The sequence below is a fragment of the Coregonus lavaretus genome (genome assembly GCF_964263955.1).
Source record: "Coregonus lavaretus genome assembly, chromosome: 40".
In the NCBI taxonomy this organism is placed as follows: domain Eukaryota; kingdom Metazoa; phylum Chordata; class Actinopteri; order Salmoniformes; family Salmonidae; genus Coregonus; species Coregonus lavaretus.
In genome coordinates, this window is record NC_140027.1 from 12,866,593 (window position 1) to 12,938,681 (window position 72,089).

A 72,089-nucleotide genomic window follows, 5' to 3' on the forward strand; every position below is an offset into this window, starting at 1 on the left:
GGCAGTTAGCACAATAATCATAACATTTTAAATAAACGGGATGTTGCGAACAGCTTTTTAGTAGCATGAATTTGTGCTTTGAGTGAATGATTATGTGACGGTTGCAGTCCGCAAAGATGAAATTGCATTGAATCGAATGAATCAGGTCCATTGATTTAGTACCCATAGAGTGGGGTGCAGCTAGTGTATTTTAATAAATCATGACTGTAAACTAAACTGTAATTAAAGTACAGTAAACTTTTGATTTGTTCATCAAGCAACTATTGGCCGTGGGGAGGTGGTTGTGGCATATTTTTATGCTGTGCCGTCATGGCGCACATTGCTTCTCTAAACAAGCTCTGGCTCAGCCGTAATTATTCTCCTGAGACAAATCTCCACATTTCCTGGAACTGATGGTGAGGGTGCACCCAGGACAGGGCAATGCAGACAGGAGAGAAAACACAAAGAAGGAAATTACAGTCGAATTACTCCCTTTTCTTTATGTCCCTGCTTCTGCCCTGTATCTTCTTTGCACTGTTCTCACAGTCCATCATTGTCAACCACAGGGTTTCTTAGTGCAATTCAAATAGTACCCTCAACTCTCAGGATCGATTATTTGATAATGTGCACGTCCATTTTATTAGGCATTAATATTATCCCCAAAACAAAGTATTTCTTGGCAGATAAGATACGTTGTGCATTCCATGATATTTTGAGCGTTATGCAGCCAACATTCTGGTAATTCCTTCTGAAGAGGTAATCTCACAACTCCAGTGGATTCAAACTTTACCACGCTGCTCTAAGACTTGTAACCAACACAAGATATCTTACACATCATTGTACCTTATATCATCAGTTAGCAGAATGGCCACCCTTAAAGGAATTACAGCCTGAATTAAAAATGGATGAAATGTAGATGTTTTTGCCACTGGAAATGTTTGCAAATTAATTAAAAGTAAGAAAGCTGAAATGTCTTGAGTCAATAAGTATTCAACCCCTTTGTTATGGTAAGCCTAAATAATTTCAGGAGTAAAAATGTGCTTAACAAGTCATATAATAAGTTGCATGGACTCACTCTGTGTGGAATAATAGTGTTTAACATGATTTTTGAATGACTACCTCATCTCTGTACCCCACACAGACAATTAATTATCTGTAAGGTCCCTCAGTCGAGCAGTGAATTTCAAACACAGATTCAACCACAAAGACCTGGGAGGTTTTCCAATGCCTCACAAAATTGCACCTATTGGTAGATGGGCAGAAAAAAAAGCAGACATTGAATATCCCTTTGAGCATAGTGAAGTTATTAATTACACTTTGGATGGTGTATCAATAAACCCAGTCACTACAAAGATACAGGCGTCCTTCCTAACTTAGTTGCCGGAGAGGAAGAAACCACTCAGGGATTTCACCATGAGGCAAATGGTGACTTTAAAACAGTTATAGAGTTTAATAGTTGTGAAGTTGTTGGCGGAGGTCACAGAGAGACTGATAAATATGTTTCTATGTTTAGCGGATATTTTCTGTGTATAAAGTGATGCGGTAGGGGAAAAAAAACGCATCTAACAACGCATTTAGATGTTCTACGAGTGGTCTGAGGCAGTCGGTAAATAATGAGAGTTTTCAAGTGCAACTTTAGTAATGATAGTTTTGGGACACGGCTTGGATATTTAACGATGCTTAACATTAAAATAGTTCTGAGCCTTGCCAGTGTGCGCGTGCTAGGTTCCATTAAGGTTTTGTGTGCTTGCTATGATCCATATAACGCTAGTCTCGCGCACCAGCTTTGATCATGGCTGTACTGCTCTTTTTCTGATAATCTTCTGTTTACCTGTAGATAACAACCCTCAATTATTTTTATTTTTTCATTAATTAATTTCAAGTGGTGGCTGCATGCATGCTATGCTGGGTCGATTTGTAATTCAAGCCTATTTCGTAAAATTGCTACAGTATATTAATCGTAGTCCAGATCTCCCCATTTATTGATGAAATTTCGTCCTCCATCAAATCCCCTCATTTAGGCCTATACCCTAACACCCTTATATATTATAGAGAACAACATAATCTTTGATGTCTGAATGTAGCCTACTTGTTTATTGATTTTTTCGATTTATTTTAAGCAATTTGGCATCACAGCATCTTTTAGTAATTTTAAGATTTGCATGATTATTTAAAAACGTGTAGATGAGTGAAATGTGCAACTAGTGGATGTCAACTGTGGTCTCTCGCTTGAGAATCCATACAGAGGACCTAAAAACTGAATTGAAAGGGATCCTCACAGAAGCTAAGGAGAATGGCTACATAACAGACAATGAGTTCAAATTTCTTTTCAATGGCAGTCCGCGTATGGCTTCTTTTTACCTTCTTCCAAAAGTACACAAAAATCTTGAAAATCCCCCAGGCAGGCCAGTCATTAGTGGTAATGAATGTCTGACAGAACCCATCTCTAAGTACATTGATTACTGAGCCTTTTCTGACGTCACTCCCAGCCTATCTTCAAGATACCACAGATGTGTTGAACAAAATTAAGGAATTGAATAATATAGGTAGAGCTTCCTTTTTAGTCACCATGGATGGATGTGGAGTCTCTATACACCACCATTGAACATGAACAAGGTTTGGCAGCTATGCACCATTTCTTGAGTCCCCGACCTGAAACTGAGATGCCTCCTACAGAATTCATCGTCTCACTGACTGAATGGACTCTTAATCATAACATCTTTATCTTTCAGGACCGTATTTTTAAACAGGTCAAAGGATGTGCCATGGGAGCTTGCTACAGCCCTTCCTACGCTGGTCGGACCGGATTATATGGTGGGGACGCTATATTGATGATGTTTGCCTGTTTTGGTCTGGCTCAGAAGATGAACTTATTTCCTTCCACCAATACCTTAACAGCATTAATCCTAACATCAAGCTAACTATGGAGTACAGCAAGGATAACATTCATTTTTTGGACCTCGACATTAGTAAAAATGACAAAGGTTGTTTGCACACATCAATCTTTAGGAAGCCCACAGATGGGAATACCATTCTGAGGGCAGACAGCTTTCACCCCAAAAGGCTAAAAGAGAATATTCCATATGGCCAATTCTAAAGAGTCCGCAGAATTTGTGATCAGGAAACAGACTACAGTGTCAAATCTGCTGAATTGGAGAATCGCTTCTTGAATCGGGGTTACAGCGTTCAGGTCCTGAAAGATACAGGTATAAGGGCTGGATTACTTGACAGAGAGAACTTGTTGTGAAGGGGAGTGCCTCGTGATACATCAGTATTTTGTTACAAAATACAGCACTGAAGTAGAGAACATTAAAATAATCATTAAAAATAATTGGGGAATCATCCAAAGTGATACGCTACTATGACAAGTCTTTCCTGAGCCACCAGTCATTAGCTTTAAGAGATGTCCTACCCTAAATGACAAATTAGTCCACAGATATCTTCCGGGTGACTCTCAAAAAACTTGGCTTGACCACAAACCCAAGGGCTCTTTTAAATGTAACCAGTGCAACCATTGCATAAATATTGCACAGAAAAAGTATTTTGTTGACACAGCTTCCAAAATGGAGTATTACGTCAAGCATTTAATTAACTGCAAAACCACTCATGTCATCTATAGATTGGAATGTCCACAGTGCAAGGTGTTCTACATTGGACGGACAAAGAGACGCCTTCAAGACCGCTTAGCGGAACACAAGTACACCATACGGGTAGGCAATGAACACTACCCCATAGCAAGGCACTACAAGTCCTTACACCATGGTAACCCTGCCTCCCTCCAAGCTATGGGTATTGATCATATTCCGGCCTCTATTAGAAAAGGGGACCGTCTGAAACAGTTAAACCAAAGGGAACGTTTTTGGATTTACAAACTACAGGCCACTAAATACCCTGGTTTAAATGAAGATATGGATTTCTCACCCTTCCTGTAGGGTTGTGATAGGTCCATTTGCTGTCATCTAGTGGACATTGTGCTCATTTGCCCTCAGCTGTTGTTCATGTTTTGCTGGTTTCTAGTGTACTATGGAATATATTGCTTTCTTATTTTTGACACTTTTCCTAGTCATATTTAAGGTTAGAACTACCTTTCTAAGTGTTCTGATACTTCTAACTTGGAGTTGTATTTGTATGATAACATAGTTACAGTATTTCACTTGTTAATGTGTATAGTATTGCTTACTAGGTGTGTCCAATCAACTTTGTAACCACTCCCTCTTCAAATTAGGGCTAATTGGAAAAGCTGTTCAAAAGAGGACATTGTATTATTTCTTTGTACTCCCTGACGAAGGCCATGCAGCCGAAACGCGTCGGATAAAAAAAAAAATCTTGTTTCTATTGAACATGCCATACTAATAAAGGCATTTTAATTAATTATATGAAGAGTGCCTTGGTCCTCCTTTCTTTTTGATGACCAATTCACCCCCTTGACCAAAGAGTACCTTCTGTCTACCAACATTTACTATTGTGTACCTTAGTAGCGCTTCCCTTCCTCCTCTTTCTACCAGTTTGAGAACCTATTGAGTTCTCCAAAGTGTTAAGCATTGTTATGAGACGCAATGTGGATGGATGATTCAGTGATTTAATTTCACATTACTTTTACTTACATTGCCAACTCATCTCTACGGATGTCTCATCTTCTACACAGCGCAGTAGAGTTGGCCACTTGGTTTATGATTTGCTGAATTGACACCATGGTTCCATTAAGGATTCCTTCTCTTGTAAGGCACCGGCGTGGTGGCGAGTGACTCCCTGCTCTGCGTCTCATTAACCTCCCCTTTTTTCCTGCTGTGTGCTCTTTTAAATTCCTCCCCAGAAAATTCTAAATCTTATGAATATGCTGCCACTAATCCCGTCTCTCCATCTGTCTCTCTCTCCCTCTCATTCTATATGCTTTAATGGCATGAATGACAAGGTCAATGTTGCCAAGATATAAATTAAAAAACAACAATAAGTATAGTAGATATAGGCCTAATATAAAATAATATTTGTTATATATACACTACCGGTCAAAAGTTTTAGAACACCTACTCATTCAAGGGTATTTCTTGATTCTTTACTATTTTCTACATTGTAGAATAATAGTGAAGACATCAAAACTATGAAATAACACATATGGAATCATGTAGTAACCAAAAAAGTGTTAAACAAATCAAAATATATTTGAGATGAGATTCTTCAAAGTAGCCACCCTTTGTCTTGATGAAAGCTTTGCACACTCTTGGCATTCTCTCAGCCAGCTTCACCTGGAATGCTTTTCCAACAGTCTTGAAGGAGTTGCCACATATGCTGAGCACTTGTTGGCTGCTTTCCCTTCACTCTGCGGTCCAACTCATCCCAAACCATTTCAATTTGGTTGAGGTCAGGGGACTGTGGAGGACAGGTCATCTGATGCAGCACTCCATCACTCTCCTTCTAATTAAAAAAGACCTTACACAGCCTGGAGGTGTGTTGGGTCATTGTCCTGTTGAAAAACAAATGATAGTCCCACTAAGGCCAAACCAGATGGGATGGCGCTTCGCTGCAGAATGCTGTGGTAGCCATGCCGGTTAAGTGTGCCTTGAATTCTAAATAAATCACAGACAGTGTCACTAGCAAAGCACCCCCACACCACAACACCTCCTGCTCCATGTTTTGCGGTGGGAAATACACATGCGGAGATCATCCGTTTACCCAGACCGTGTCTCACAAAGACACGGCGGTTGGAACCAAAAACCAGACCAAAGTGTCCTTTTAGTAGTGGTTTCTTTGCAGCAATTGGACCATGAAGGCCTGATTCACACAGTCTCCTCTGAACAGTTGATGTTGAGATGTGTCTGTTATAATAATAATATAATATAATATGCTGTTTAGCAGATGCTTTTATCCAAAGCGACTTACAGTCATGCGTGCATACATTTTTTTGTGTATGGGTGGTCGCGGAGATCGAACCCACTACCCTGGCGTTACAAGCGCCGTGCTCTACCAGCTGAGCTACAGAGGACCCCCCTGTTACTTCAACTCTGTGAAGCATTTATTTGGGCTGGTAACTCTAATGAACTTATCCTCTGCAGCAGATGTAACTCTGGGTCTTCCATTCCTGTGGCGGTCCTCATGAGAGCCAGTTTCATCATAGCACTTCATGGTTTTTGCAACTGCACTTGAAGAAACTTTAAAAGTTCTTGAAATGTTCCGTATTGACTGACCTTCATGTCTTAAAGTAATGATGGACTGTCGTTTCTCTTTGCTTATTTGAGTTGTTCTTGCCATAATATGGACTTGGTCTTTTACCAAATAGGGCTATCTGTATACCCCCCCCTACCTTGTCACAACACAACTGATTGGCTCAAACACATTAAGAAGGAAAGAAATTACGATTTGTCTGTCCATAACACTTTTTTCCAATCTTCCTCTGTCCAGTGTCGGTGTTCTTTTGCCCATCTTAATCTTTTATTTTTATTGGCCAGTCTGAGATATGGCTTTTTCTTTGCAACTCTGCCTAGAAGGTCAGCATCCCAGAGTCGCCTCTTCACTGTTGACGTTGAGACTGGTGTTTTGCGGGTACTATTTAATGAAGCTGCCAGTTGAGGACCTGTGAGGCATCTGTTTCTCAAACTAGACACTAATGTATTTGTCCTCTTGCTCTGTTGTGCACCGGGGCCTCCCACTCCTCTTTCTATTCTGGTTAGAGCCAGTTTGCGCTGTTCTGTGAAGGGAGTAGTACACAGCGTTGTACGAGATCTTCAGTTTCTTGGCAATTTCTCGCATGGAAAAGCCTTCATTTCTCAGAACAAGAATAGACTGACAAGTTTCAGAAGAAAGTTATTTGTTTCTGGACATTTTGAGCCTGTAATCGAACCCACAATCCAGATACTCAACTAGTCTCAAGAAGGCCAGTTTTATTGCTTCTTTACATTTTTTAAAACATTTTTAGTCATTTAGCAGACACTCTTATCCAGAGCGACTTACAGTTAGTGAGTGCATACATTTTTCATACTGGCCCCCCGTGGGAAACGAACCCACAACCCTGGCATTGCAAGCGCCATGCTCTACCAAGTGAGCTACAGGGGACCTTAACCAGCACAACAGATTAATCTTTAATCAGCACAACAGTTTTCAGCTGTGCTAACATAATTGCAAAAGGGTTTTCTAATGATCAATTAGCCTTAAAATTAAAATGATAAACTTGGATTAGCAATCACAACGTGCCATAGGAACACAGGACTGATGGTTGCTGATAATGGGCCTCTTTACGCCTATGTAGATATTCCATAAAAAAATCTGCCGTTTCCAGCTACAATAGCCATTTACAACATTAACAATGTCTACACTGTATTTCTGATCAATTTGATGTTATTTTAATGGACAAAAAAAATTGCTTTTCTTTCGAAAACAAGGACATTTCTAAGTGACCCCAAACTTTTGAATGGTAGTGTATATATAACAAATAAAACATTAGCCTACATATCTAATACAGAAATGTAATAATTATTTTATATAATAACATTTGTTGTTTTTGCTCTATTGTTGCTATTAGGCTACTTAAGGGGCTCAGCTCCTCTTGTAGTGGACCACTGCTGCTTACATTTACATTTTAGCAGACGCTCTTATCCAGAGCGACTTACAGAAGCAATTAGGGTTAAGTGCCTTGCTCAATGGCACAGAGATTTTTCACCTAGTTGGCTCGGGGATTAGAACCAGCGACCTTTCGCTTACTGGCACAACACTCTTAACCACTAAGCTACCTGCCGCCTAATTCATAATAGAACAACAGGAATAAGTGCATTCGAGTATTTAGCTTTTTTTGTATGCTTTAACCTCTTAAGGATCGGACCCTTTTTTTTCAATTTTCGCCTAAAATGACATACCCCAATCTAACTGCCTGTAGCTCAGGACCTGTAGCAAGGATATGCATATTCTTGATACCATTTGAAAGGAAACACTTTGAAGTTTGTGGAAATGTGAAATTAATGTAGGTGAATATAACACATTAGATCTGGTAAAAGATAATACAAACAAAAAAACATGTTTTCATTTATTATTTATCATCTTTGAAATGCAAAATTCACCCAAGGCCAAAACTATTGCCAACCCCTGCTGTACATAGTTTAGCAGGGAGGGGGGCAGCAGTTTTTTTGTCTCGCCTAGGGTGGCAGAACGTCCAGGGCCGGCCCTGACTGGGCTTACAAAAGCACATGCTTCACTCCAGTACCAGCAGTTTGAAGAGCTGCTCTCGCGCTCTCTGACAGGTGATAGGCTTTTCTGCTCCTCAAACTATGCTCTGTAGGCTAACGAAAATGCACACACGCCAATTTAATTTCCCGAAATTATGCAAATTAGCATCCCTAATCTTAGTAACTAGAATCAAAATGTTAGCTCATTTGGTCAGGAGCCAGTAGGGCTAGCTAGCTAGGCTTGATAGGGGGGAAAAGCTAACTGGTAGCCTAGCTAACAAATACCGAAATTGCTATCCCTTCAGGGAAAAACTTTTTTACCCCCTATAAAGCCTTAAGGTGACAGGTAACGTTTTATATAACAGGTTAATATAAGCTAACTAGCTAGTTAGCGGCCTCTCAAAACTGTATTAAGCCAGTGCCAACAGTGATGAATCAAATAACCCTCTTATGGGCCTTCAAAAGGGTTCTACATAGCACCAAAAGGAGTTCCCTACAGGGACAAATCAATTAAAGATTGGATTATTATTCTGTTCTATAAATATTGCAAGCGATTTGTCTGTGGAAAATGCTCAAAGAAAATGTAGCAGATTTGTGTTGACTGTGATTAGGATAAGCGTGGTTGCCAAAGGTGGCAACACAAGTTTAAAAGTGGTGTGGCAACATTTTGACGAGTCTTTTCTGGGGCCTGGTGTTTTTCCCGATCTCATGACCTGGTCAGGTAAAACTCTCGGTTCTATTCGTAGGCTATGACAAAATATTATTATAATAGAAAGCTTCCCTTTTCATCAGTGCTATGACTATAAGGCTGGGGGTTTTCTTTTCGGGTCATGTGAATTGGAAACACTCCTGGCCTAAGGTGGATCAAACCCTTTAAACTACCACAAACCTTGTTATTATTCATTCTGAATCTGATACCAAAAGAGCCAGAGACGATAACTTCAATGGACAACATACTCTGTAGTTTAGCAAACTACTATAGCAGGGCTGAGCGTTATGCAAAGAATGGTTACAATGTCTTTAAATATGAATTTCACTCTATACACAGACAGTGTTAAGCAGGGGACTTTTTAAATGTTTAATAAAACCTATTATTTCATAATCTGACTAGTGTTCTTCTGTAATTATTCATTATTTTAAGTCTTACTCCAGTGTTCTTTTCGCCTCATTTAACACCAGATTTACACTGCTCAAAAAAATAAAGGGAACACTTAAACAACACAATGTAACTCCAAGTCAATCACACTTCTGTAAAATCAAACTGTCCACTTAGGAAGCAACACTGATTGACAATACATTTCACATGCTGTTGTGCAAATGGAATAGACAACAGGTGGAAATTATAGGCAATTAGCAAGACACCCCCAATAAAGGACTGGTTTTGTAGGTGGTGACCACAGACCACTTCTCAGTTCCTATGCTTCCTGGCTGATGTTTTGGTCACTTTTGAATGCTGGCGTTGCTTTCACTCTAGTGGTAGCATGAGACGGAGTCTACAACCCACACAAGTGGCTCAGGTAGTGCAGCTCATCCAGGATGGCACATCAATGCGAGCTGTGGCAAGAAGGTTTGCTGTGTCTGTCAGCGTAGTGTCCAGAGCATGGAGGCGCTACCAGGAGACAGGCCAGTACATCAGGAGATGTGGAGGAGGCCATAGGAGGGCAACAACCCAGCAGCAGGACCGCTACCTCCGCCTTTGTGCAAGAGGAGCAGGAGGAGCACAGCCAGAGCCCTGCAAAATGTGCATGTGTCTGCTCAAACGGTCAGAAACAGACTCCATGAGGGTGGTATGAGGGCCCGACGTCCACAGGTGGGGGTTGTGCTTATAGCCCAACACCGTGCAGGACATTTGGCATTTGCCAGAGAACACCAAGATTGGCAAATTCGCCACTGGCGCCCTGTGCTCTTCACAGATGAAAGCAGGTTCACACTGAGCACATGTGACAGACGTGACAGAGTCTAGAGACGACGTGGAGAACGTTCTGCTGCCTGCAACATCCTCCAGCATGACCGGTTTGGCGGTGGGTCAGTCATGGTGTGGGGTGGCATTTCTTTGGGGGGCCGCACAGCCCTCCATGTGCTCGCCAGAGGTAGCCTGACTGCCATTAGGTACCGAGATGAGATCCTCAGACCCCTTGTGAGACCATATGCTGGTGCGGTTGGCCCTGGGTTCCTCCTAATGCAAGACAATGCTAGACCTCATGTGGCTGGAGTGTGTCAGCAGTTCCTGCAAGAGGAAGGCATTGATGCTATGGACTGGCCCGCCCGTTCCCCAGACCTGAATCCAATTGAGCACATCTGGGACATCATGTCTCGCTCCATCCACCAACGCCACGTTGCACCACAGACTGTCCAGGAGTTGGCGGATGCTTCAGTCCAGGTCTGGGAGGAGATCCCTCAGGAGACCATCCGCCACCTCATCAGGAGCATGCCCAGGCATTGTAGGGAGGTCATACAGGCACGTGGAGGCCACACACACTACTGAGCCTCATTTTGACTTGTTTTAAGGACATTACATCAAAGTTGGATCAGCCTGTAGTGTGGTTTTCCACTTTAATTTTGAGGGTGACTCCAAATCCAGACCTCCATGGGTTGATAAATTTGATTTCCATTGATAATTTTTGTGTGATTTTGTTGTCAGCACATTCAACTATGTAAAGAAAAAAGTATTTAATAAGATTATTTCATTCATTCAGATCTAGGATGTGTTATTTTTGTGTTCCCTTTCTTTTTTTGAGCAGTGTACTTAACAGAAGGCACATCACAATAGGTCCAGGTATCGTCATGGCCTTTCCTCTTTCGTTCTCTATTGCGCTTCTATTGTTGAATTTGTAGTTTTTTTTTTTTACCAGAAACATTTGTGAATAATCACCAGCAGTGGAAATAAAATAAGATGACAACATTACTGGACCAACAAACTGGCTGACTAACCTTTTCAGGAACTTCCGTATCCCTTGGCCTTGGGTAGCAGCAGCAGATCGTTTCATCTTCCTGTGCCAAACACATTTATTTAGTGAGTCTAAATTATTATTGTTAGCTGCTGGCTGCATGAGTGCATCAACCTAGCCAGCTAATGTTAGCTAAAGATAACGTTAGTAGTTTTGTTAGCTATAGATTGAATAATTCTAGATAGTTTTAGAGGATGACCAAACTGCTTTTATTAACTGCTTTTATTAACTGCTTTTATTAACACATACCTTGTTTTCTATTAACATTTGTGTTCACTCTCTCGTGAGGCAGGCAACCAGGCAGGCAGGAGAGGAGCATTGTCACTAGTTACCACAGTCACAAAGTCAAAAATTGTATTTATCATAAAAATGAGGCTCTGTAGCAGTCTGTAGCTTGTGACTGACAATTGACTGTGACTGACAAGTGAATCCACTTGTTGCAGTGTGTGTGGGGGTAACCACGTGTAATCTCAGGGACAGGGTTGTATTCACTAAACAAAACAGAGGCACACGCAGTGGCGATTTTAGCATGTAAATCTTGGTGGGGCAAAAATAAATGAATGTGGGATGCATGCCAGCAAAGCCACTACACAACACTAAACAATACATTAATTGCACTATAACGGTGACAAACGCTGCCCACAAACTGTTAGGGCCTACATAAAGCTGTCCCAGCAGCAGAGGCCCAACAGCAGTCCCAACACCTTACCACTGCTACACCTGGCTATCAGTGGAGCCTTGTCTGGCAGCGAAACAGTTCATTCAGCCTCATTTACTGCCTTTAAAAAAAAAACATAGCTGATATGGCTGACTTGCTTAAACAAATGTGGTTTCTATTGACAATTGTGATGTACAAACTATGGCATAAGGGGACGACAAGCGCATAAGAGGCAATCCGTAATTTCGATGAAGACATTAATTAGTGAGCCAGGACGGACGTAGTCAATATAACCATTTGTTCAGCACTTTTTAAATGTACAGTGACATAATTCAGAATATGGGCCGTTCTTACAGTGTTTTCACTGTACACCAAGTCAGAACTGTAGGATAAATAAAGGGGGCATATAAGCAGACAATGAAAGCTCTTACAATATTCGATGATTACATTTGTCAGAAACAGGTTATAGGCTACATGTGCACCACCGAGTCAGAACAGTAGGCGAAATTAAGAGGTGAAAATTGACCAAATTATTAGGGTCAGGCACATGGGCTACTAACAGCTTACTACACAACATACTTTCTTAGCTACAGTATACATATCTCCCTGGCATATTGCATCATTTATGCAGCAGCATATAAGACATTTTTGGACTCACCTTGTTGTGATGTGCTCACTTGAATAGGAAGGTGGCGCTGCGGTCCTTCGTGGCCAAATTTTGTCATCAAAGAACGAGAAAGAGGCCGGATTTACAATTCCGAGTTGGATGACTGTTCAAAGCGTATTTTTCCAGTCTGAGCTCGTTTATTCCCGACTTCCCAGTTGCAATGCTTGCAGTTAGCCACTGTCACCGATTCCTTCCAAACCACTCATTGTTGAATTTGCGATTTCCAACTTGTTGTGTAATGTTTATGTCCAATGGCCGATGAGCACCGATAAGTTTTATCTATCATTGCTCTTCATTATTTCTCTTCATATGACAAGGATTAAAAAGGATTTGCCAGTAGATTGTCGACTTGGTTCATGATGATGACTGCTAGTTAAGATTTTGAAAGTAAGATGTTGACATGATCAGTCCAATCAAAGCACATATAACTTGATTTGATGTATTTTTATCTGTGGCCTATGACCTTGAGCCTTCTTGGAAGGGCACTTCTAATGTAACTCTATGGCATGACCCAAAGGGCTTTAATTTTTGACGCCTACCCTTACTAAGGATTTAGACTTGGCGGTGACGTAGTGTCCCCATGAGTGACAGAACACTGAGCCAATCACGGCGCAACGCTCCTATTTTCTGCTGGCTTGCTCCACCACCACAGAAAGCACTGAGCTAGGCTGAAACACTTGCATTTTGGAGCTGCCTTACTCAAGAACACAAAAAAGAGACCATGTTTGTACACAGCTTTATTAACTCAATGATATATATATATTTTACATTGTTTGCAAACTGATATGTGACACGTATTAATGCCAAAATAACATGCAAAACAGGCAAGCCCCCCCCACAAAAAAAAACATTTTTTGTTTTGTTCTTTGTTGCTAAAAATGTGGGGCTCTGCCCCACCTGCCCTGAATGACGGGTCGCCACTGGGCACACGGGCTGAAATTGGGGGAAGTACTATGTCAACTTGTCCAATAAGAAATGCCTGCTTTCTTTTCTGTTGCAAAACGTTTTTAGAGGTTTTTCTATGATGTGAACTAATTAATATATCTATGCCATATTTTTAATGGAAATATTGGTGGGTCAAACTCAATCAAAAAAGCGAATATGCATCAAAACCACTACACTACACATTGAATGCACCATAATAACCAATCCCAGAATTTGTTTTGAGCAACACACACAAACGTTCAAACGTTATAACACTTTTGCGCTATTATCAGTTTATAGGCTACTTCCCATATTTTGCTCTTATTGCACGGAAAACCACGGTAGTTGAGCATACTTTTGTAGAGTAAAGTTTATTTTACTTCAGAATCAATTTCAGCATCAGTCTACAACATTGCTAATCATTGTTAAGAGTATTGGGATGCAGCCCACACATGTTCTGAGTGCAGTTGCATTAACAACATTCTCCGGTTAAGAATAAAGCAACAATCTATAAAGCCACTCCCTTGCTTCATCCATTGCATAGCTACAGTTCCATGGGTTATTACAGTCTGACGTCAAACAAACTAAATCAACATTTATGGAGACAGACATACTTTCTGTAACACCCAACAAAATTAAATTATGTTTAATTGCAAAACTAACTTGAACTATGAAATTGATCATATCAATGTATTATTCATATTCTGGTAAAAATAGAAGAAAAACACTGCAAATGCTGCTGGAAAATTTGAACCAGTTGTGCGTGTACACACTACTTCTATGAAGTAGTTATGGTTGGTTATACTGTATGACTACTAAGTCATATTTTGCAACAGTATAATACAAAATAAGTGTTAGCAGTTGATGTTATTCTTCGACAACACAGACCCCAAAACAAATCAGGGGGAGAAAAATATATTTATTCAAAGAGAACAAATCATAGTTGTTATGCTGGAAAGTGGATGTTCATTCTTCCCTGTTCTCGTTGTTTCTCCACTGAACAAAGAGACAGGATGTAGTTTATACCAAAACCTAGCCTGTGGTTGACCAATTAGAATTCATTGCTGTAAAATTGGGCCAATGGCCAAATACAAAGTATCCCGTTTCAGGCTTCAATGTATAGATTGTTTGGACCAATGAGAACTTGTCCCACGTAGTTTTGAGTCCGAGCTGGAACCCCTACACAGATGTTGAACTGAAAAACAACTAGTTCCATTGATCTCTAGTTCTCTATTACAGAAAAACAACTAGTTGCATTGATCTTTAGTTCTCTGCGTTGTATATTTATCTTTGAATATTCTTACAGAAGGTTTAGGCCTACTGTAGACATGAGCAACATTTTGCGATTTCAATCTTCTGAATATGCTAATTCTGCATTGGATCTGGAATTTTCAACTCCCTACTTGCAGTAAATATCATATTTTAACTTGGCCCCCAGTTTAGTGTGAGCCAGGTACTTCTCAAACTCCTCGTCCATCTGATTACTTTGGGCTTCACTTAGATGGTTCTTCCAATCTCCAACTTCACCTAGGTAGAAAAGCAAGAGGGAAAAATCAAAAGGCGAAGATCATACTACTGTATACAATTAAACAAATCTTTTTAAATAATACTATCATTTGGCAGACTTTCTTCCAATATAACACACAAATTCAATGTGACTTGTGCAGGAATTACACCCACAGTTGTACTACAAATTTCAATTCATTTTAAATCCGTGTGGGGCATATTCTCATTTCACTGTGCAGAGCACGTTGTTTGCACATTTGATCATGCACTTCCCAAAATTCAGTATACCCATTTTGAGTCATGTGCGCGCATCTCCAGAAACAGGTTTTCCAGATTTTACACACCTTGGAAGTCACACCAACTCCCCAAAAGTCACCTCTGGTGGACAACAGAAATAATCTCAGGGTTGAAATCTAGATGCTATGAACCTGCATTCTCAGGTTGTAAAAGCTATATTTAAGGTAGGCTTTAGCGGTGGGAAAGTGCTTGTCTGAAGTATTTCAAAAATAAAAAATCTGAATCATCATGTAAAACAGTCAGCCTATAGGCCAATGGAAATGTTGGCTAATGTGCTTTGTTAAGATACTTATGTAATTGTGGAATGGGAATTATGTAACGATATTGCATATTTTTTAAGAGTTTATATTTGACCAAATGTATAGCTTACTCCCCAATGTGAGGCACGTGGTAGAATAGGCCTAAATTGTGTTAAATTATTTTACATTTTAGAGCAGCCTAGATTGTATTTGAAGATCCTAAGTACTTAATTACTTTCTCCACCAACCATGGAGTATGGGCAATATATATATATATATATTGTTGGCACAAAACTACCTCCATACTTCCATTAATTTTTTTCCGTACCAGTTACCTTCAGACGAGTCCCGTGACACTTGTAGGGGTCGTAGAGCAAACGGAGAACACCATCATGTTCGTGAGAATCTCATCTTTCCATAGAGTGGTCATATTAGTTTTGTAGGCCAAACTGTTCAGACGTTTCAGAAGTTGTTGTGAGAAGATCGATTTTCGGGATGTCTCATCGTCTGACAAACACCACTGTAGCTCGGCCACCTTCCACCACAGATGCTGAAGGCGGATGTAGTTGATTGAGACGCAGCCCATGCAAAAGTATGTGGACACCCCTTCAAATTAGTGGATTTGGCTATTTCAGTCACAAATGTTGCTGACAGGTGTATAAAATCGAGCACACAGACATACAATCTCCAGACAAACCTTGGCAGTAGAATGGCCCGTACTGAAGAGCTCAGTGACTTTCAACGTGGCACCGTCATAGGATGCCACCTTTCCAACAAGTGAGTTCGTCAAATTTCTGCCCTGCCAGAGCTGCCCTGGTCAACTGTAAGTGCTGTTATTGTGACGTGGAAACGTCTAGGAGCAACAACGGCTCAGCGGCGAAGTGGTAGACCACATAAGCTCACAGAACGGGACCGCCGAGTGCTGAAGCACGTATAAATGGTCTGTACTCGGTTGCAACACTCACTACCGAGTTCCAAACTGCCTCTGGAAGCAACGTCGGCACAAAAACTGTTAGTCGGGAGCTTCATGAAATGGGTTTCCATGGCCGTGCAGCCGCACACAATCTTAAAATCACCATGCGCCATGCCAAGCGTCGGCTGGAGTGGTGTAAAGCTCGCCGCCATTGGACTCTGGAGCAGTGGACGCGTGTCCTCTGGAGTGATGAATCACGCTTCACCATCTGGTAGTCCAACGGACAAATCTGGGTTTTGTGGATGCCAGGGGAACGCTACCTGCCCGAATGAATAGTGCCAACTGTAAAGTTTGTAGGAGGAATAATGGTCTGGGGCTGTTTTTCATGGTTCGGGCTAGGCCCCTTAGTTCCAGTGAAGGGTAATCTTAACGCTACAGCATACAATGACATTCTAGACAATTCTGTGCTTCCAACTTTGTGGCAACAGTTTGGGGAAGGCCCTTTCCTGTTTCAGCATGACAATGCCCCTGTTCACAAAGTGAGGTCCATACAGAAATGGTTTGTCGAGATTGGTGTGGAAGAACTTGACTGGCCTGCAGCCCTGACCTCAACCCCATCGAACACCTTTGGGATGAATTGGAACGCCGACTGCGAGCCAGGCCTAATCGCCCAACATCAGTGCCTGACCTCACTAATGCTCGTGGCTGAATGGTAGCAAGTCCCCGCAGCAATGTTCCAAAATCTAGCGGAAAGCCTTCCCAGAAGAGTGGAGGCTGTTATAGCAACAAAGAGGGGACCAACTCCATATTATTGCCCATGATTTTGGAATGAGATGTTCGAAGAGCAAATGTCCACATACTTTTGACCATGTAGTGTACACTCACCGGCCAGTTTATTAGGTACACCATCTAGTACCGGGTTGGACTGCCCTTTGCCTCCAGAACAGCCTGAATTCTTCGGGGTAGTCTACAAGGTGTCGGAAACTTTCCACAGGGATGTTGGTCCATGCTGACGCTATGGCATCATACAGTTGCTGCGGATTGGACGGGGGTACATTCATGCTGTGAACAGCCCATTCCATCTCATCCCAAAGATGCTCTATTGGCCACTCAAGTAAGTCATGTTCTAGGCGATGTTTTTCCTCTCCTCAGTTGTCCAGACTTAGTAATCACGTGCCCACTGGAGCCACTTCTTCTTGTTTTTAGCTGACAGGAGTGGAACCCGGTGTGGTCGTCTGCTGCAATAGCCCATCCGTGACAAGGATCGACGAGTTGTGCGTTATCAGATGCCATTCTGCACACCACTGTTGTACTACTCCGTTATTTGTCTGTTTGTGGCCCGCCTGTTAGCTTGCACGATTCTTGCCATTCTCCTTCGACCTCTCTTATCAACGAGCTTTCGCCCACAGGACTGCCCTGTAAACCTTAGACACTGTCGTGCATGAAAAGCCTAGGAAGGCGGCCATTTCTGAGATACTGGATCCGGCGCACCACGCATACCACGATCATACCACGCTCAAAGTCGTTTAGGTCACTTGTTTTGCCCATTCTAACATTAAATTGAACAGTAACTGAATGCCTTGATGGCTGTCTGCCTGCTTTAAATAGCAAGCCACAGCCACATGACTCACTGTCTGTAGAAGCGATCCATTTGTGAACAGGGTGATTGGTGTACCTAATAAACTGGCCAATGTTATATTATCTGATTACTAAAAACAAATGATATCAGATATTTTTATACCCTTAAATATATATATTTGTTTATATTATGTTATCACATTGAACTAACTGCTTCCCGTAAAGATATTGATGGCAAAAGTGTAATTTCAACTGTTGCTGATAGCGATACTGGACTTATTGCAACGATACGGGTGCACAGAGAAACGGGAGATTGTCTGCATAAAACATCAGATGAGTTTCGAATGCACACAGGAGACACACACACTTTTGATGCAGAATCAGATGTTACACGCACGTAGAGGGGTGCACAGTGAAATTAAAATATGCCCCTGAATGAATGACTATTCTATCCCGGTCCAAAATTCTGGCATAATTCTGAATTCTGGGTCAGATCTGATATTATTGTCACGTACAGTGGGGGAAAAAAGTATTTAGTCAGCCACCAATTGTGCAAGTTCTCCCACTTAAAAATATGAGAGAGGCCTGTAATTTCATCATAGGTACAGGTCAACTATGACAGACAAATTGAGAAAAGAAAATCCAGAAAATCACATTGTAGGATTTTTTATGAATTTATTTGCAAATTATGGTGGAAAATAAGTATTTAGTCAATAACAAAAGTTTCTCAATACTTTGTTATATACCCTTTGTTGGCAATGACACAGGTCAAACGTTTTCTGTAAGTCTTCACAAGGTTTTCACACACTGTTGCTGGTATTTTGGCCCATTCCTCCATGCAGATCTCCTCTAGAGCAGTGATGTTTTGGGGCTGTCGCTGGGCAACACGGACTTTCAACTCCCTCCAAAGATTTTCTATGGGGTTGAGATCTGGAGACTGGCTAGGCCACTCCAGGACCTTGAAATGCTTCTTACGAAGCCACTCCTTCGTTGCCCGGGCGGTGTGTTTGGGATCATTGTCATGCTGAAAGACCCAGCCACGTTTCATCTTCAATGCCCTTGCTGATGGAAGGAGGTTTTCACTCAAAATCTCACAATACATGGCCCCATTCATTCTTTCCTTTACACGGATCAGTCGTCCTGGTCCCTTTGCAGAAAAACAGCCCCAAAGCATGATGTTTCCACCCCCATGCTTCACAGTAGGTATGGTGTTCTTTGGATGCAACTCAGCATTCTTTGTCCTCCAAACACGACGAGTTGAGTTTTTACCAAAAAGTTCTATTTTGGTTTAATCTGACATTCTCCCAATCCTCTTCTGGATCATCCAAATGCACTCTAGCAAACTTCAGACGGGCCTGGACATGTACTGGCTTAAGCAGGGGGACACGTCTGGCACTGCAGGATTTGAGTCCCTGGCGGCGTAGTGTGTTATTGATGGTAGGCTTTGTTACTTTGGTCCCAGCTCTCTGCAGGTCATTCACTAGGTCCCCCCGTGTGGTTCTGGGATTTTTGCTCACCGTTCTTTTGATAATTTTGACCCCACGGGGTGAGATCTTGCATGGAGCCCCAGATCGAGGGAGATTATCAGTGGTATTGTATGTCTTCCATTTCCTAATAATTGCTCCCACAGTTGATTTCTTCAAACCAAGCTGCTTACCTATTGCAGATTCAGTCTTCCCAGCCTGGTCAGGTCTACAATTTTGTTTCTGGTGTCCTTTGACAGCTCTTTGGTCTTGGCCATAGTGGAGTTTGGAGTGTGACTGTTTGAGGTTGTGGACAGGTGTCTTTTATACTGATAACAAGTTCAAACAGGTGCCATTAATACAGGTAACGAGTGGAGGACAGAGGAGCCTCTTAAAGAAGAAGTTACAGGTCTGTGAGAGCCAGAAATCTTACTTGTTTGTAGGTGACCAAATAGTTTTTTTCCACCATAATTTGCAAATAAATTCATTAAAAATCCTACAATGTGATTTTCTGGAATTTTTTTTCTCAATTTGTCTGTCATAGTTGACGTGTACCTATGATGAAAATTACAGGCCTCTCTCATATTTTTAAGTGGGAGAACTTGCACAATTGGTGGCTGACTAAATACTTTTTTTCCCCACTGTATCTCGTGAATGTGTAAGTATAACTGATTTGCCCGTAAGGACCCGAATGCAACTGCTGCAGTAGAGAGAGAGAGAATTGTATAATTTATGCTGCTGCTCTTGCTTTTCACGAGAATGGCTCATGTAGCTTGTTGTTGTTGTTGGCCAATCACAAGTCATCAAAGCAGCACTACAGTCAAAGAGCCTCCGTGTGTAGCAAGCAAGTTAGGAGATATCTAGTGAAAGATGGAATTTAAATGACGGAATTAAAAGTTCAATGAGAAGGACAGGCTGCTACTTACTAATTTGAATGCTGTTGTTGTTATTTTTAGCTAATTTTAGAAGGACAGGAAGAAAGCGCCTTAAAATGTAGCCTACCTAGCTAACTAGCTTAAATAGCTAGCTTCTTTACTCTATTTGATGCAGTCAAGACAGGTACCATGTAATCAGGAGGGATGATAAATAATCTATGGCTCTGGTTGTCCTCGGGTCCGTTCAGAATGGGTCTCTATATTTAAAAAACATATTTATCGGGTCCGGGTAGGAAAGCCACAGGTCCATTTGGAACGGGTCCAACTTTTCTTGAATAGGAAAAAATAATATGATTTTTTATATTTTCATAATATTTGCACTATGTACTTGAGCTGGTCTCCTCAAAGGTGAGTACACCTCAGCAATTTATAACTGTTTCCCAGAAAGGTGAGATCCAGACCTTTCTAGAACTATGTAGGATTACTAATTGTTTTTGGCCATCTTATCAAAAATAATTACTTTTGGGTATGTCTATTTAGGCAGAAATCATACAAGCTAGCAGACCCGGTCTCAGGGAGTTCTAATCTGGAGATCCCTTTGATCTTCACTGAGTTACTGTAGGTAAATCTGCTTTTTTGCACCTTACTTGTGGAATAATCTCCAAAACTCTTAAATTGGAAGAGTTGGTGCCTCTAGGGCAATTCAGACAGCTGAGGGCCTTTTTACTGAAGAATGGGTTTGTTTTATATGACTGTTTTGCTTTTCGTGTATTGATGTGTTTAAACTGTACACTGAGTATAACAAACATTAGGAACACCAGAATACTTTTGGTTATGTCTATTTAGGCGGAAATCTACATTTTATATTATCATTCAAGAGGTTAACCGGTCAATTGCAACTAACATTGTCTCAACACAAGGTGATTTCTTGTTAAACTATTAATATGTGCTAAAATCACCCACACTGCTAATCTCAATAGCAACCACTATTGGCCACCGTATTACTGCTCCCTAAAGCTGTTGTTGGTGTTACATTTTAGTCCTGGATGCTGCCAACATTTTTCAAGACTATTTATGGTGGGTATTATCTTCGGTATAAACTAAACCTACTATTTGAGCAGACTAAGCACAGACTTAACTATTTGACAATCATTGCATACAACGGAATTTAAGTATTTCCTTGTTTACCACAGATCATCTACTGTAGCAATTTACTCTACACATTTTATGAATGGAAAGCTCATGTTGGTGTACTTATGTTCTCATTTCCAATTCATGTAATCCATGAAGAACTACTTGTCTTAATACAATACTGTAATTTCTTATTTAAAAATAAAAATAAAATAATTATATATATCTCCCTTTGGTAACTACATCAAGCCAATCATTGAGTTAATATAATCTGTTTTCATTCAATTATAGTTTAATCAAGATATTTCAAGTGACAAAGTATACTCTAATGTGTCACATTCATATTCTAATCATGTTGACATTTAAGATGAAATGTTTGTATGAATATATAATCCTATATTCTTACCATAAATAGTTGCGATTTCCAATGTTACTGATAGGTCGATAATATAATTGGGGATGGCAATAGAGAACCTAAACGCAGCTGTTGTCACGGTTTCGGCCGAGGCTGCTCCTCCTCCTTGTTCGGGCAGGCTTCGGCATTCGCCGTCCCCGGAGTATTAGCTGCCACCGCTCTATGTTTCTGTGTTTGATTGCTTTTGTCTGTCTGTCACACCTGTGTCTGTTTGAGTGTTGATTATGTGTCTTATAAGTTCCTTGTTTTGCTCTATGGTAATTGTGTGTTGTTATTTTTCCGTTGCCTCTTGTATATGATACGTGTTTGTTTTTCCGTATCATTTTTCTATGTTTAGTGTTTTACGCGTGTGCGTAATGTTCCCTCGCCTCTTCGTGTTATTCGAGGTCGGGGTTTATACATTTGCTTTTGAGACTATTAAAAGTCTTGTTGGACTAAACCTCTGCTTCCTGCGCTTGACTCCTCCACCACATCCACGACGGTTTTATGACAGAACAACACACCATTATGGAGTCAGCAGGATCAGCGACGGCACCCGAATCCCTGCTGGACCGGATCAATTTCCAGGACGCCATGATCCAGCAACTCGGGACCGTCATGGACGAGGTGTCCAACGCCCTGCGCCGATTGGTGAACTCTGAGGTGGCCAAGGACCCTTACAACTTCGCATCACCAACGGCCAGTCCTCCTCTCTCAGTACCGGAACCCAGTGGCATTCGGCTCTCACTCCCGAGGGCATATGACGGTTCTGCAGCCGGGTGTCAGGGATTCCTCCTGCAGGTAGAACTGTACCTTGCCACTATACACCCGGCGCCCTCGGGATACGAGAGCGTCTCCGCCCTCATCTCCTGTCTCTCCGGCAAGGCGTTGGAATGGGCCAACGCCGAATGGAGGGGAATAGACGCCGCTACCATCACCTACGCGGAGTTCTCCCGCCGCTTCAGGGCTGTCTTCGATCATCCCCCTGAGGGGAAAGCGGCGGGAGAGCGTCTATTCCACCTCCGACAGGGGAAGAGGAGCGCACAGGAGTTCGCACTGGAGTTCCGGACACTAGCGGCGGATGCGGGGTGGAATGAGAGGGCCCTCATCGACCAGTACCGATGTAGTCTACGAGAGGACGTTCGTAGGGAGCTGGCCTGCAGGGACACCAACCTGTCGTTTGACCAGTTGGTGGACATTTCCATCCGTCTGGATACCCTGCTGGCTACCCGCGGACGTCCCGAGTGGGGGTCGTCCAGTCCACCCTCTAGCACCCCCGAGCCGATTCCCATGGAGCTAGGGGGTGCTGGCGCTAGAGAGAGGAGGAGAGGGAACCCGAGGGGGGCCATCCACTGCACCACCTGCGGTCGTGGAGGACACACTGCGGCCAGGTGCTGGGGAGGGTCTCCTGGGAGAGGTGACAACAGGCCACGCACTGGGGAGTCATTTCAGGTGAGTAGGCGCCCCACTCACCCAGAGCTCTCTGTTGGTCACATGAGTATTCCTGTGAGGTTTCCACAGGTGGCACCTCATTCCCAGCATAAGGCGCTAGTAGATTCAGGCGCAGCTGGGAACTTTATTGATCGAGCATTTTGTGCTAGGTTAGGAATTCCCCTTCGGCCGGTAGAAGTTCCATTCCCTGTCCACGCATTAGACAGCCGGCCGTTGGGGTCGGGTCTGATCAGGGATGTCACAGCACCACTGACTATGACGACGCAGGGGGGTCATGAGGAAATCATTCAGTTCTATCTGATTGACTCTCCTGCGTACCCAGTGGTGTTGGGCCTTCCCTGGTTAAGTACCCATGATCCTACCATAGCGTGGCAACAGAGGGCTCTTATGGAGTGGTCTGCCCAGTGTGTAGGGAGATGTCTAGGTGTTTCCATAGGGGCGACCTCGGTAGAGAGTCCGAACCAAGGGCCCGCACTGCGCATTCCCCCCGAGTATGAGGATTTAGCACTCATGTTTAGCAAATCGAGGCCCCTGCGGTGGACGAGTGGATTCGGCGCTCGGAGGAGACGTGGGTCGCTGCCCATGTCCATCTGCAGCGTGCCATACGTCAACAAAAGGCGAGCGCCGATCGCCACCGCAGCGAGGGGCCGGTGTACACACCGGGAGATCGAGTCTGGCTCTCGACTCGAAACCTGCCCCTCCGCCTGCCCTGCCGGAAGCTGGGTCGGCGGTTTGTGGGGCCCTTCAAAGTCCTGAGAAGATTGAACGAGGTGTGTTACAGGTTACAACTGCCAATTGAGTATAAAAATATTAACCCCTCGTTCCATGTGTCTCTTCTCAGGCCGGTGGTAGCTGGCCCACTCCAAGAAGATGAGATAGGAGAGACCCCTCCGCCCCCTTTGGACATCGAGGGGGCCCCGGCGTACAGGGTCCGGACCATCCTGGACTCGAGGCGCCGGAGGAGTGGTCTCCAGTATTTCGTGGAGTGGGAGGGGTACGGTCCGGAGGAACGGTGCTGGGTGCCCAGGGGGGACATACTTGATCCATCCCTCCTGACTGAGTTTCACCATGGGCATCCCACGCGCCCGGGTCCGCGTCCTCCTGGCCGTCCCCTAGGCCGGGGTCGGCGCGCGGCTGGGGCCGCGCGTCAAGGGGGGGGTACTGTCACGGTTTCGGCCGAGGCTGCTCCTCCTCCTTGTTCGGGCAGGCTTCGGCGTTCGCCGTCCCCGGAGTATTAGCTGCCACCGCTCTATGTTTCTGTGTTTGATTGCTTTTGTCTGTCTGTCACACCTGTGTCTGTTTGAGTGTTGATTATGTGTCTTATAAGTTCCTTGTTTTGCTCTATGGTAATTGTGTGTTGTTATTTTTCCGTTGCCTCTTGTATATGATACGTGTTTGTTTTTCCGTATCATTTTTCTATGTTTAGTGTTTTACGCGTGTGCGTAATGTTCCCTCGCCTCTTCGTGTTATTCGAGGTCGGGGTTTATACATTTGCTTTTGAGACTATTAAAAGTCTTGTTGGACTAAACCTCTGCTTCCTGCGCTTGACTCCTCCACCACATCCACGACGGTTTTATGACAGCTGTCTGCTGTCTAACTCACTTGACATATTCACAACGCGAGATCAACTGTTCTGCTGTTTTATTCTTGTGGGTTTTTGGTTGCAAGCTAATTTGTTTTAACATCCTGCTGCATGTAATCTCCCGTTAGTAGTATTTTAAGAAATCCAGCACTAACCTGCATCTGTGCATTATGTTCTGCCTGTTGGTTGCAACTTGCAATTGACCTAACCAATTTTAGGATCTTACCTAAACTTTGTGTTTTTACCACCATGAGGCAAAAAAACAATTTAAATTACAGGTTGTAATGCAACAAAATAGGAAAAGGGGGATGAATACTTTTGCAAGGCACTGTATATACAAGGTGGTGTCAGAGGAAGGCCCAAAAAATGGTCAAAGACTCGCAGTCATCCAAGTTATAGACTGTTCTTTCTGCTACCGCACGGCAAGCGGTACCGGAACGCCAACAGCTTCTACCCCCAAAGCATAAGACTGCTGAACAATTAATAAAATGGCACCCAGACTATTTACATTGACCCCCCCCCCCCCCTCCTCTTTGTTTTTAACACTGCTGCTACTCGCTGTTTATTATCTATGCATAGTCACTTTACCCCTACCAACATGTACAAATTACCTCAACTACCCCCGCACATTGACTCGGTACCAGTACCCCCTGTATATAGCATCGTTATTGTTATTTTATTGTGTGACTTTTTATTTAGTAAATATTATCTTAACTCTATTTCCTGAACTGCATTGTTGGTTAAGGACTTGTAAGTAAGCATTTCACGGTAAGGTCTACACCTGTTGTATTCGGCGCATGTAACAAATACATTTGATTTGTACAATCATGTGTGATAAGTGAATTTGAAGGGCGAACTCTGCCTGGGTCAATAGTTCAACAAGGCAACATTAAACATGTTGTTCTATATCGTGGAGCTCCGCCCCATAGGGGAGCTCTGCTCCTATTGGTTTACCCACTGCCCTAAGGCAGCATCAGCCTGAGACAAAATTATGCACACACCTGCAGCCAATAGGAGTACATGTGTCCCTATAAGAGGGGATGCCTCCCCTCAATCAGCCTCCCTTTATCTTTAGCGACTGGACTAGACTGGAGAAGCCAAGAAGACACGAAGAAAAGACTCAGGACGAGATACGCCGTCGATTTTCCAGATCATCGACGTCGTCCCAGAAATGAGCACACCTGGAGATTTTCGACCCCCAAAAGCTCTTTTCAGAGCTCAATGCAGATGCTCCTCCATGGCGGCTGGCGACTCCCACGACTTATGTTTCGTGTGTTTGGGGTCTCAGCATGCCAAAGAGGGCGTCAGCAGTCCCCCTAACTGCGCCTCCTGCGCCCTCCTTTCTATGAAGGAGAGGAAGCAGCGCTGGGCGTTCTTCAGGGAGGATATCCCTCTAGAGGATGTACTGTCGATTTTAGCCTCTGCTTCAGAGGCGTCATCTGACGGCGCAGTCTCTGGAGATGATGGGGACTATGAGGAGGAGGCAGGCATTCCAATGGAACAGTCTGACCCCGTCCCTCATACTTTCAAGCCCCCCTTTCCTTTGGTTAGTGAGAGGGCTTGTAGTTCCTATGGCGATGACGACACGGGCTCTGAGAAATCAGAAGCCCTGTCCTTCGCTGCAGCTTCTCTGAGGTCGGACTTTCCCGGACTCATTGAGAGAGCTGCCAGGCGACTGGAAATAGCGCTGCCCCCTATTCCCTCCGCACCGGAGGTAGATTTAATGGAGGGCGGCCCCTATTCCAGGCCAAGGAAAGCGGCAGAGCCACTGGCTCCAGCCATGCCCTCTTTGGCCAAGTACGTCGAGGGCTCATGGGAGGCTCCTCTAGCGGCGCGTTCGCCAGCTAAGTCGTACCTCCCGTTCACTAGAGTGGAGGGAAGGTTCCAGGGCCCGGCAAGAGGAATCCCCAGGTTAGAGAGAGCCATGGCGGCGTATCTCGTACCGGGTTCGAGTCCTTGGCCCTCTTCCAAAAAGGCCACTCTACCATCTCAAAAGGACCGTCTCACAGCACAGCTGTTAGAGAAGTCCTTCAATTTGGGAGCCCAGGCTGTAGCAGCAGCCAATAACATTGCCCTCTTGGCAGCCGCTCTGTCCCGTTTAACCACGGGTAAGACTGAGCTGGAACCAGAGGAGGTGGAGGAAGCGTCCAGAATTTCTGGCGCCGTCTTGCACCTAACACAGGCTTCGGCCGTCTGCTCGGGGAGGTCCATGGCTACTTTGGTGGTCGCGGAGCGACACCTCTGGTTGTCTCTGACGACCATGAAAGAGGCAGACAGGATGTCACTCTTGAACGCCCCCCTCTCTGACGACGGGCTCTTTGGAGTCGCCGTCAAAGAGGTTTTCAAGGCTGTACGAGGAGAAGAAGCAGCTGGCCAGACACCTGCCACTGGCAGGGAGGTTAGGCCCTGCACCCCAACCCCAAAGGCCGTCCACTTCCGCTGCCCAAGGTAGACAGGGGTCTACGGCGAGGCGGCGTATCCGGCGCCAGTCGGCGGCTACAGGAGGCAGGAGAGCGGGCTCTGCCCCCCCAGCAGCCACGGTGGCCCCAATGACACAGCCGGCGAGAGAAGTTGTGAGAACGCCGACCTGGCACCCGAAAGGAGGCCACAAGAGGAGGCGCACATGACGGGACGCGGGGGAGTGGATGGAGGACACGTCGGGATCGAACGTGGCCACTGTTCCCCCCCACCCTTCGGTTGAAGGGATGGGTGATGATGTTGCTTTATGTGATGTATGTAATAAAGAGTTGGCTCCACCTGACTTTGTCAAAAAAGAGCCCCTTTTCCATAATACGTCCGAGAGCGTTCATATCTCACCCTCTCTCTCTTACCACTCCGAGCGCCGTTCAGCCCACCAAGGGTGCGTTGCTGAACAGGCACTTAGGGTAGGTATAAATAACACTTCATGTATACGGAGTGTCTCACATAGCAGGCTGCAGTCTCGGTCAGACTCTGACAAGATGACGCAGCCGCTATTTGGGGATGGCGCACTATCGCAGACTAAGGTCTCTGTTAGTGCGATTCAGACCCATGCTGCGGTCACGGAGGGCCCGATTACCACGGTCACGAAAGTAACCAACGTATCGGCGCCCCCACCTCTCTTAGAACGTGCCAATGCTCACCACACTGAGTGTAACTCAGCCCACCAAAGGTGCAGAGCTGAGCACACACAGGAGGTGAACGGGAAAAAGATACCAAGGCGCCGCCTTGTGTTACCTCATAGAGACCTCATATTACAGACTCCTAGGAGTATTGTAGTGAGGGGCTCTAATAGCGAATTGCAGTCACAGCCAGATTCTGGAATGATGACGCAATCGCTCGCTGGGGATGGTGCTCTGTCGCAGGCTGTGGCCTCGGTCAGTGCAGTTCAGACCCGCGCTGCGTTCACGGAGGGCAGGAATACGACGGTTACGGGTTTAACCAATGTCTCTGCCCCTCCTTCTCTCTCAGAAAGTACTGATGTTTCCTCTCCCTTTCATGGGAGGCCCACCTTGGGCTGTTCCACCACCTGTGTTGGAGAACAGCGGTGGCAAGGGCCATAGAGAAATACAGGTCCTTCCTACTGAATGTACCACAGCTTCGCGCTCGCCCGCTTTCTCTGCATTGCTGGCAGTGGCAGCGAAGCTGTACCCTCTCACGCTGGCTAGAACAGACGTTGCAGATGGGTTATGCCATCCAGTTCCATCGGACCTCACCCCCATTCCGGGAAGTGGTGTAGACGGTGATGAAAACGCCCGAAAAAGTGGCCGCTCTGGTTTCAGAGATTACGGAACTTTTGGCGAAGGAGGCGGTCACAGTAGTTCCCCAGGAGCAAAGGAACAAAGGGCTATATTCGCCCTACATCCTGGTGCCCAAAAAGATGGGGGGAATGAGGCCGATATTGGATTTACGCATTCTCAACGAGAGCGTAACCAAACGGCCCTTTCGAATGCTAACGACAAAACGTCTGCTGGAATGTGTCCAGAAGGGAGACTTTTGTACAAGCATAGACCTGAAGGACGCGTACTTTCATGTGCCGGTACAGCCGCGTCACAGGAAGTTTCTGCGATTCGCCTTTCAAGGGGTGGCGTACGAATACACGAGGATGCTATTCGGGTACGCCCTGGCACCTCGCACGTTGTCCAAGTGTGTGGGGCGGCATTGGAACCGTTGCGTCGTCAGGGAATAAGGCTACTAGCCTACCTAGACGACCTACTGGTTCTCGCCCCGTCAGCAGAGCTGGCGATCACTCACACGACACAGACAGTGATTCATCTCACACGTCTGGGGTTCGCTGTGAATTGGAAAAAGAGCGCGCCCTGGCCCAGTCATCAGATTGTCTACCTGGGGATACAGCTAGACACTGTAATGATGAGGGCTCGAATTTCGGACCCTCGAAGGGTAGCCTTGTTGCTAGCCCTGAGGAAGTGTCGTCCGAATCACACGGTGACGGCGCTGTCGATCATGTCACTCTTGGGTCTCATGTCGTCAGCCAACTCTGTGGTTCCGCTGGGACTCCTGCACATGCGCAGGATGCAGCGATGGTTCGCCCAACTAAGATTAGACCCAGTGCGTCAACGTCATCGGTTGGTGGTGGTTCCCCTCTCGCTCAGTGCAGATCTGAACTATTGGAGAAACCTGCGCGATCTCACGCACGGAGTCCCGATAGGCAAAGTGTCCTCCTACATTCCAGTGTTCACAGATGCCTCTCTGACTGGATGGGGAGGGACATGTCAGACCCAAGCGATAGGAGGTGTTTGGCCTCTTTCAAGTCGCCACATCAACCTCTTGGAGTTGGAAACGGTTCGACTGGTTCTGACCCACTTCGCGTCTACCCTTCTGGGTCGCGATGTGCTGGTCTGGTCAGACAACCGGACCAAAGTAGCCCACATAAATCGCCAGGGAGGAGTCAGGTCTCCTGCTCTCCATCGGGCGGCAGAGGAATTGTGGCTGTGGGCTCACGAGCACCTTCGCTCATTGAGAGCAGCACACATTCCGGGCTACTTGAACGTAGGAGCAGACCTCATGTCGCGAGGGGGTCCTCGAGACGACGAGTGGTGTCTGCATCCGGACATTGTTCTCAAAATTTGGAAACAGTTCGGGAGAGCCGAGGTGGATCTATTCGCGTCACGCGTGAACGCGCAATGTCCCCTATGGTTCTCTCTGAGGGAACAGGACGAAACGCCACTGGGAAGAGACGCATTTGCGCACCACCCGTGGCGGAGAGTTCTTCTATATGCATTCCCTCCGCTGTCCTGCATTCTCCCACTGTTAGCCAGGGTGATATCAGGATGGCTGTCAGTGATATTGATAGCCCCCGATCGCCCAGGGGCTCCTTGGTTTGCGGAGATGAGTCAGATGTTGATTGCGCCACCTTGGCCAATTCCACATCGACGGGATGCATTGTCTCAGGCGGGGGGTTCGATAGGGCAATTGCCCATAATCGGCCAACCACTGAAGGCTTGGCTCCTGAGAGGGACAGGCTGAAGCGCCGTGGGTTATCTGATGCAGTGATCAGGACCATACAGGGTTCACGTGCCAGTTCCACTTCCAGGATGTATGCCAGTAGATGGAAAGTTTTTTCACGATGGTGTGTCACACAAAGTGTAGACCCCATGAGCTGTCAGGTTGAGAGTGTTCTCTCTTTCCTACAGTTTATGTTTGATAAGCAGCGATCGCCCGCCACCATTAAGGTGTTTGCAGTGGCGATTTCAGCTTGTCACGAGGGGTTTGGCAGAGACAATGTCTTCAGCCACCCTCTAGTGAAACGTTTCTTATTGGGAACGCGGCGGCTTAGGCCACTCATAGAACTGGAGTTACACTCCGGTAACTAATCGTTTGGGCCAATTGAAACATTGCATGTGACTAAGAAATGTCAGTTATCTTGTTTGACCACAGATTATCCATTATATTGACCAGGTACTCAAGTGGCTGCTCTAACAATGAAAAGAAATGTCAAAAGAAATGGAATGCAGTTAGCCTGGGTACCAGTTTCTTCAGCTAATCCACTCCCTGTACTCCATGTCATGTGCCAATGAGTCTGGCCTTTCTGCCATCTTCAAATATGAACGTTCTGTCATTGGGTGTGTTCGTAAATTCACTCTGGAGTATCAGAGTGCGCTCAGAGTGCGCTCTGGGCATTCATAAATTCAGAGCATTGTCAGATTGTCAGTTCTTAAATTCAGTGCATTTCGCTCTCAGAGCGCACACTGGACGCTCTGGCTGAGGAGTAGGGTTTGTTCTGGCTAAACACAAATGAGAGAACACCTCACTCTGACTATTTTACTCACCCTAGAAGAGCTGGTTAGACTGTTATCATGTTATCTAGAGCGTTAGTGACTGTAACTGTGCTGCTAGCAACAATTGAATTACGTTTTTTTCCAGATGTTTACTAATACCTGTGTTGCGTGTTCATAAATTCATCTGTTTTTCTGCACTCTGGCACACTCAAACAGAATGCTCAGAAATCGGAGTAGATAGCCAAAGTGAATTTATGAACGCACTCATTAATGAACTCGAGGAAAACAGAGGATTTGATCCTGATTCGATCACCCTCACAGCTATCCTCCAATCACAGGGATTATGCAAATATTGGAACCGGTTTTTGTTTGTCCGGTCTGTCAAAAGTTGCTAGCTCACGTCTATATTCTCAAAGTAAATACATACTGCATTTCCAACTACTAAACGTCTTAGTTTTGATTTTAAGCCTCAAAATACAACAACTTGCCTAGCTAACAGATAAATCGTTGTTTTTGTCTATGTTATCAATTCTAATTCTATTCTCGAGGCTCCACATGTTGTCATGGAAAACATTGAGATTGCCGAAAGGCCAGTCTCTTTGGCAATAACAAGGAGTGGCAAAGAGTGGAATTTTAGCTAAAGAGACTGGTACTAAGACTAGAAGGCAGTCAGGAGGCAAGATCAGGTGGGAACATTCTAGGCAATAAAGCTACAATATGTAACTTTTCGGGCGACCCAACAAAATGCACATAATGTGAGTTATCGATCTGTCATTCTCATTGAAACTAAGTCTAAGAAGCGGTAGATCTGTTCTATTTGTGCTATTTCTATGCTTCCCGTTCTTATATTTAGTTTTTGCGTCTTTTACTTTCGGTTTAGTACACCAGCTTCAAAAAGCTGAAAATACAATATTTTTGGCTATGGAAAGATATTTCACAGCGGTTTAGATGGTACAATGATTCTCTACACAATGACTGCCTAATTTCAGTTTATGTGACAAAACAAGCAATCTATTTGAATTTTAGCAACCAGGAAATGGCGGAGCGATTCAACATTCTCATTGACTACCATACAAAAACATCACCTGCTGGAAAGACAGATTTTGGACCAAGTTATCCCTCACTTCACCTCTTCACTGGTGTGATTCAGTAAATTACTACAGTAAATTACTATATTCGCCTTGGGCCAATCAGTGTAATTTTGGAAAAGCCAAATCTGTATGGGAAGACACATCATTTACCCAAGTGTCGTCAAAATCGGCCCAGTGCTTTCTGAGACATCGCGTGTAACTTACGGACGGATGGACGGACAGACCATTCCACAGTCCACTCCCCAATTTCATCGTGGGGACAATAACGAGAGGAATAAAGTAAAGTTTTTGTTTTTCAACATTTAACAACATTTTGTGAATACAATTTATTATAAATGTACCTTTTCGGAAAAACACATTGCCATGTTTTCCATGGGTGTTCTTGGAGCTGTCCTTCATAGCATTGAAGGTACTCTGCCCTGCAATTGTCTGGACTTGCTCTTCAGTCAATGGGAAACCAAAGAACTTGGATATCTGCTGCACCCCTTGACCTAGATTCTGAAGAATAAGTGGAGTTGAAACTTGTACATCCAACATTGTGCATTTCACAACTCTCAAAAAAGACAGGAGGTATGTGATGTACAATATGATGTATGAAAAAAATCATAAAAAAGTGAATGTTAATGACATTTATACAACGGGTGGGTATAATCCTGAATGCTGATTGGTTAAAACCGCATTCAGCCGGTGTCTGTTCCACAAGTTGCCACCGGCTAAATCTATGATGTTAAAATGCCTATTTACTCTGTTCCATCTGACTGCGCAATCCACTTTCTCATCAGCCTAGCCAGGCAACTTATAAACTTGATCTCCACTATAAAAAGCATCTAGACATTAGCTCACATTTCTTTTAGACTAACATTTCGTTTTCTACAGCAGAGATTTGAATAAACCTTGCTGTCTGTCTCTCCGACATTTGCAACATTGTTTCAATATTGAAATTCGATCTCCTGCTGTCCCATCGTAATGAACTTGTCGGGAGTCGGGACGAGACAGGCAGGCAGGCAGGCAGGGTTTCTCAGCCAGTCAAAATCATGAATCAGCTGGCATCATTTTTATGGATATATACAAAAAAATGTCAATTGAAAAAAGGTAAAACAAAACGCAGCTAATTTGCAGTATTTCCAGCTTCAGTTTGAAGTGTTTGTGTTACTGTAGCTGTGTTGTTGGCTAGCTCCACTGAAAAACAGTGTCCTGACGAGTAAGCACATTTTCTATGCCAGGCGAAATCGCGCCTCATTAGCTCATTTTTATGGATGTATCTAAATAAATCTCACTAGAAAACAGTTTAAACATCTCTTGCTGTTATTCTGGCTGCACTTTTTGACGTGACTGTAAGTTAGCAGTAGTTGGCTAGCTAGCAAGCAAGGGATTAGAACGTTGCCAGCCAGTATGGCAATGGAACATTTAGAATGAACAACTGGGTCGCGTCCATAGATACAGAACAAAAAGACTGAACGACTGGTAACTAGTCTCTAGTAACCCTAGATTTGTGTCGGGACTATATATTCTGGAAGGATGAAACAGCATGAATAAATTACTAAAATAACGTTTTTAATGAAAATATGTAAATCATTATTTGAATATGTTGGTAACCCGTTGTATAAAAGTGATAATGCCCTCGAAGCCGGTGTTTGGAGGATATATTGGCACAGTTTGCCAGTCCTCAACTTCGTCTCGGGCCTAACAACACACATGCCAATATATCCTCCAAACACCGGCTTCTCTGGCATTATCACTTAAATAAAATGTACATTACTGACACATAATTAGGGTTGTAAAACTGCCAGTAATTTACCAAATCGGAAATGTTGGTAATAAAATCCTTAAGAGTCAATTGACGCACCCGTGATTCAATATAATTAACATAATACAAAAATCCCCATAAAAATCTGTCTGTACTTGAATATTTTTATTCACGTATTAATATATATTTATTTATTTTGGTCTGTGTCTAGTAGTTAGACCACGTGGTTCAGGAGAGCCTAATTAATGAAAAAATATACAGTGGGGAGAACAAGTATTTGATACACTGCCGATTTTGCAGGTTTTCCTACTTACAAAGCATGTAGAGGTCTGTAATCTAAAACAGAAATCCAGAAAATCACATTGTATGATTTTTAAGTAATTAATTTGTATTTTATTGCATGACATAAGTATTTGATACATCAGAAAAGCAGAACTTAATATTTGGTACAGAAACCTTTGTTTGCAATTACAGAGATCATACGTTTCCTGTAGGTCTTGACCAGGTTTGCACACACTGCAGCAGGGATTTTGGCCCACTCCTCCATACAGACCTTCTCCAGATCCTTCAGGTTTCGAGGCTGTCTCTGGGCAATACGGACTTTCAGCTCCCTCCAAAGCTTTTCTATTGGGTTCAGGTCTGGAGACTGGCTAGGCCACTCCAGGACCTTGAGATGCTTCTTACGGAGCCACTCCTTAGTTGCCCTGGCTGTGTGTTTCAGGTTGTTGTCATGCTGGAAGACTCAGCCACGACCCATCTTCAATGCTCTTACTGAGGGAAGGAGGTTGTTGGCCAAGATCTCGCGATATATGGCCCCATCCATCCTCCCCTCAATACGGTGCAGTCGTCCTGTCCCCTTTGCAAAAAAGCATCCCCCAAAGAATGATGTTTCCACCTCCATGCTTCACGGTTGGGATGGTGTTCTTGGGGTTGTACTCATACTTCTTCTTCCTCCAAACACGTCGAGTGGAGTTTAGACCAAAAAGCTATATTTCTGTCTCATCAGACCACATGACCTTCTCCCATTCCTCCTCTGGATCATCCAGATGGTCATTGGCAAACTTCAGACGGGCCTGGACATGCGCTGGCTTGAGCAGGGGGACCTTGCGTGCGCTGCAGGATTTTAATCCATGACGGCGTAGTGTGTTACTAATCGTTTTCTTTGAGACTGTGGTCCCAGCTCTCTTCAGGTCATTGACCAGGTCCTGCCGTGTAGTTCTGGGCTGATCCCTCACCTTCCTCATGATCATTGATGCCCCACGAGGTGAGATCTTGCATGGAACCCCAGACCGATGGTGATTGACCGTCTTGAACTTCTTCCATTTTCTAATAATTGCACCAACAGTTGTTGCCTTCTCACCAAGCTGCTTGCCTATTGTCCTGTAGCCCATCCCAGCCTTGTGCAGGTCTACAATTTTATCCCTGATGTCCTTACACAGCTCTCTGGTCTTGGCCATTGTGGAGGGGTTGGAGTCTGTTTGATTGAGTGTGTGGACAGGTGTCTTTTATACAGGTAACGAGTTCAAACAGGTGCAGTTAATACAGGTAATGAGTGGAGAACAGGAGGGCTTCTTAAAGAAAAACTAACAGGTCTGTGAGAGCCGGAATTCTTACTGGTTGGTAGGTGATCAAATACTTACGTCATGCAATAAAATGCAAATGAATTACTTAAAAATCATACAATGTGATTTTCTGGATTTTTGTTTTAGATTCCGTCTATCACAGTTGAAGTGTACCTATGATAAAAATTACAGACCTCTCCATGCTTTGTAAGTAGGAAAACCTGTAAAATCGGCAGTGTATCAAATACTTGTTCTCTCCACTGTATATAATCAACAATGATGTAATTTCCAATTATCTCTGGAACTCTTCCAACTATTGACTTTTCACAACTGCCACCAGTTCGGCCCCAAAACATTTACAACAAAGATATATTGGCATAGTAAAATAAAATACAAATATAAAGGATATTCCATGCTGAAACCCTCATGTTAAACAACAACGGTATTCAGTAAGTTGATTGGTTATATTTAGGATTCTGTTTTACAGCTATGTGTATATATTGTTTTATATTAATTTTTCTTTATTGTATTTTATGTCTTTAACATGTTATGAAAACTAGTAGAAATGCAGGTAGTTTACTGGTACATTTCAAAAGTTAGGTCTAATATTCACTCTTTTTGCAACCCTATACATAATAATATGTGTTTTACCTCCTTCATTTGCTCATAAGTGATCATCATTATGTTAGGATTGCCCATTAGTTTCTCCCAGGCCAGGGCATGGTCGAAGTAAGAACCCCAAGCCACTGTAAAAAAAAGAAACACAAATACCATAAGATGAATACATTCAACAGTCATGTGACTGTACATAATGTTTTGTAGTGTGCTGTATTGTACCATAACTATAGTGTGATTATCCATTTGTTAGTGTGAGACTGTGGAAAGAATATCATTTATCTGACAGGGATCTGACATCAATGAAGACGTCTGTAAATGTGCCAGACGTAGCCAGCTAGCTAGTCCCTGGGGCATTTAAAAAACAAACATTTAAACTCACATAATGACAAGTTAGAGCACACATTTTATTTAGGAAATGTAATTTTCTAGTTGTAGTATTTATTACATTCAGCCTATCCAACACGACACTGCATTTATGTCAAACAATACGAATGTGTTGAGTAGTTCTTTATCCGTTTTTCTCACCTTCACCCTTCATGAAGTCTGTAAAAAATGAATCCCAGGATTTGGCATTAGGCAAAACAGGGTTTGTGTTCATGAAGTGGTAGTATGATACGACTGTATCTTTTGGGTTTCGGAACACAACCAGCATCTGAAAGTCAAAATTACCACAGATAATTGTTATAATATTGGTGCAATTGAGTTCTAAAGTTTGTTGTAAAACAACAACATAATTAAGATGAACATGGACAGAATATTTTCAGGCATTCTCAGTAAAAACCAAAAATATTTAGCAGTGAACAGTTAGTCGCCTACAATAGCAGATGACTAATTTACATTATTAGCTTACTTATCTACCGTAAATGCAGTCACTTGGAATCTGCATCCGAAGATGGAATCCGCAGTAGGCGAAACAGCCACTGTCTGCCCCACCGAGGTGAGGAGCGTCATGCAACGTGCAGTACATATTTGCTGTTCTATCGCGCGTGCAATGATGTAAATAAACGGTGTTTGCTTTTTGCAGGAACTTCGTTGTTGTAATATCGCAAATGTACATGGCAGTTTCACCATTAAGGATTCCAGCTTTAAATGTGTTTAATTATGAAGTCCAACATTCCTAATACAAAAGTCAATTCAGATTCAGACACAAAATACGTCAACTCCAGGGGAAGTATAATACCCCCGCCTGATTGGCTGGATTTATTCCACATTAAGTCAAAGTATTTATTTTAAACATCTCAGGACCATTTGCCTATTTTTAGGAAAGCTCACTCTACCTGCCGAACTTACTTTTATTTTATCCTAGAATTGAGATGAAAATTGCTCTATAATTCCAACGCAAGGCTTGAATTTCAATTGAAAGTGTCAACAGGATGTATAATTAAAATGTGTTTTGGAATAAGAGGAATACAATAGATTAAATGAGAAATCAAATGCGTCATTCATTCTACACAGGGGCCCAACTTTGGTTTTAGAAGTGGGGGGAACGTATATATATATTTTTTTTTTTCCCCAGTCGGATAAACACTCCAAACAGCCTACCCGACCGCTCGGAGGCGTCCGCATGGTCCTAAAGCACACCGCAGCCTCATTTTGTATCACATTCCAACGCTAAAAATGCAATTTCAGAATGTGGGGATGTCCCCCCCTTCACAGTGAAATTTGCGTCCCTGACTCTACACGTCACAATACATTAAATTAAACAAATTTGACATAATATTACATAGATCCAAATAATATGTATAACATTTGGTTCAAACATTTCATTTAAAAAATCATTCTCCTATTAAAGGCCTAGTGCAGCTGTTTTTAGCTCAATATCAAATCATTTCTGGGTAACAATTACTGTATTTACTGTAACAGTTTTCCATAAATAAAAAATAAAAACAATTAAAAAATCTCAAGCAAGAATATTGCCCAAGACTGTCTGGGTGTGGTCTGAGTGGTGTCGGGGAGGGCACCTAAGCAAGCTATTACCATAGGTTGTGTTCCCCTGCTCGTGGCATGGTTGCATGCCACAACATCGACTGTGCCATCGGGTACCAGATTGCTATAACATTTGATGTGGTTAGTTGATACGTAAAATACCTATCCAAGCATTGCAATATCTGGCATGCGTCCGCAATGTCTGAGCAGAGGAACACGACCATTGTGTGGATCAATCCACTAGAGCGGAGGGGCCTAATGAGTGGGATATGTAACCTGAAAACTAGCTGTTATTGGCAGAGCGGTTTGGAACTCTCTTTGCAATTGGTCTATAAAAAGGTCCAATACAGAAGGTTAAAAAAAAATCTCAATATCAAATCATTTCTGGGTAACAATGACCTTTTACTGCAGTGGGCTAAATCATGGTCACACAGAGTGTTTCTTAGTAGTCTTAAACACATCTACTTTGAAACAATAGTATACACCTCACACACATGGTTATGGCCTTAAAGAAAGACACCTGTACCATGTCAATTGAAATGTATTCAATTTTGAGTTTGCATCCCAATATTATACATTATAGACATCACAGAAGACTGAAATATATAGAAACACTGGATTTTCAGCTGTTTAAAAAAAAAAAGTGTTGGTCCCATGTTTCATGAGCTGAAATAAAATATTCCAGAAATGTTCCATATGCTCAAAAAACGTATTTCTCTCACATTTTGTGCACACATTTGTTTACATCCCTGTTAGTGAGCATTTCTCCTTTGCCAAGATAATCCATCCACCTGACAGGTGTGGCATATCAACAAGCTGATTAAACAGCATGATCATTACACAGGTACACCTTGTGCTGGAGACAATAAAAGGCTACTCTATATTGTGCAGTTTTGTCACACAACACAATGCCACAGATGTCTCAAGTGTTGAGGGAGCGTGCAATTGACTTACTGACTGCATGACTGTCCACCAGCGCTTTTGCCAGATAATTAAATAATAATTTCTCTACCATGAGCCGCCTCCAATGTCATTTTAGAGAATTTGGCAGTAAGTCCAACTGGCCTCACAAACGCAGACCACTGTCACGCCCTGACTCAGGGGACGATTATATGTTGAGTCAGGGTGTGTATATTCCTTGTTGTGCTTGTTCTATGTATGAGGATCTAGTATGTCTAGTTCTATGTTGCCCGGTGTGGTTCCCAATCAGAGGCAGCTGTCGCTCGTTGTCTCTAATTGGGGACCATACTTAAGCAGCCTATTGGCACTGTCTAGTTGTGGGATCTTGTTCCTTGTAAGGTATGTTGTGTGTTCTACCTTGGACTTCACGTTTCGTTTCGTTTATTGTTTTGTCGTGTGTTTATTTAGTTTAATAAACATGTACGTATATCACGCTGCGCCTTGGTCTGACCCGTCATTCAACGAACGTGACAGAAGATCCCACCAAACGAGGACCAAGCAGCGTGCCCAGGCGGAGCGAATGGCCATGTCACAGGTGGCCGATTTGTGGTCATGAGAAGAGATATTTGCGGGGAGAGGACCATGGGCTAAGGTAGATGCCCAGGCAGGAGAGGAGCAACGGAGGAGGCCGGTCGAGGAGGAAGCCCGAGAAGCAGCCCCAAGAAGTGTTTTGGAGGGGAACACGGGGTGGTTGGCGGAGCCTAGGGTTAGAGCAGAGCCAACTCCCCGTACTCACGCGAAGAGGCGTATGACTGGGCAAGCTCCGTGTTATGCGGAGCTACGTACTGTGTCGCCAGTGCGCCGGCACAGTCCTGTACGTCCTGTGCTTGCACCACGCACGTGCCGTGCGAAGATGGGCATCCAGCTAGGACAGGGTGTGCCGGCTCAACGCTCCTGGTCTCCAGTACGCCTCCTCGGTCCCGCATATCCTGCGCCAGTTCTACGAACTGTATCGCCAGTGCGCGTGCACAGCCCAGTGCGTCCTGTGCCAGCGCCCCGCACGTGTAGTGCGAAAGTGGGCAGCCAGCCAGGACGGGTTGTGCCAGCTCTCCGCTCCAGACCTCCAGTCCGCTTTCACAGTCCGGTCCGGCCCATTCCTGCTCCTCGCACCAAGCCAGTGGTGCGCGTCGCCAGCCCGGCCCGGCCCTGCTCCTCGCACCAAGCCAGTGGTGCGCGTCACCAGCCCGGCCCGGCCCGTTCCTGCTCCTTGCACCAAGCCAGTGGTGCGCGTCGCCAGTCCGGCCCGGCCCGTTCCTGCTCCTCGCACCAAGCCAGTGGTGCGTTTGTCCAGTCCGGCACGGCCCGTGCCTGTTCCACCGGTGCCTGGTCCGGCACCGGTCAGCTGCTCCACTCCGGAGCCAGAGCAGTCCACTCCACCGGTGCCTGATCCAGTTCCGGTCAGCCATTCCACTCCGGAGCCAGAGCAGTCCGCTCCACCGGTGCCTGATCCAGCTCCGGTCAGCGGCTCCACTCCGGAGCCAGAGCAGTCTGCTCCACCGGTGCCTGATCCAGCTCCGGTCAGCGGCTCCACTCCGGAGCCAAAGCAGTCCGCTCCACCGGTGCCTAGTCCGGCTACGGTCAGTGGCTCCAGTCCAGACCATGACGTCAGCCCCTCTCCAGGTTCGGGGTCTCCCACACCAGGGTCCAGACAGGGCCTGGCATATCGTGGGAGGAGGGAGAGGGGAAGCAACGCGCCAAGGTCTAGACCAGACCAGGGGCGCAACAGGGAGGCGGAGAGTGAGAGGTCGTCACGCCCCGAGCCGGATCCGCCTCTGAGGCGGAATGCCCACCCGGCCCCGACCCTGTTATGTTTATGTTGTGCGGTCGGAGTCCGCACCTTTGGGGGTGCCCAATCAGAGGCAGCTGTCGCTCGTTGTCTCTGATTGGGGACCATACTTAAGCAGCCTATTGGCACTGTCTAGTTGTGGGATCTTCTTCCTTGTAAGGTATGTTGTGTGTTCTACCTTGGACTTCACGTTTCGTTTCGTTTATTGTTTTGTCGTGTGTTTATTTAGTTTAATAAACATGTACGTATATCACGCTGCGCCTTGGTCTGACCCGTCATTCAACGAACGTGACAACCACGTGTAACCACGTCAGCCCAGGACCTCCACATCCAGCTTCTTCACCTGCGGGATCATCTGCGACCAACCACCCGGACAGCTGATGAAATTTAGGAGTATTTCTGTCTTTAATAAAGCACTTTTGTGGGGAAAAACACATTCTGATTGGCTGGGCCTGGCTCCCAAGTGGGTGGGCCTATGCCCTCCCAGGCCCACCCATGGCTGCTCTCCTGCCCAGTCATGTGAAATCCACAGATTAGGGCCTAATTAATTTATTTCAATTGACTGATTTCCTTATATGAACTGTAACTCAGTAAAATCTTTGAAATTGTTGCATGTTGCTTTTATATTTTTGTTCAGTATAATTTTGAAATTATAAAAAATATGGCCATTAGGCCACTATGTAATTTGACTGCAGGAAACGGCTACAGTGGCTTGCGAAAGAATTCACCCCCCTTGGCATTTTTCCTATTTTGTTGCCTTACACCTTGGAATTAAAATAGATTTTGGGTGGGTTTGTATCATTTGATTTACACAACATGCCTACCACTTTGAAGATGCAAAATGTTTTTTATTGTGAAACAAACAAGAAATAAGACAAAAAAAACAGAAAACCTGAGCATGCATAACTATTCACCCCTCCAAAGTCAATGCTTTGTAGAGCCACCTTTTGCAGCATTTACAGCTGCAAGTATCTTGGGGTATGCCTCTATAAGCTTGGCACATCTAGCCACTGGGATTTTTGCCCATTCTTCAAGGCAAAACTGCTCCAGCTCCTTCAAGTTGGATGGGTTCCGCTGGTGTACAGCAAATTTAAAGTCATACCACAGATTCTCAATTGGATTGAGGTCTGGGCTCTGAGTAAAAATTAAATAAATAATATGCCATTTAGCAGACGCTTTTATCCAAAGCGGCTTACAGTCATGCGTGCATACATATATATTTCTTTTTAGTAGGCCATTCCAAAACATTTAAATGTTTCCCCTAAAACCACTCAAGTGTTGCTTTATCAGTATGCTTAGGGTCATTGTCCTGCTGGAAGGTGAACCTCCGTCTCAGTCTCAAATCTCTGGAAGACTGAAACAGGTTTCCCTCAAGAATTTCCCTGTATTTAGTGCCATCCATCAGTCCCTCAATTCTGACCAGTTTCCCAGTCCCTGCCGATGGTGTTCTCGGGGTGATGAGACATGTTGGGTTTGTGCCAGACATAGCGTTTTCCTTGATGGCCAAAAAGCTAAATTTTTGTGTCATCTGACCAGAGTGCCTTCTTGCATATGTTTGGGGAGTCTCCCACATTCCTTTTGGCGAACACCAAACATGTTTGCTTATTTTGTCTTCTTAAAGTGGTCCTATGTACAGATACTCCAATCTCCTCTGTGGACCTTTGCAGCTCCTTCAGGGTTATCTTTGGTCTCTTTGTTGCCTCTCTGATTAACATCCTCCTTGCCTGTTCTGTGAGTTTTGGTGGGCGGTCCTCTCTTGGCAGGTTTGTTGTGGTGCCATATTTTTTCAATTTTTTAATAATGGATTTAATGGTGCTCTGTGGGATGTTCAAAGTTTTGGATATTTTTTTATAACCCAACCCTGATCTGTACTTCTCAAAAACGTTGTCACTGACCCGTTTGGAGAGCTCCTTGTTTGGAGAGCTCCTTGGTCTTCATGGTGCCGCTTGCTTGATGTTGCCCCTTGCTTAGTGGTGTTGCAGACTATGGGGCGTTCAGAACAGGTGTTTATACAGTGAGGGAAAAAAGTATTTGATCCCCTGCTGATTTTGTACGTTTGCCCACTGACAAATAAATGATCAGTCTGTAATTTTAATGGTAGGTTTATTTGAACAGTGAGAGACAAGAAAAATCCAGAAAAACGAATGTCAAAAATGTTATAAATTGATTTGCATTTTAATGAGGGAAATAAGTATTTGACCCCCTCTCAATCAGAAAGATTTCTGGCTCCCAGGTGTCTTTTATACAGGTAACGAGCTGAGATTAGGAGCACACTCTTAAAGGGAGTGCTCCTAATCTCAGCTTGTTACCTGTATAAAAGACACCTGTCCACAGATGCAATCAATCAATCAGATTCCAAACTCTCCACCATGGCCAAGACCAAAGAGCTCTCCAAGGATGTCAGGGACAAGATTGTAGACCTACACAAGGCTGGAATGGGCTACAAGACCATCGCCAAGCAGCTTGGTGAGAAGGTGACAACAGTTGGTGCGATTATTCGCAAATGGAAGAAACCCAAAATAACTGTCAATCTCCCTCGGCCTGGGGCTCCATGCAAGATCTCACCTTGTGGAGTTGCAATGATCATGAGAACGGTGAGGAATCAGCACAGAACTACACGGGAGGATCTTGTCAATGATCTCAAGGCAGCTGGGACCATAGTCACCAAGAAAACAATTGGTAACACACTACGCTGTGAAGGACTGAAATCCTGCAGTGCCCACAAGGTCCCCCTGCTCAAGAAAGCACATATACAGGGCCGTCTGAAGTTTGCCAATGAACATCTGAATGATTCAGAGGAGAACTGGGTGAAAGTGTTATGGTCAGATGAGACCAAAATCGAGCTCTTTGGCATCAACTCAACTCGCCGTGTTTGGAGGAGGAGGAATGCTGCCTATGACCCCAAGAACACCATCCCCACCGTCAAACATGGAGGTGGAAACATTATGCTTTGGAGGTGTTTTTCTGCTAAGGGGACAGGACAACTTCACCGCATCCAAGGGACGATAGACAGGGCCATGTACCGTCAAATCTTGGGTGAGGACCTCCTTCCCTCAGCCAGGGCATTGAAAATGGGTCATGGATGGGTATTCCAGCATGACAATGACCCAAAACACACGGCAAAGGCAACAAAGGAGTGGCTCAAGAAGAAGCACATTAAGGTCCTGGAGTGGCCTAGCCAGTCTCCAGACCTTAATCCCATAGAAAATCTGTGGAGGGAGCTGAAGGTTCGAGTTGCCAAACGTCAGCCTCGAAACCTTAATGACTTGGAGAATATCTGCAAAGAGGAGTGGGACAAAATCCCTCCTGAGATGTGTGCAAACCTGGTGGCCAACTACAAGAAACGTCTGACCTCTGTGATTGCCAACAAGGGTTTTACCACCAAGTACTAAGTCATGTTTTGCAGAGGGGTCAAATACTTATTTCCCTCATTAAAATGCATTTTTCTGGATTTTTTTGTTGTCATTCTGTCTCTCACTGTTCAAATAAACCTACCATTAAAGTTATAGACTGATCATGTCTTTGTCAGTGGGCAAACGTACAAAATCAGCAGGGGATCAAATCATTTTTTCCCTCACTGTATACTGAGATCATGTGACAGATCATGTGACACTTAAAGTCCACTTGTGTGCAATCTATTTAACTAATTATGTGACTTCTGAAGGTAATTGGTTGCACCAGATCTTATTTAGGGGCTTCATAGCAAAGGGGGTGAATACATATGCACACACCACTTTTCCGCTATTTATTGTTTAGAATATTTTGAAACAAGTTCTTTTTTTCATTTCACTTCACCAATTTGGACTATTTTGTGTATGTCCATTATATGAAATCCAAATAGAAAGCCATTGAAATTACAGGTTGTAATGCAACAAAATAGGAAAAACGCCAAGGGGGATGAATACTTTTGCAAGACACTGTACATATCTTACTGTGATTGTTTTCAGTTAAAATAGTCAAAAAGTGACAAAATAGCTTCTTAGCAAAGAACAATTCCTCAACCAAGAATGTTGCTAGGACTGTCTGGGAGTGGTGTGAGCGAGGGGCGTTATTGGACAAGCCTAATGGGAGGAATATGTAGTGGAAGAATGAGAGAAGGTGATACTCGCAACTGGCGACTTGCTGGCGTGGGAGCACAGCGTGATGACTCAATCACAATTTATGACATTGTTTGGATGGCAGACCATTTATAGGCCATCACAGTTATCAAACACACCTTATCTGTGGCTTTCTCCAGGAAGGGACGTTCCCACAGAACCCTGGGAGCATGGACACCGTTGGAGGTGTGAAGATGGATGAAAACGTGAAATCGACAGAATGAATGTTCATGTGTGAATTACATTTTCATGTTTGGATTGTTTCAAGAGTTTATAAAGAGCTATGAATTTTGACATGTTGTACTGTATGTTTATTGTACTGTAAGTTCTATGTATTCATTGTTACAGGGAAACTTATTTTGTTTGTCGGATGGTGGATAGTTCAAAGAGGAGCGACACAGGGGTGCGCTCCTGTCGTTTAAATTGGATGATTAGATTAAAATCTGGGTGTGTTTTCCTGTCTTTTGTTTTTACTAGCAAAGTGCAAATACATGCTAATTTAGGTTGGGGGGTGAGTTTCTGCTTGAATCTGGTTAAAAGGGCAGCAGTGAATTTCTGTATACTTTGAGAACTTGCTACCAAGCTCCTGTGTGTACCACACACACATTTTTTCTCTTAGAGATTATTCTGAACTGAAGCCACGTTACAAAATAAATCTTAGCCTGTGTGTGTTATTCTGTAATGTATAATGTATTTCATGTACAATGTACTTGTTTGAGTGTCAATTATTTTGTGACTAATAAATTATATTAGTTGAATTGAGTGAATGCATTCCTTGTTTTACAGAGTCATTCTTTGATTAACTATACACTTAAAATTTAGTAGGTCTATTGGTAGTTGCTATATACACTATACACATAGCATATGCTTGCCTCAATAAATTAATGCTAGAACATTGGTAGACAGGATTAGCTATTTGTATCTAGTCTCTTAATAATTGCATAACGGTGCAAGTTAGACATGTTCATGTTCATTATAATCATACTGAGTGGTGATGCAAAGTTCGCTACCTTGACTAGATTCCTCCAGAGACATACAGGGCAAGTTGCATTTATTCACATAATATTGGAGTCAGATTAATGAATGCAGTGTATTATTACAGTGCCTTTGGAAAGTATTCAGACCCCTTGGCTTTTTCCACATTTTGTTAGGTTACAGCCTTATTCTGAAATTAATTAATTAAAACATTTTCCTCAGCAATCTACACACAATACCCCATAATGACAACGCGAAAACAGGTTTGTAGAAATGTTTGCAAATACCTTATTTTCATATTATTCAGACCCTTTGAGCTCATGCAACCTGTTTCCATTGATCATCCTTGAGATGTTTCTACTACTTGATTGGAGTCCACCTGTGGTAAATTCAATTGATTGGACATGATTTGGAAAGGCACACACCTGTCTAAATAAGGTTCAACAGTTGACCGTGCATGTCAGAGCAAAAACCAAGCTATGAGGTCAAAGCAACTGTCCGTAGAGCTCCGAGACAGGATTGTGTCGAGGCACAGATCTGGGGAAGGGTACCGAAACATTTCTGCAGCATTGAAGGTCCCCAAGAACACAGTGGCCTCCATCATTCTTAAATGGAAGATGTTTGGAACCACCCAGATTCTTCCTAGAGCTGGCCGCATGGCCAAACTGAGCAATCGAGGGAGAAGGGCCTTGGTCAGGGAGGTGACCAAGAACCCGATGGTCACTCTGACATAGCTCCAGAGTTCCTCTGTGGATATGGGAGAACCTTCCAGAAGGACAACCATCTCTGCAGCACTCCACCAATCAGGCCTTTATGGTAGAGTGGCCAGACGGAAGCCACTCTTCAGGAAAAGGCACGACAGCCCACTTGGAGTTTGCCAAAAGGCACCTAAAGGACTCTCAGACCATGAGAAACAAGATTCTCTGATCTGATGAAACCAAGATTGAACTCTTTGGCCTGAATGCCAAGCGTGACGTTTGGAGGAAACCTGGCACCATCCCTACGGTGAAGCATGGTGGTGGCAGAATCATGCTGTGGGGATGTTTTTCAGCTGCAAGGACTGGGATACTAGTCAGGATCGAGGGAAAGATGAACGGAGCCAAGTTCAGAGAGATCCTTGATGAAAACCTGCTCCAGAGCGCTCAAGACTTCAGACGGGGTAAAGGTTCACCTTCCAGCAGGACAACGACCCTAAGCACACAGCCAAGACAACGCAGGAATGGCTTCGAGACAGGTCTCTGAATGTCCTTGAGTGTCCCAACCAGAGCCCGTACTTGAACCCTATCTAACATCTCTGGAGAGACTTTGTAAATAGCTGTTAAGCAACGCTCCCCATCCAACCTGACAGAGCTTGAGAGGATCTGCAGAGAACAATAGGAAAAACTCCCCAAATATAGGTGTGCCAAGCTTGTAGAGTCATACCCAAGATAGCTTGAGGCAGTAAAAATATTTGACGCTCAAGTAGTAAGACACATCGCCAAAAGTTTGAAAAGTCTTATTTGAATTAGCATGCTGGATTATGCTTTTCGGTTTCGTGCTTTTTCTTCGCCATCAAACACGTTGAAAATGTAAATTCACCCGGAAACACGTATACATTTTATATCTTAAATTATAGCGTTTTCATTGATGATGCAAATTTCATGCTCATTCATAGCCTACAAAACGAAGGTACGGAAGTGAAATTGACCTGTCACTTTCATATCGTATTCATTTCCTATGTTATTATAAAAAATAAATATGTCCCAGACTGCATTAGATTAAGCACTCCACAATTGAAGGGAGGCTAGATTCAGGTTGTTGTGACATGTTCTCTAGCAAAGCTATTAACACTGACCTTTGCTTTCTTCGCAATAAAAGTGCCAGGGATGTTATCAGGGTGCAAATGTGTGCCCAGTAACCGCGGAGAGGGCATTTCTCCCACCACCTGTAAAACAAACAGAGGGAATGGACAAAGGTTTGGGCCTGCCTTAGTAAAAGCCTTGTGGTGAACCAAACTTTTTGTTATAATCCTACAGAATGATTCCACTGGAATTCCACAAGCCTATCCTCTAACTTCTGCTATAACATAATAGTCCATAGGGCTCCATGGGTCTCATCAACATCAAGGCTGCACAGGCCATACTATAAGACACTTTTGAAGAGTTTGATAAATGTTGAGATATACTTTGCTAGACACCTTTTTGTATGTTGTGCACTTGTTAAACTATTATTCAAAATGAACTAGTGTCAATGTTGATTAATCACATATCACAATCCTGCAAAAAGGGGAAGGGATTATGTCTCTAATGTGTATTTTTTGCCGTGTTGTATTATCAAATGAACATTTCCTTTTTGTCTAGTTGTAAGATCTCCAATCTGTGTTCTTTGATTGTCACTCTCTCAGTATATAAGCTATGTGAATCCATTTAGCAGCTTATCATATCGCATACAAAAATGCAGCAGAAAACCACAAGGTACATCATTTGTAAAAAAAAGTATTTATAAAAAAGTACATAAAAAGAAATGGTAATTTAGCAGACGGTCTTATCCAGATCAATTTACAGGCGCAATTAGGGTTAAGTGCCTTGCTCAAGGGCACATCGACAGATTATTCACCTAGTAGGCTTGGGGATTCGAACCAGCGACCTTTTGGTTACTGAACCAACACTCTTAACCAGTGGCAGAATTATAAACAATCAAAAGGCAGGAGCATGAGAAATACAAAAATAAAATGTTTGATCCTTTGTGAACAGGTCATTTACAAATACCTTGAAATGCCCGATAAGCACTAGTGCATCCTATTGTAGGTTATTCTGAAATTGTTCTGTGTGTGGCACTTAAAAACTAAAGGCTGATTTACCTCAATTGGTAGCGACAAAAGGAATTCCAAGAATTAGCCAATTCCTGTGAGTGAGTAATTTAAAAATGTATATTTCTCAGGATAAATTATTACTTTTGGGTATGTATATTAGGCAGAATTTTGACATCACATTTAACTTAAAGATCTGTCATTCTCATTGAAAGCAAGTCTGATAAAGAGAGCGTTTTGATTGACTAGGTATTGACTTAGTTCCGTTATAGAAAACTGTTACGGCATACATACCTTCTGCATGTCCGGAGAGAAAAACTCCATCAGTGGAGGTATTTGAGACACTTCTTGTTGCCCAGAGGCTGCAGCCATGATTTTGCGTAGCACAGCAACCATCCAGTTGAACCCTGGAAAAGCACACTCATTTAGGGCTTTGCTGGCAAAAGGAGTATAGGGCAGACTATAAAGTTGATAGTGTCCACAAAAGTGTGTATACAATGTGAGCCTATGTCCAATGTAGTCTATGTTTTTAAGGCTGACTAATTCATGTGAGTATCTTCATGGGTGGCAGTTGGGACACATTGATTCTGCAAAGAATGCTCATGATGTGGTTTCATGAGACACATATTCCAATGCACATGCTCCTGTGGGCTCTTTATACATTTGTTAATGTTCAACAACCAACTGTTGGCTTCTTAGATGTAGAAGCATTTTGTATTAAGTCCTGTAAACATTTAGTCATGGCCAGGACTATATAACAGCAGTATTGTGTTCTGCACTTTATTTGATGGCAACAAATATTTCCACTATGCAATCCAGTTCACACCAACTACCACAACAGCAGGGATGGTTGCACTTACCACATTTTGGGTAGGCCACCAGTAAAATGTCATCTGGCCTGCCCTCCAGCTCCTTCAGGCCTTTAAGATTTTCTGGGGGACTCATGATTGTAGAGTAGAGGATCCCCTCATGCAAGTACAGCTTATCCTCATCCTTCACATTCTTTGCCTCCTCCATTTTGGACATGCCTTGCACGGACATTGGTTTGCTCATTTTGTATCCTCGTGACTTTAACTCCTAATGACAGCCTATTTATGTATTCAGACCACAATGGAGATGCAAAAAAATGTGCTAGTATTTGCGTTCCCTGCCTTTACAGTAAAACAAGACTTTCCAGTTCACTGGTGTGATATTGCTGAAGGGAGGGACTAGTTCCCTGTGCACAGTGATTGATATGGAGAGAGTGACTTGCTCATAAAATGGGTGAGAGTTCAATTCCAGTCTAGGTTAGATTTGTCTCAGTAAATTGGAATATTCTTAAAGGAAAAGCAACAAAGGGCAACACACGTGGAATGTTAATGACTCACACTAACACTGACCTCACACTCGCTCTTACAATGTATCAATATTCTGCCAACTCACACGTCTGTAAACACATGAAAATAGCTTTGTCACTGTGACTATGCTCTCTCTTGTTGAGGCTTATAAAAGCTGAAGCGTATGGGGGTGTGTCTGTTGAAAGAGATTGTCAAAGTTTACATTCCATTTTCCGGTCACAAATGTATGCAGCTTATATCCTTCACATGACTACATCAGCTTGACAAAGCCTGCTCAATGCCAGATTCAAAGATACTTAAAACTTAAGAGTTTTTCCATTACAAATGTCTTCCTATTAAAAAGGTACTATGCCTAACTTTGCTTTCCTCTTGAGAAAGCTAGGCAAATTGCAGCAACACTTAGGCTGAATATAAACAACTCTACCCCCTCCCCCTCATCCCATTTTTCTTTGTGGCTATGGGATCTTGTGGAAGCCAGCAGAGAGCTCGCACTCGATTCTTTTACTTTCAGTTTGGTCCACCAGCTTCAAACAGCTGAAAATGTGATATTTTAGATGCACATTTTAGATGATTCTCTACACTCTCAACTGCTTGTTTTCTTACATGAACTGAAATTGAGCGACTTCTAATTTACATGTTGGGCGCATTGGATTGGGCGCTTGCCCCAGTCTGCCATTGCTAGTTTTTGTATTTGTATTTATTATGGATCCCCATTAGCTGCTGCGAAGGCAGCAGCTACTCTTCCTGGGGTCCAGCAAATTTAAGGCAGTTGTACAATTTTTGAAACGTTACAAAACATTCACAACAGATTTCACAATACATTAAGTGTGTGCCCTCAGGCCACTACTCTATTACCACATATCTACAACACAAAATCCATGTGTACGTGTGTGTATAGTGTGTATGTTATTGTGTGTGTGTATGCATGTGTCTTTGCGTCTCTTCACAGTCCCTGCTGTTCCATAAGGTGTATTTGTATCTCTTTTTTAAATCAAATTTTACTGCTTGCATGAGTTACTTGATGTGGAATAGAGTTCCATGTAGTCATGGCTCTATGTAGTATTGTGCGCCTCCCATAGTCTGTTATGGACTTGGGGACTGTGAAGAGACTTCTGGTGGCATGCCTTGTGGGGTATGCATGGGTGTCTGAGCTGTGTGCCAGTAGTTCAAATAGACAGCTCGGTGCATTCAACAAGTAGTGATGAAGTCAATCTCTCCTCCACTTTGAGCCAAGAAAGATTTACATGCATATTATTAATGTTAGCTCTCTGTGTACATCCAAGGGCCAGCTGTGTTGCCTGTTCTGAGTCAATTGCAATGTGTGGCACCTGACTACACGACCGAACAGTAGTCCAGGTGCGACAAAACTAGGAACTGTAGGACCTGCATTGTTGATAGTGCTGTTAAAAAGGCAGAGGAGCGCTTTATTGTGGACAGACTTCTCCCCATCTTAGCTACTGTTGTATCAATATGTTTTGACCATGGCAGTTTACAATCCAGGGTTACTCCAAGCAGTTTAGTCACCTCAACTTGCTCAATTTCCACATTATTCATTACAATATTTTGTTGAGGGTTTAGTGAATGATTTGTCCCAAATACAATGCCACCCATTCTGAAACTAACTGTAGCTCTTTGTTGAGTGTTGCAGTCATTTCAGTCGCTGTAGTAGCTGACGTGTATAGTGTTGAGTCATCCGCATACGTAGACACACTGGCTTTACTCAAAGCCATTGGTATGTCATTAGTAAAGATTGAAAAAAGTAAGGGGCCTAGACAGCTACCCTGGGGAATTCATGATTCTACCTGGAGTATGTTGGAGAGGCTTCCATTAAAGAACACCCTCTGTGTTCTGTTAGACAGGTAACTCTTTATCCACAATATAGCAGGGGGTGTAAAGCCATAACACATTTTTCCAGTAGCAGACTACGATCGATAATGTCAAAAGCCGCACTAAAGTCTAACAAAGTTGTGCTCGAGGAGATGACCACACCTCTGAGTGACGCTGATGAGAGAGAGATGGTGCAACTTTTCCATTTGACAAGATACCCAACATTTTTGTATCTCAAACAGACTGTTTAAAAAATGTTTGCTATTTCCTAGATGATGTCATCTTCCTGAAGAAAATGAGCTGGCCAATCAGCTGTTTGCTCGCATGAATATTTTTAATGACGGGTATACACCCAAACAATTCTGTTCTTGGGTTACGCCCACACCATTCCAACACAGAAAAGCTTTTTAACATACTTAGTTTTCCTTCCCAAAAATTATAATTATTTCACTCATACTGTAAGTAATTATAGGTCATATTTCATAGAAGTCTGCAAACACTGGACAGTTACTTTAAACTCTGACACCTTCTGGTGGCATTTTCAAAACAGCACAACATTTTGTTCTTGCCATATTACACACATAACAATTTCAAAACTATAACTCCTACAAACATATGTGGTGCATTCAGTTCCATTCAACGTTTTCTACGTTGCGTGACGGTTTGTGGAAACGTGTCGTTCAGTACAAACCGGTGCTCACTGTTCAAATAAACCTACCATAAAAATTATAGACTGATCATTTCTTTGTCAGTGGGCAGACGTACAAAATCAGCAGGGGATCAAATACTTTTTTCCCCTCACTGTACATATGGTGGGTGTTCTGCAGTGTCATTTAAAAATGTTGCTGTACGTTGATGTCTAGAAGATTAGGCTATAAGAAATTGGGACTTGTGTAAGCCCCACAGCTATACTCAAGTATGTGGGCATACTGCAGTGATGTCTAAAATGCTTTGAATTAATCAGCAACTTGGAGAGTGCTGTCCGTTTCAGCACCATAGACAGTAGGCTACTTGGCTGTTTACTCTGTCTGCTTTGCTGCCACGTTGTGTTTGACACTTTTTCTCTCAATGTTTTCCGGTACCTCAGCTATGTGTTCCGGGACCTCCCGATTGACAAATTAAGCACTGATCAGGGCTATCCAGCAGGTCTTCTATGTGGAGGCAGTGCAAATAGCGGAAGGAGCAAGTGGAGATGAGAGAGATGGCCCACAGCCTGCAGTGAATGTAATTTATCAGAGGGCTCCTGAGATACTGACAGTGAAGAAGGCAGACTTTGTTGTGTTTGTTGTGCAAGTGATAAATTGCTCAAGGGCGGTGTGTTCATTAGGGCGATATGGGCGACGCACTGCCAAACGGGAAAAGGAAGGGATTTTTTTTCTAATCAATTATATCACGGCAACAGTAGTTATCAGTGTTCTAATCTAGACGTCTGATCTGCCACTAAATGTCCAATCAGGCTAAAGTCGTGCTTCAAATGGCCCCGCCCCTTTTGGGGCGATTTCAGTCAGGTTGAAAATCGCCCAGGAGTCTCTCATAGACTATCATGTAAAATCTTTTTTTTTTCTTCAAATATCAGAGCTTTCAATACAATCTCTATGGGTTCCGGGAGGGCTTGCACTTACGCGCTTTCGTCATACGTATATAAGTAACCATGAACATAACTAAGAAAAGAGCGGGTAGCAGCGTCAATCAATTCATGTACAACTGTCAAGATGGCTAGCTTTGCGAGGCAAAGATGAAACTGAGGGCTCCACCAACCCTGGTATTTTTCTTGGACTTGTCAACTTTGTGGCACAATTAGATGAGGTGTTTGATGACCATCTTAAAAATGCTAAAGTTTTCAAGGGCACATCAAAGACCATTCAAAACGAGCTACTGGAGTGTATGCTAGCGGTCATGAGGGAACATATTGTGGAGGAGGTGAAGTCGGCGAACTTCGTAGCTATCCAAGCTGACGAGACCACGGAAATTTCTACACAGACACAGCTGGTGCTTGTGCTGAGGTACATAGATAGCAACCACAAAGTGCAGGAGCGCTTTTTTGAGTTCCTTCCCATCTCGGAATCAACCTCAGTCTCAATCGCCAGTGTGCTTTTGGAGAGACTGAACAGTCTTTTTGCCGACGACGAGAAAGTCAAACTCATTGCGCAAGCTTACGATGGAGCCAGTGTGATGAGGGGAGAGAAGGCTGGTGTGCAGCAAAAGGTGCGTGAGCATTTCAAGAATGCTCATTACGTGCATTGCTATGCGCATCAGCTGAATTTGATCATGCAGCAAGCTAGAACAGTTTCAGTACAAGTAATGTAGCCTCTCTCTCTCTTTGTCCCTCCCTGTCTGTCTCTTTAACACACACACGCCCAAATCAGTTCACAGTTGATGTTGTTTAAAATAGTTATTTTTCATTTTTTTTAAAGTAAACAAAAAAAAAAAAAAAATGTTCATGTTCATTTTTACAAATCTATACAATTGGCCAGAATATGGTTGTTCATATTTACAAATCTATACAATTGGCCAGAATATGGTTGTTCATTTTTACAAAGCCATACAGATAGCTGTGTTTACCTTTTCTAGAAATTATTTTCAAATTCTGTTTTCAGGCAAAATGTCTATCACTGTTCATTTTCACAAATCTATACAAGAGGGCAGAAAATGGAAGTCTATAAAAATTTCTTATTACCAATAACTTGCATCAATGTTTTCAGTAGCCTCTATCAAAAGCTCCTGCTTGCTTGTTGTGAATTATGCTCAGGTGCACATATTTCCAATTCAACCATGAGGCCTTTTTGAAGCAAGTAATGTGTATATCAGTATTGACTTATATGCTGCCCCTGTCTTCATGTTGTTGCTGGACATATCTTTTTTTAAATGTGTGTAGGTCACCTAAATCATCAGAAAAATTGCCCCCCCTGAGCATTTTTTCAGGAGCCGCCACTGCTCTAGACAAACTAATAAAACATAGAAGAAAATAGAAATCATTGTGAAGGTGTCAAAATGATTTTTGGATCTTCAGGAGATCACTGAAGATCCAAAAATGTTACAGAAATACTAAATGAAGAGGTTCCCCCCTCTCAGGCTCCTGAGCCTGTGTAGGGATCTGAGAAGACATTTGAATCCGATTGAAGGAGTAAAGTTGTTGTTTTTGTTCACCCTTCCCCAATTATTGCTGCATTAAAGTTCTATCAGTTTTCACCCATCCCAGTAGGTGATTGCATGCATCTCTAACATTGGTTGCGGACCGCCATAATACCATAGAAGGAGAAACATTTGAAGTAACCATTGAGTAGTAACTTTAGGACATTGTCAGAGATTGGATTATTGTACCAATGTTGAATATCCAAACTGAAATAGCTAACTAGCTATTATGTTAAGGTAATAATTATTTAAGGTACAAAGTTGTTGCTTTGTTGGTCACTGGGCAGTGGGCAGTGATGTTGTATTGCCAATATTAGCGGACACGTTAACTAGCAAATTAGCTAACGTTAGGTCACAGACAACTAGCTAGCTAGCCAAGTTATCTAGCTAGCTTGGCCCTGTTTCCCAAAAGCATGGCTAAGGCTAAGTTCATCGTTAGAACCTACGTAGGAGTCTCCAAGCTGTTTCTCAAAACCATCGTTACGAAAGTTGCTCTTGAAAACACTCGTTACAAGAATCCCAGTGGCTAGATGTGCCAAGCTTATAGAGACATACCCCAAGAGACTTGCAGCTTTAATTGCTTCAAAAGGTGGCTCTACAAAGTATTGACTTTGGGGGGTTGAATAGTTGTGCACGCTCAAGGTCTGTTTTTTTTTGTCTTATTTGTTGTTTGTTTCACAAGAAAAAATATTTGGCATCTTCAAAGTGGTAGGCATGTTGTGTAAATCAAATGATACAAATCCCACAAAAATCAATTTTCATTAACTAATTATGACAAATGTTAAGAAAATGTTGAGCAATGTAATAAAGTAATGACTTTTAAATAAGTTACCTTACACGTTATGTTGGCTGACAATTTGTTAGCTACGCTATCCTTAAGAACCGCATTGCACATCATTACAGCAGTATGTACTGTATGTTAGCTAGCTACCTAAAGTGAGTTACTAATACATCGGACTTGGCAGTATATTATAAACTAACTAACTACTAACTAACCAACTGTGTGTTTGTAAATTCAGTCTGGAGTGCCAGAGTGTGCTCTGGTCGTTTGTAAATTAAGAGCTTTGTCAGACTGTCCATTCGTAAATCCAGAGCGTTTCGCTCTCTGAACGTTCAGAGCGCACACTGGACGCTCTGGCTGAGGAGAAGGGTTGATCTCAGTGTTCTGATCTCACAATGGCAGTCAAGCACCCAAGCTAACTGGCTAACGTTGAGCTACATTTTATTGAGCTATGTTCAATTGTATTCTTCATACTATAAAAATATATATGCCACGGAATTCTAAGCAAATCTTGTCTGCTAAATGAACTAGTGTAGCCCCCAGCCATATGGCATAGCCATATCAGGGCCTAACATAAGGACAACTCAGAGTATGCTATTCTGTTGAACTGAAATAGACTACATTTTCTTCATATCATGTTTCTTTAGACCTGTCTAAAATAAAGAATGAATTTATTGTGATGGTGTAGGCTATATTAAAAATTGATTTATTAGTCTTTTTCAAATGTAGATGTTCCAAAGGGTCTGCATTAGTGGCTTGTAGGCTATGCGTGGAAGCCAGGAGATTCTAAACGTATTTATGCCAATTAACGGTCAATTACCATGAGACCGTCAATTATTTGCTTGACAATCATCAGCTGACAAGACTGAATGACCGCCATAGCACTATGCACGGCCACATGTCGCAAGGATCTGTACACAATTCCTGGCCTGCGTACTCACCAGACATGTCACTCGTTGAGCATGTCTGGGATTCTTTAAGGTATCTGTAACCAACAGATTCATAACTGTATTCCCAGTCATGTGAAATCTATAGATTTGGGCGAAATCCATAGATTAGGGCCGAATGAATTTATTTCAATTGACTGATTTCCTTATATGAACTGTAACACAGTAAAATCTTTGAAATTGTTGCATGTTGTGTTTTTATTTTTGTTCAGTATTTTAATCATATTTGTACGCTACTTTCTGTAACGTTTGCCACAATATACACTCAGCGGTCAGTTATTAGGGACACCACCCCGTTCATGAAAATGGTTCGCTCCTGCAGACAGTGAGTTCCGTGACCATGGCTTGCTATATAAAGCAGGCATAGAGGCATTTAGTTATTGTTCAATTGAACATTAGAATGGGCAAAACGAGTGACCTAAGCGATGTTGAGCGTGGTATGATCTTCGGTGCCAGGTGCGCCAGTTCCACTATCTCAGAAACAGCCGGCCTCCTGGGCTTTTCACGCACGACAGTGTCTAGGGTTTACAGAGAATGGTGCGACAAACAAAAGACATCCGGTCAGTGGCAGTCCTGTCGGCGAAAACAGCTCGTTGATGAGAGAGGTCGAAGGAGAATGACAAGAATCACGCAAGCTAACTGGCGGGCCAAAAACAGACAAATAACGGCACAGAGCGGCATCTCGGAACGCATAACTCATCGGTCCTTGTCACCGATGGGTTATTGCAGCAGACGACCACACCGGTTTCCACTCGTACCAGCTAAAAACAAGAAGAAGCTGCTCAAGTGGGCTCGTGATCACCAACACTTGACAACTGAGGAGTGGAAAACATTGTCTGGTCCGAGAAATCCCGGTTCTTGTTGTGTCATCATGATGGCAGTCAGGATTTAGCTTAGGCAGCATGAGTCCATGGCCTCATTCTGCCTGGTGTCAACGGTACAGGTTGGTGGCGGTGGTGTAAAGATGTGGGGAATGTTTTCCTGGCACACGTTAGGTCCCTTAATACCATTTGAGCAACGTTTGAATGCCTCACCTTGTAGAATCCATGCCCCGAAGAATTCAGGCTGTTCGGAATCCAGGTACTAGGTGGGTGTACCTAATAAACTTGTCACTGAATGCATTTCATGATGGCTAACTTGCGCAATGATTTAGTGAATTATTATAGGGTAAGCATTAGAATAAGACACCTCAATATTTGTAGCCATAGGTGAAAAGACTCAGTAGTCCACTGATAAAAGCTTCAAAGCACGCAAACTTCCTGTCAGAGTTTCAGTGCCTGTGCCAGGAATGGTAAACCATGGTTAGAGCAATAAAAGTTTGGAAGACCCAGCTTTGGCCTTGATCAAAGCTTTTGATAAAATCAAAGACTTCAAAACTAACATCAGCAATGCATGTTTTGGCTGACATGGCAGTGTGAACTTAGCTAAGAGATCCAGTGCCATCTGGAGAGCCTCCAGGCACGCAGGACCCCAAATCTCAGCGCAACCAACATCAGTCGCATGCAGGAAGGTCAGGCACCTTGCTGCAGGACAACCCACAAGAATAACATCAGGACCATGAATACAATCAGCCACAGAAGAAAGTCTGGACTAAAGCCCCTCACAACCTGGCACATTCTGTGGCAGTGCTTAAAGCCACCCACAATGAAGTTAATGGAGCATCATTGTTTTACTCTAATAGTTGTTTGTGTTGTTGAACTTTTTTTTCCAAGGTGAAAGATGAAACCCGACCCCACAGTAAAGACCCACTCCGACTGTCCAATGCTGCACTTCTACTAGAAGCTCACAGAGTGGTTTATTTAGCGTCAGAATTGAGATAGCCAGGGATTCCAGACCCTGGTGGAATTAAAGGTTTGGTGTAGATATTTCACTGAACAGCCTCTTTTAAAGTATTATTAATGTAACATGTACAGTTGATTGATCCAAATAATGAATGTACACTATGTATTTATTGGTTAATGTGAGATTGCACAGTAGATTGATTTTGAATTAACATTCTACATTACCATGGCAAAGCAGCATCGGTTGATTGAACATTCCAAAATACCATGGAAATTATTACATCACAATACTAGGCAGCCATTGGGAGTGAACCGGTGATTCATGAGTTTACCAGTCAATTTCCAGGGTTCGAGCTTCCAAGCCATTTTAATTATTCTTATTTCTATGGCAAAACTTCTTCTTCTTCTTCTTCTTCTTCTGTATTATGGCAGCCACAAACAAATGTTAGAGGTAAATGCTGCCACCTACTGTACTGGAGTGTGTAGTCAATCACATCTTACAGACTAAATGAATAAAGAAACAAACATTAAGAAAAACTAAACCCTTCTACCTAATCCTGTACTACTAAGAAAAAAAAAATGAAAAAAAGAGCCCTACTAACTTCTAACAAACCCTCCCCCATACCCAAATCCCTTCCAACCTCCACCCATCCAACCTCAATAACCCTACACATCAATCTTTCCCTCTCTTCCACAAACCGGTACTTACAACAATACATCAACACATGCGATATTCAGAAAATCCATCATGGGTGAAGTTAGGTAGGTACTGTGGTAAATGTATTCCTTTTATGCACGTAGCACATTTATGCATCATTATAGCCATTGACAGCCATGTTGTTTTATGGAATTTCAAATGGTTATAATGCACAGTAATAATGTTTGGTGGGAGGACTTGTGCTATTATCAGACCTTCCAGGAGAAAACGGTGGAAATTAATACAAAGAACTACGTTTTAAGTGGTTTATTAGCTTTTGTCTGAAGCCAAAAAACACGTTTACATTACCAAGTACATTAATGGGGTAAACCTACTCTAAGACTATGTATTAGGCTGTTTGAGAGAAGGTTTGAATATGCAATGTGAGTACATCTGTTATTGAAGTACAGTAGATCAATAAAGCTACAGTACTCTAGCAGTAGTCAATCTGCTTATGCTGAGAAGCCTTGTTGGCCCATAGGTTAAATGAGCTTTTGAATGTCCTGTCTTTTTTGGCTTCAGACAAAAGCTAATATTTCACTTAACTTTGTTTTTTGTATTAATTGTCTTACTAGTCAGAGTTAATTTGTTACCTGTCATCACTCGACTAGTCAAAATTTCATGTTGATAGTTCAATTGAAAGTCTTACTAGTCAGAATCAAAAGGTTACTCGTTTCAAATGGAATAACAGCTAGTAGTTGTTGAAATAGTGACTAGTAACAATAGAATAAGGACTAGTAACTTTAGAAATACCAACTAGTAGTTAATGAAATGTGACTAGTCTGGAAAAGTGACTAGTACAAATTCATAACAATGATTAGTAAGAGCTAAATAGTTGATATCAAGGATTGGAATAACTAAATTACTAGTCCCAATTCTGTTTTAGATATCTTCAACTTGAAATAGAACTGGAGTACTGGCAAGTTTTGGTAGGTTAACATCAGGAACCTGCTTTTGAGTGGTTCATTCTGCTGCTAGACCTGTATCATCACATACACATGGTTAGCAGATGTGTGTAGCGAAATGCTTGCGCTTCTTGTTCCGATAGTGTAGCAATATCTAGCAAGTACTATCTAACAGTTCCACAACAAAAACCTAATACACACAAATCTAAGTAAAGGAATGGAATAAGAATATATAAATATATTGATGAGCAATGTTATAATCAGAGTGGCATAGGCTAAGATGCAATAGATAGTATAGAATACAGTATATACATATGAGATGGGTAATGCAAGATATGTAAACAAAGTGGCATTGCTAAAATGACTAGTGTTCCATTTATTAAAGTGGCCAGTGATTTTCTCTTTATGCCCTAGTGATGGCTGTTTAACAGTCTGATGGCCTCGAGATGTAAGCCGTTTCAGTCTCTCGGTCCCAGCTTTGATGCACCTGTACTGTCCTCACCTTCTGGGTGATAGCGGGGTGAACAGGCAGTGGCTCTTCCTCACCTCTCTGCTGCTCATCTTGTTTGGGGAAGTGCTGTGGGATATCTAGCTCGTCGGGCTTATCTGGTGGCTGTGTTGGTTGTTGCTCATCAGGTCCTGCTCCCCTTCAACCGTTCTTTGCTCTGTTGTTGTATGCTTGTGGACAGTTGAAGTAGGTGTGCCCATCACCACTTGCTTTCACTCTTGCACTCTTTGGATTTGTGACCGAACTCACTGCATCTCCAGCACTTGACAATCTTATAATCCTTTGCTTGATGGTCAGTGGCGTTACAGACATAGCAGCGTGTGGTCTGGGTAGAAGATTCTACCGCTGTGTGGCCCCAACATTATATTGTTGGGGATCTCTACGTTTTCACCATCGGTCCGGTCCTTATACCTCCTTAGGCCATACCATAATCCATTGTTGTCTGCTGGTTTCATGGCTGGCTGAAGGCAAGTGCAGTAGAGTTGCTGATACAACTCTGTCATGCTCATATGCTCTTCCTGTCCAGAACTTGACCGTTGTAGTTTTCTCATCCACGTTGAATGGCTATGTTGGGGATAGGGGATCTGTTGGTTCATTTTCAGCCATTTTGGACATGGACATGGGTGTGTCTGTGGTCCTTTTGGCCTCTTCCACAGCTTCCTTCAATGATTGGCTTCCAAGACCAGACATGGAACAACTCCCTTTGGCGTGTGAGTGCGAGGCTCTGCTGTGGAGTCATGAAATTTTGTCAGCCGGTGCTTGTCATGCAAATAACTGCCGGTCTCACAGTAATTTACCATTAATTAACAAACAGGTTTAGCATCTCCCGGCTTCCACGCATAGCCTACAAGCCACTGATGCAGACCATTGGAACATCTACATTTAAAAAAGTCAAATAAATCAATTTAATATAGCCTACATCACAATAAATACCTTATTTTAGACAGGTCTAAAGAAACGTGATATGAAGAAAATGTAGCCTATTTCAGAAGAACCTTCTGAGTTATCCATATGGCTGTGGGGTACACAGTTCATTTAGAAGACAAGATTTTCTTAGAATTCCGTGGCATTATTTTACAGTAAGAAGAATACAATTGAAGATAGCTGAATAAAACAGAAAGGATATTTTCTTCAAACTATTTCCGTGGGAGTGGGCACATGCGGCTATTCAGTTTGGAGCAGTTAACAAAGAAACAGGTCCTCCTATATGCTTAATTTATAGTTATTTATGCAACTTTAGTTGTGATACAAATGTTACTTATTAAAAACCAAAACATATAGGCTAAGGCTGCATGATGCGACTCTAATGATGATTTCATGAAAGGCGTGCTCTGCTCCTTGCGCAGGCTGCACACACTTCATCAGTCTCTCATTCACAATTTGTCCAGCACTTGAAAATATTATCACCCATCAGACTACTCTTACATTTTATCTGGTCTTTACATATAGTGTATGTTTTTTTAGTTTTTTTTTTGAACGGCCCAAAACAAAAATAAACGTCATCCATAACCTGCACTCGAATAGCGAATGGAGTTTACGTGCTGTTCAAATCAAATCAAGCTTTATTTATACAGCATATTTCAGACATGGAATGCAACACAATGTGCTTCACAGGAAAATAAAAAAAATAAAAACATGAAAACGCAGGACTGAGTATGGAAAATTTGTACAATAACATTTCTCAGACACGTGTTGCTGTTTGTATTACATATAAAAGCGGTAGATTATTAATATTGACATTACCAGTCTATTTGCATGGAACTTTAAGAGACCATATGCTTTCCAAGCATCTTTTTGACAATAACATTTCTCAAAGACACGTGTTGCGGTCTGAGGTCCTGAGCACTCCGGAACAGGTTTTCATCAAGGATCTCTGTACTTTGCTCCGTCCATCTTTCCCTCGAGCCTGACTAGTCTCTCAGTCGCTGCCGCTGAATAACATCACCACAGCATGATGATGCCACAACCATGCTTCACCGTAGGTGCCAGGTTTCCTCCAGATGTGACGCTTTGCTTTCAGGGAAAAGAAATCAATCTTAGTTTCATCAGACCAGAGAATCTTGTTTCTCATGATCTGAGAGTCCTTTAGGTGCCTTTTGGCAAACTCCAAGCGGGCTGTCGTGCCTTTTACTGAGGAGTGGCTTCCGTCTGGCCACTCTACCATAAAGGCCTGATTGGTGGAGTGCTGCAGAGATTGGAGAACCTTCCAGAAAGACAACCATCTCCACAGAGGAACTCGAGCTCTGTCAGAGTGACCATCGGGTTCTTGGTCACCTCCCTGACCAAGACCCTTCTCCCACTATTGCTCAGTTTGGCCGGGCGGCCAGCTCTAGGATGAGTATCGGTGGTTCCAAACTTCTTCCATTTAAGAACGATGGAGGCAACTGTGTTCTTGGTGACCTTCAATGCTGCAGGAAGTTTTTGGTACCCTTCCCCAGATCTGCGCCTCCACACGATCCTGTCTCTGAGCTCTACGAACAATTCCTTCAAACTCACGGCTTGGTTTTTGCTCTCACATGCACTGTCAACTGTGGGACCTTATATAGACTGGTGTGCGCGCCTTTCCAAATCATGTCCAACCAATTTAAATTTACCACAGGTTTACTCCAATCAAGTTGAAGAAACATCAAGGATGATCAATGGAAACAGGAGTCACCTGAGCTCAATTTCAAGTCTCATAACAAAGGTTCTGAATACTTATTTAAATAAGGTATCTGTTTATTTTTTTCACATTTTGCAAAAATCTCTAAAAATCTGTTTTTACTTTGTCATTATGGCCTATTGTGTGTAGATTGATGAGGAGGTGCAAAACCGGACAAGATGATCACGTCTGTGACTCCCACTCAAGTGACGCACCCCTCCTAAGGACAGCATAGATGAGCTCTAGTAAGCCAGGGACTCAGCCCCTGTAATAGGGTCAGAGGCAGAGATTCCCAGTGGAGACTGGGGAGCCGGCCAGGCAAAGACCTTATTGTCGCTCCAGCGTCTTGCCGTTCACCGTCGCACTCCTTTGCCAGACTACACTACAATTGTAGGGACAATAAGGAGGCCTGCGTCTTGTGACTGTAGTGTACGTGTAGGTATGTGCGGCCGGACCACAGCGGAGAGATACACTACCGTTCAAAAGTTTGGGGTCGCTTAGAAATGTCCTTGTGTTTGAAAGAAAAGCAATATTTTCTCCATTAAAATAACATAAAATGGATCAGAAATACCGTGTAGACATTGTTAATGTTGTAAATGGCTATTGTAGCTGGAAACGGCTGATTTTTTATTGAATATTCATAACAGATTTCACAACACACTACGTGTGTGCTCTCAGGCCCCTACTCCACTACCACATATCTACAACACAAAATCCATGTGTACATGTGTGTATAGTACGTATGTTGTCGTGTGTATGCATGTGTTTATGTTTGTGTTGTTTCACAGTCCCCACTGTTCCATAAGTTCTATCTTTTTTTAATGTCTGATTCTACTGCTTGCATCTGTTACCTGATGTGGAATAGAGTTCTATGTAGTCGTGGCTCTATGTAGTACTGTTTGCATCCCATAGTCTGTTCTGGACTTGGGGACTGTGAAGAGACATGCGTCTGAGCTGTGTGCTAGTCGTTTAAACAGACAGCTCGGCGCTTTCAACACGTCAATACTTTGCACTAATACAAATAATTATGAAGTTAATCTCTCCTCCACTTCTCCACAGCCAGGAGAGATTGACATGGATATTATTAATGTTTGCTCTCTCTGTACATCCAAGCGCCAGCCGTGCTGCCCTGTTCGGAGGCCATTGCAATTTTCCCTCTTTGTGGCACCTGACCACACGACCGAACAGTAGTCCAGGTGCAACAAAACAAGACCTGTACGACCTGCCTTATTGATAGTGCTGTTAAGAAGGTAGAGCAGCTTTTTATTACGGACAGACTTTTCCCATCTTAGCTACTGTTGTATCAATATGATGTTTTTACCATGACAGTTTACAATCCAGGGTTACTCCAAGCAGTTTAGTCACCTCAACCTGCTCAATTGACACATTATTTATTACAAGATTTAACTGCAGCTCTTTGTTAAGTGTTGTAGTCATTTCAGTCGCTGTAGTAGCTGACGTGTACGGAGTTGAGTCATCCACATACATAGACACACTGGCTTTACCAAAAGCCAGTGGCGTGTCATTAGTAAAGATTGGAAAAAGTAAGAGGCCTAGACAGCTGCCCTGGGGAATTCCTGATTCTATCTGGAATATGTTAGAGGCTTCCATTAAAGAACATCCTCTGTGTTCTGTTAGACAGGTAAACTCTTTATCCACAATATAGCAGGTGATATAAAGCCATAAAACGTTTTTCCAGCAGCAGATTATGATCGATAATATTAAAAGCCGCACTGAAGCGTAACAAAACATCCCCCGCAATATTTTAATGTTCAATTTCTCTCAGCCAGTCAGTCATTTGTGTTAGTGCTGTGCTTGTTGAATGTCCTTCCCTATAAGCGTGCTTAAAGTCTGTTTACTGTGAAATAGCATTGTATCTGGTCAAACACCATTTTTACCAAAATGTTACTAAGGGCTGGTAACAGGCTGATTGGTTTGCTATTTGAGCCAGTAAAGGGGTGTCGTGGAAATTCTAACCAAAAGGAAGAGAGAGACTGTAGATTCCTCAAACAGCAACTTTATGATTAGATGTGCAAAAAAATTGAGCAATCAACAATCACTCAAATAGCGCAGAGTTAAAAAGCCAACGAACAGAGTTGGCTTTCTGCTTTTATAGAAAGTACAACCTCTGTCTTTGTGGCAGTTTAGCAGATGTGTGGGGAAAAGGGTGGAACATAGTGTATAAAAGGCGATTGGTTTGTCTTTGCAGATTAAGAGGCCGAGGTCGATAGCATGAGGGCTCAACCGTCTAACTGCGTTTTGTCACAGTTCACACTATAATGTGCTCCTTCCTGCAAGTTTCCATACAGCAAACTTCCCGCAGATAGTAAAACCACGGGATGTCTCCCATGCTGCGGTCGCACCCAAACGGATCTTAGCTATACGCCCAGTCTTATCACTAAGTCACACAAAGACAAGTGTATATATCAGGTTAGAAAAAAAACGCTAGCATATAACAAGAGGCAATTCTTTAAGTAGTAAAATACGGGATAGCATGACTAATTTGTAATTTTCCCCCGCAGGGTGCTTTACTATTCCTAGGTAGATGATTTTTGCTTCCCTCCAGGCCTGAGAAGTACTTTCTAGTTGGCTTAAATTGAAGATATGGCAAATAGGAGTGGCAATATCGCCCGCTATTATCTGCATTAATTTACCATCCAAGTTGTCAGACAACAAAACAATATCACCTCTTCCACACTCTTTATGGAATTCAAAATTACAATTCTTGTCATTCATAATTTGGTCAGATATAGGTGGATTTGTAGCGTCAGTGTTTGTTGCTGGCATGCAATATCTGTCGGTTTTGTGATGAATGAGGCTTCTTACTGAATTTGATGGAGCTGAGTTTGCCCTTTTTCCCAAAATGTCATCGAAGGTACTCCAAAGCTTTTTACGGTCATTATTTTTCAGTTATTTAAATATGTAGTTTTTTATTTATTTTTTAGTCACACGATTTCTCAATTTGCAGTACGTTTTCCAAATCGGTTCTGCAGCCAGAATTATTTGCCATTCCTTTTGCCTCATTCCTCGCATTCATAGAATGTATCAATTCCTCATCAATCCATGGGGATTTAACAGTTTTTACAGTGATTTTCTCAATAGGTACATGCTTATTAGTAACTGGGATAAGCAATTTCATAAATGTGTCAAGTGAAATGGCTATATTGTAATCACTACATCTGATGGATCTTGACACTGCTTTCAAGCACATTTCTGCAGCATTAGTAAAGATGTGATTGTGCTTTTCTAATAACCAATTTTGGTTTTCATGCAAGTGACTGACTGAATGAATCCTCACTATCAGCATCTGCAATTTGGCAGTACGCCCAGAATCTTCTTTAGAGAAAGGGATCTGTCAGTTTCAAGGTCTCAGCTTAGAGAGAAGAAGCTATAACTTGTCAGTATATAAAGGGAAGTAATGGGACTGGCCTGGTAGAGCTCCTAATTGACATGTGTACTTGGTGCATTGAGTTTGTTGGAACCTCTCCAGTGCGTTTACAATAAATAATGATTGATTTAAGATTGACTTTGACTGTCCCTATGTAAGAATTTCCACAACATGATCAACACAGGTTGACGATTTCATGCCGGTGCTGTTTTTAACTACCCTGGTAGGTTGACTGATAACTTGAACCAGGTTGCAGGCACTGGGTACAGTTTGAAGCTTTTTTTTGAGTGGGCAGCTCGGTGAAAGCCAGTCAATATTTAAGTCACCCAGAAAATATACCTCTTTTGAGATCATATACATTAGCAAGCATTTCACAGATGTTATTCAGATACTGACTGTTAGCACTTGGTGGTCTATAGCAGATTCCCACAAGAATGGGCTTTAGGTGAGGCAGGTAAACCTGTAGCCATATTACTTCAACAGTATCGCGACTGCGCAAAGTCGACACTTTCAAAGTCGATCTGCGGAATCCCATTCCACGACCACCCGAACAATGCTTTGGACAGCCAGGCACATTTGGCAAAGTGCGTTGCCATCCCTTTGGGAGGCTTATGTTTCTCCCTGATATTAAAAGACATGAGAAATAACGCATTGCTAAAAGTGGAAATGTTAAAGAAATTATATGAATAGATTAAAGAACATCATAAAATGGTAATTTGTTATCTATCATCTCCATAAACTAAACAATCATTACGGTAATGTAATGGATATAATTTAGAAGTTACTAGGTTGAAACTGAGGAGGAGACACGAGCGTCCTTATTGTCCCGTCAAGGTTCTGGGAAGGGCATGGTTTTCCAACCAGCAATAACCTGAGTGAGGATGTTGAGTACCTCTGGAACAAGTTGTCACCTGTTTTTGCCATTGCTGGGTGCTGGAGGATATCTGGCACCAGTGGTGCGTTTAGTTAGATGAAACGTTTGCTACGTTGTGTAATACTTTGTACCGAGTGACACATTTTCCCAAAACACTTTAACGTTCTTTAACAGACTTTGAGGTATGTTTCTCTGTTTGGTGGGTGTGGTGTGATTTGAAGTAACGAATGTTGTATTTAAAGAGAGTCACACTTGCAGCACTCCAACCCACAAACCAGCCCGTCCGTGTTTTTCAACCGGTCCTCCAAAACAGCACTATATCCATTTAATTGAGTGATGCAGTATGTTGTTTTGTACTGAATGTAGGCCAGAAAGTTGGTTCCTAGTTAATTTTCTCGGAATGTAAATGAACAACCCAAATTTGAGTGAATTCCCTTAGTATCTGAACATGTCATCAACCCATTGAAAGTTACAAACTGATTTTGCTCATTATTCCCACTATATTATTTTCACTACACCCAATAGGAACCGATACAACATTTGAACATACTGTAGTTCTGCAGCATTAGTGAAGAGGTGGGTATATGCAAGTATATATAGGTGCAGCATGGTTAGCGCTGCTTCATTCCAATCTCCATCAAATACCTAAACAGCAATGAGTCAAGATGAGCGCTGTTGGTATACCAATGTTGCTATATGATAAGGGTAATGTCTGATGTATGTTTTATGTTGTGTGTATTGTTGAGTGTGTAATGTACAGTGTCAATGCTTTATAAAATCAGTACTTTGCGTTTCAGATAATTTTACCCTCGGGGACATTAAAGTTTGATCCTACGCTAGTACAAACTTTAGTAGTTTTAGGCAATGTGAGATTACAGGCATTGCTTAGTGATAAATTGTCTTGGGAGGAATCATATTTGAAATCTTGCCAATGTTTGGGTGAAATTGGGAGCAAGAGGGATGAATGATAGATAGATTAGTGACATTTGTATTGAAGCTTGTTGAGAAATGGAAGTTGGAATGATGGTGACATTTTCTCTCTCTATAATGTTGACTTTGTGTGAAGGAGGTGTAAAGCAAGTTCTAACAATACATGTGTCAATAAAGTCTACCTAACCGTAATCACCATATTGGTAGTGTAGGTTTGTGGTTGAATTTCCAACAAATGTTGAGGTTTGCCTGCCTTGAAGCATAAGTCTTTCATTTAAATGGGACAAATTCAAAGTAATTGCAAATGTTCTATAACTAGGCCTAACACCGCCAAACAGTAATAGGTCGTCACCAATAAACCCGGATCTGACTGATCATTCTGTACCACACAAATTGATTTAATTATTTATTTACTGACTAATTCAAAATCATAACACAAGATAAACACATACACGGAATAGGTAGGGATTAGAAACGTAATACAATGAAAACGGGTCCCTAGCGGACTAACACAATATGACACTTGTTACAAAAGATGGTGATTTAAAGAGAGAGCGAGAGAAAACACTTGGATACACATGGACCTACGCTCGTAGTAATCCTAATAATTGACCGAGAACCGATGCCCTTTTGTTAAGAAATAAAGCAGGTATTTACGCGTTAGTCTTTGTCGTCTCTGTTTGACCCAGGGCTTCGTGGGAAGGGTCGATCAGGCGTTGTCTTTTCCGATGGCCTTTTAGATGTAAGGGTCAGACATAAGGCTCAGATTGTCCACAAGAGGTCACAATGTCCTTCTTCTTGGTCATCTGTTTACTTTCACTCGTTCCGGATGTGGTCTTCTGAGGATGGCTAATCAGCTGCGTCGACGATCCCCCGCGGGGTGATGAGAGCAGTGTAGTAGACAACGGTTTGAACAGAGTAACAGGACGGTCCCGCTTAAAATCACCTTCTTAGATACAGTACTTAGAACAGCTACTCGGCCGTAACATTGATTGTTAGCGGAGGCAACCGCGTCGTCTTCACCTCGTGTTGATTTTCAGGTCGGGACCAATATACGCAACAGCTGCAGATCGAGGTCCCTCTAGTCTGATAATTCTTATCTCAGTCTTTTATTCTCTCTGGTAAAGATGTGCGAAAGTATTGTTATCTATATGATTGTGGTCAAAAGCTAAAATCACATGTTTGTCTTGACAAAAACATTGTCTTCCTCCTTGATATTTTCTACACAACATAAAGGATTTAAACCTGATATACAGTGTAAAAGCTCTTCAAGTTGGAATGTTTTCATTATAAACGCCTTTATGCAATGTTTTATTACATCAAAAAATACACATCCATTTCTCATCATTCCCAACATTAGGATGTTGAAATATTTTCCCAATGGTAAATTGTTTGATGTAGAAGTCTTTGGGTGGCAAAAGCGTCTGAAACAAAAGGACATTCCTTTCACTGTACTAGAGGGCCAGAGATAGCTTCTCCCATCTCTAATTTACGGGAGTATTAAGGTGTCGAGACCGGCACAGCCCCACGTAGGTAAGAGGGTCTCGTTGTCGTCTGCCATTTACCAAGCTGATACGAGTCCTTGGATCCTCACCCAGGGAGAGTCACGACACCAACATACCACGGCTAAGGGCTGCGTCCAGGCATTCCCCGACGCGTCGTGCCTAAGAACAGCCCTTAGCCGTGGTACATTTTCCACATACCACCCCCCCCCCCCCCGTGCTTTATCGCTTAAATAAAGTGAGGTAGATAAATCAAATACATTTTACCTAAGATCTGAAACTGTAGGACTTACGTGTCTTTGTTTTCACCTGTCATTTGTAAGGTGCAGCTGTAACTTATAACAAGCATACCTTTCAACGCAGACCAGTAATTTGGATATAAAAAAGGTAAACGTATGACACAGCTCCCATATTTGTTTGTATATTATCTCGGCTGTTCATATTTCATTTATAATGATCAAACGCAGAATGATTTATGTTGCAGTCACAATCTCTCTTGTCATAGACCAGAGTATTATATTGACAATGAAAACATTTATGCTGAGGGCAGGTTGAATAGAGTCTATCAAGAAAATCTAGACTAAAGCCATATAAATCTACCAATGGCCAAGTAAAGCAGTACATTCTTACAGGTACCTTGTGTGTGCCCTGCAAAGCTACCATATGCCTATTAAAAAAAGTTAAGCAGCAAACCTAATATTTCAATTCAACTCTTTATATACTTTTATGCAAGATTGTGATGAGAAAGCATAATGTGTAAGCATTTGCGTTTAAGTGTAAACTAATATTGCCCTAGTGCTTCACGGACTGCAGTTAACCGCTGTCATAAATCTCGGGCAATATAATCATTTGTGTAAGTTAAACTACAAAATCAAAGTATTGTAGGACAAATACAAATCTATGGATGTAATGGGAAGAAGTATAATATTTTAAATGCATAGCTCTGATAAGATAGGAACATGGTTAATCATCAGCTGAGCTCATATTGAAGACATACTTTGACCATTCACCTAGGAATCAGTGTGGGTATGGCAAGCTATGTTAATTTATTTCAATTGCATTTTGAGTATTTTTGAATTATATGCCATAATACTTACCACGGCAACAAGTCTTGACACAGGCCATTGATTGATATGCGGTTACCAGATTTGGAGGGTAGCCTTGGGTGTACCAAGTGGATTTCACCAAAAAAGAAACAGTGACATGGTGTCAATAGGCTACATGAAGGATAGGTGACATGTGAAGCCAGTCAATCTCAACCAAATCTTACCTGCAAAAATATATTCCATACAATAGTTAGCCAACAGTGTGTAAAAGGCATTAATGTGAAGGCCATTTTTTCCATTATTTCTAGGTCAGGCTCCTTGAAGACAATCCATGTCAATTCTAGTTTATACTAAGTAGCGAGTAAATAAGAATGATAAACATATGAGGCGTCATAGTTGCTTTAATGCATTTGAGAAATAACCTACCATACTGCACTATAGCTACCCAGCGATGTATGTTGCTGTTGAGGAGGCATTTTATTAGGAAGTGCACTTGTGAAGTAACAGCCAGCTCTTTCATGCTAATTACTTGCAGGTGTTCACACCACTGTGTGTAGTTGTGTCAATTAATATGAAACGGTAATGTGGTTTTGTTGGAAAGGAAGCAATCATTAGTTCACTCACTGGAGTGTAAAAGTCAAACATAAGGCTTAACTGTGGGCTTCAACCATTTGCACTCTAGAGCTGTGTTTACATAGGCAGGCCAAACCTGATCTTTTGGTTGTCACTAATGTGGATTTTCATCAATCAGCTCAGTGTTGAAAAAGATCTGATGTGTTGAATGCCATATTAAATAGGTTTTCATTGTGTGTCCTACCTGAATGATAGCTTTATTTCTGAAATGGAATAACAACGCTCTTATATTTCACAGAGACATATTTGGAAAATCTTGCCCTAATGCGCAGCTCCAAAAGATGATTTTCATGAAGAGTAATTAGTAAATACACTTTGAACCAAAACAGCCACCTGTTGCATGCCTTGACTGTGTGGAGTGGTTAATTACCTTGAAATGGTAGGCTAGTCATGTGTGAAAAGGTGCTTACATCATGGGGTTTGTAAAGAAAATGGCATTCCTCAAATGTGATAGCAAAGTCCATGTGTGTTAGCCATTTCATGGTAGCATACGGTTTGGTAAGTATTTGTTCTGTTCAGGCAGGTTGTTTAGAATTGCGATGGTTTAATTCTGGTGGTACGGCAATGGTGAAAATAGGTTTCAGCAGTAATGCTCACTTTATCTCGTTAGGAATTATCTCAAGCGATTGAAGGCAG

The 72,089-nt window shown here is 42.8% G+C and overlaps 1 protein-coding gene across 1 annotated transcript; it reads right to left on the reverse strand.

The window, feature by feature from the left end:
* Positions 1–14,725: 14,725 nt before the first annotated feature.
* Positions 14,726–49,577, reverse strand: LOC311113434 (sulfotransferase 6B1-like; the record flags this gene model as incomplete). The annotated part of the gene is made up of 7 exons (XM_084156647.1): positions 14,726–14,853; positions 32,407–32,563; positions 36,026–36,120; positions 36,518–36,644; positions 47,571–47,660; positions 48,819–48,931; positions 49,385–49,577. The coding sequence occupies 7 exons, from the start codon at positions 49,575–49,577 to the stop codon at positions 14,726–14,728; spliced, it is 903 nt and encodes a 300-aa protein (XP_084012773.1).
* Positions 49,578–72,089: the final 22,512 nt, after the last annotated feature.